Below are 60,948 nucleotides of genomic sequence, written 5' to 3'. Positions count from 1 at the left end.
GCCCCCTCCTGCATCATGAACCCCTCATCCCCAGCCCCACCACACAGCCATCCCCCCACACCCCAACCTCTGCTATAGCCCTGAGCCCTCCCACACCCCAAACCTCTCATCCCCAGCCACACCCCAAACTCCTCCCAGAACCTTGGGCAGGTGGGGGCGGAGTTTGGGCAGGTTCTGGGCACCACCAAAATTTCTACAAACCTACCGCCCATGGAAACACAAGATGCTTCTCCCATGTGCATTGACTTTTAACCTTGTTTGTGGTGGTGTTGTATCCATGTTGGGCCCAGGGGTCCTCTGGGGTGCCGGGCATTAGCCACTTTCGGGAGAGTGGGCTAGATGAACTGGTCTGACTCAGTGTGGCTGTTCTTATGTTCTAACTGCTGGTTATGGAGGAGACGACCTTCCAGGCTACACAGAACTGAAGAAGGGTGCTGGGTTAGCTCCACAGCTTGTCTCTTTCACCAACAGAGGTTGGTCCTCTGCAAGCTCTTACCCTCACCCGCCTTGTCTCTCTTGGACTCTGAAAAGTGTTTTCTCTCCACTCCCCTTGGAGAGACGTTAAGTTTCCCTTTGGGCAACTATCAGGCTCAAGCAATTGTATTGACTGTGACACTAGAATTGAAGATTTAATATTATAAATAAATGAGTCTAAACCTGAGGTTCTGGTTTTCACATTGGTTTTTCTAACTCCGTTCCCAGTTCTCTTCTAGAAAGGCCTCCAGGCTGCCTGCCCAGCCCAGCAAAAGTGGCAAGGAGAAAGCCCACACTGCTGTTCTTTCGGGTAGTTGAAGGCTGCTATGAATCCCGCCTCACTCCGTCAGTCCCCAGTCTGTGGCAGTGCCTGGGATTCTTCCGTCCTAAGTGCAGGACTCTGCACTTCTCCTTGTTGAACCTCCTCAGATTTCTTTTGGCCCAATCCTCCAATTTGTCTAGGTCACTCTGGACCCAAACCCTGTCCTCCAGCGCTTGGATTCTTTACATGCTTTCACAGAGCGAAGAGCACATGTTCCATGATTTCATAGGGCAGAGTTTTGTGCTATCGGGAGCTTTCCCTGTGTGAATTTGACAGGTGGATCAACATAGAGACACATTGTGACCCTTCTCAGGGTGCTGAGGACTGTGAGTCTCCTTGTTGCCACCTGCCACAAGGAAGAGGGAGTTTTGCATTTGGCAGCTGGATGTTAGTGACCAAACTCACCAGCCTGCTGGAACTCAAGCACCCTCCTCTGAGCTACAGCAGCCACCTTAACCCTTGAGTTCCTTCAATGTGTCCCCCTCTGGGGTCCAGCCCGGATCACCAGATACTCGGTGAAATCCCAGATCCTCTCTTCCCCAAGTATCCCAGGTTACTAGTTTTACTGTGGACCATTGCTACTGTATCTCACACAGCACCTGAGTACAGTTATCGAACAAGCAAAAAATTTATTTAACAACAGATAGAGATTTAAACAAACAAACGTGAGTGATGGAAACCAACTGTTACCAACTAAACAAAGGCAGAAAATGATAGAATAGAAAGGCCAGCACAAAAAACAGAGAGAGGAACAATAAGATACTAAAAGGACAATGGTTGGAACTCTCCATTTCTCTCAGTCTTTGGATTGATGGGTACTAAAGCTGTAGCAACAGTTGAGGAACCAGGGTAAATTAAATCTAAAGGTTTGAGCTGCTAGTGAAGCATTTCCCACACTCATGGCATTCATAGGGCCTCTCTCCTCGTGGATTGTTTGATGCCTAATAAGGTGCAAACTGCGATTGAAGGTTTTCCCACACTCACGGCATTCAAAGGGCCTCTCCCCTGTGTGGATTCTCTGATGTTGAGAAAGGTTTGAGCAGCTAGTGAAGCTTTTCCTACACTCACTGCATTCAAAGGGCCTCTCCCCTGTGTGGATTCTCTGATGAACAGAAAGGGCCGAGCTGCTAGTGAAGCTTTTCCCACACTCACGGCATTCAAAGGGCCTCTCCCCTGTGTGGATTCTCTGATGAACAGAAAGGGATGATCTGTGAGTGAAGTTTTTCCCACACTCACTGCATGTATTTTTTCTCTTTCGCCTGAGGATATCCTACTGTGTTGTGGTTTCCATGAGGACCTTCTGAGTTCCCCAACAGGAAATAAATTTATCCACTTTCTTCCCTGGCTGGTTTCCTTGATCTGTTTTTGGTCTGTGCTGAATCTCCCAGGATTTTCCCTGCTCATGACTCCTGGACACATTCCTTTTCGATCTTTGAGATAATGCTCTGTTTTTACCCACTGGCTCAACATTATCAGGCTGAGAATTCTGCTCCTCTTTCTCACAAGCCATTGCATCACCTGCTGTGACAGAGACAGAAACCTCAGACAGGGATGGAAAAGGGAAGACCAAACAAAAACAAGTGCTGAAGACAGGTCAAATAAAAATCAGGAGCTGAACTCCCCCAAACTCTTCACCCAAATAGGAGAGAGGAGGGGGATGAATTCAGCCTTCACATCCCATCCAAATACACAGGGGGAAGGGAGGAAGCTACTGCCTGGTGTCTGCTAGGATCTATAGGAAGCCATGAACTATATTTACCCTGAGGATACAACCCCTGCTAGGGATAATAATGAACTGAGAGACCTCCCCAAGGGCTTTGTTGGGCATCCCAGATGTTTCCTTCAGGCACTTACAGATTCTGAGGTGGTTTAATGTTTCCTCACCTGTGCAGGAAGATCTCAGGATCTCTCTTTCCTCTGACCGCTGGAGGTCTGGGACCCATGGCTCTTCCCCTTGTTCCAGCTGGGAGATCACATCAAGTTGGAAAACTAGAAACCCTGCTCAGATGAAAGAAAACAAAGGAGTTCAGTTGATTTCATAAGACTTGGTCATAAAAAAACATTCTATTCATTTAACTTCAGTGCTTAGTGTGACCTGGTGCGGCAGGGGCAGTTCTCACTGAAAATGCCAAAGTTAGGACAGGCTGAAAAAGGGAGAGCAGATGCTCCCAAAACTGCTGGTTAACACGGAAGTTAAACTCACTGACCAGTCACCAACTGTGCTTCTGATCCCCCACACGGGTTATCGAGAAGCTGAAAAAAGAAATCACACGGCCCCCTTTATTCCATCCCAGTTCTCTGACTCCCAATCAGCAACTAGGTCCAGTACAGTGAGAGGTTATTTAAAAACTCTGCTCACATAAACAAAGTGTTCTTCTGACCCCAAAGAGTCACCCACATCACCAGGTCAGTATAGGTTTGGATATTACCCAAAATTCCATCCTTCCAGCCAATCCTTTTGCATCTAAACTAAAGGTTTAAACAAAAGACAGAAAGAAGTTAAATGGGAACGCAGTCAGATACATTCCAAAATGGATATCTCAGGTTCTTAGCAGTATTGGTGAGTTGCTGGCTTGAAAGTCTGTCTGGAACACATCCATAGCTTGGATGGGTCATTCAGTCCTTTGTTCCAGGGTTCAGTTTGTAGAGAAGTTGCTCCAGATGTAGAAAGGGGGATTGAAGACAAAATGGAGATGATGCAGCTGCCCTTTATATTCCTTTTGCCATGTGGCCTGTACTTCCTGTGTCCCAAACACAAGCTTCACAGCACGTGGCATGGAAAAGCCTTGGAGTTCTCATTACACAGGCATACCCCGGCATGTCTTGCTGACTCAATAGGTGTATCCCCTTGGTCCTTTCCATGGGCTCATTGTACAGCTGATGACCCTCAATGGGCCATCAAACAGGCTAGGCAGTATTGATGCCAATATGTCTGGGGGTGTCACCCAGAAACACTGCACAAGTCTGGAAATACAGATTTACCCTACATATCTATAACTCACAATACAAAGGTGATACAAACGTAGAAACAAAATTATCATACTTGGCAAATCATAACATTTTCACTGACACCTTACATGGCATATCTAGCACAATTCATTGCAATTTTATCAGATTATATTATTATTATTAATACCAAAGTGTCTCACAATTCCATACAGTGTCACACTTGGTAAACCAGTGAATTCCCAGGACCAGTTCCTCAGGTCCTTGAAGATGCTGAACACTATGCTTATGAGGGATTGAAATACCCACATATCTGCTGGGAACACACACACAGACACTGTGTCAGTCTACACCCCTATGTTCACACTTCTAGAAAATTATGATCAATTTTGTACGCAGTATGGCTTGTGAGGTATCATTTCAAAATACATAACCTACTGAATATTATCCTCCTGTTAAAATGTGTAGTAACACTGTATGTAAAGTTATGAGATTTTACAGTATGATATTACTGAAAAAGTTACAATTCTGGGGAACACCTACAGAGCAGATCCTCAGAGACAGCAAGGCAAACAGCTGATCAAACAGCCATTCTCCTGCAGGGGGAAGGTGTGAAGACATTTACATTCCATCGCAATCCAGACCAGTGAGGAGTTGTGTCATCTGTAATCCTGGGTGTGATTCAGTGTTGTGCTGCTGGAGCTCCCCTGTCTGGATATCCCCAGCCAGCATTCAAGGCCGCACCGAGTGTCTGTGTGATAAGTCACCCTGGACCAGCAGCTCTGACTCCAGCCACCTGCTTGTTACATACCAAGCCCATTCTGGTTTGGGTAGAGAAGGCTCAGGGTTTGAGAGAAGGCCGGGGGTAGGAAGCTTCTATTCATTATGCTGGACCTAACCCCCAGTTTTACTTGAGTAAAGAGGAGATATTTGGCACTGTGTGATACTGCTCCTGTGCTCTGTTCCCAAAGTGTTCTGCAGCAGGGGAGGGTCGCTGGTAGTGTGTGTGTGTCACTGGCATATTGGGGTGATGCTGAAACAGGACAGAGTAGAGGTGGCATTGTGGGGCTGGCATGAACCTTATCTCTTCATTTCCTATTCCAAGAACCAAGAGGACGGGAATCCTTACCCAGCGAGGTCACATTCTCATAGTTCTGCTGCATGACATCCCTGTAGAGGGCTCTCTGAGTGGGGTCCAGCAGAGCCCCCTCTTCCCTGGTGAAGTACACAGCCACCTCCTCGAAGGTCACCGGCTCCTGAAAGAGCAAGAGTCCAACACTCAGGACCTGCTGCCCCACTCACAACCCCACTATTCACGGAACAGCAGCACCAGGGAAATTGAAGCTCCGGGAGGCACATGTTAACAGAGTCCCACATCACCTTGCCTAGAACAGCCAGGAGGCATCAGAGGGTAGAAAGAGAGAACCTTTGTGTCTCCCAGCTGACAGACGGAGGCAGGATCTTCACATTTATCACATAGCTACTAGCCAGAGCTTGATATAGGAGATGGGGCTGTCTCTGGACCCTACTGATGTCTCCCTGGTAGGAATCCCAACACTCTCCAAATTAAATATATGGAAGAAAGGGGAAGTCAATAGTAAAGACTATAAGTTAGAAGGTCAGATTTGTAGAAAACTGGTAAAGAAAGCTATCAGAAATCAATGACCAATGAATGACAATAAGAAGGAAGATTTTAAAAGTATATTAAGTGCAAACTTAATCCTAACAATGGTACTTTACTAATAGAAATGGCAGAATTACCAAAAATAATGCAGAAGAAGTAAAAGTCCTCAATAAATATTTCTCTCCTGGATTTGGAGAAAAAAGGATGATGTACTCATATCATAAGATGTTGATGGCGACACTCTTTCCATTCCAACAAGAAGTCATGAGGACATTAAACAGTAGCTATTAAAGTCAGACATGTTTAAATCAGCAGGTCCAGATAACTTGTATCCAAGACTTTCTAAAAGACCTGAAGTCTGACATCTATATTCATCAAGAGAATGGAGCAGCCAATACTGGATTTCATTCATTAATAAAGAATCAAAGAAGGGTAATATGATTAGTGCCCATTAACAAAGGTTTAGAGAAAATAGAGCCTATCAAACTAACGGGATATCCTTACCGGAGGAGATCAAAAGTTTGGTTGCAGCTAATAGTATTGATGTAATTTACCTAAACTTTGAAAGGGATATGACTTGATCAGCACAATATTTTTACTAAAAAAACTAGAATGATACAAAATAAACACGGCATACATTAAATAGATTAAAAACTGTGATAGTAAATGGGGAACCAGGGTCGAGTGGATTTCTTTCTAGCAGGTTGCCGCAGGGATTCGTTCTTGGCCCTGTGCTATTTAACATTCTTATCCATGACCTAAAAGATTGTATAAAATCATCACTTATAAAGTTTGCAGTTGCCACAACGATTGGGTTGTGAGTAGAATGAAGTGTGAGTAGATTCAGGCTCCATCACTGGGAGTCTGGGAAGTTGTCCCAGCCCTGGCTGGAGGGTTATTTCCTGTTCCACAAAGAGGGGAAATTCCATTCCCAACTCCTGTGCCTTGAAATTAGGCCCTATCTGACACTACACCCCCATATTCATCATAGTGGTATGGTTATAATATGATTAGGACATAATTATGATGTATTTTGTGCAAGATGCATCATGTGTGGTGTCACTGGAAAAGTTATAATTTGCTGAATATGATTATCCTATTTGTGTGCACATATCACGTTCGTATCTGAAGTTATGGATACTGACTCTGTATCTGTATTTCAAATGTGCTTACTCTGGGTAACACGCACAACGAGCCTTTCAGGTACAACAATGAAGAAGCCAGACAGTCCTGATAGCTCATCAACAAAGACAATGGACCGTGGAAGAGCTGAGCCTTCCTCTGAATGTTTCAGCCAGCCTATGAGTCATGGATACTATGACGCAGCAGGGCCTGTGACCAGACCACATGACACTAAACTCCATTTTAGTACCTGTATTTTTCCACAAACTGGACTGGGAACTGAATTTGGAACAAAGGTGTCATGCCATATGGAAAAGCTACATAAGGTGTGGTGTGATGTTATCTCTTGGTCTCATTCCCCGCACAAGAGAACTCCTGGAAACACCTGAGAAACAAAAACTGAAGTGGGGGAAGTGCTGCTCCCAGGATAAAGGGATTTCTAGCTTGTGTATGGAAACTTGGTGGACTGCTTGTATCATTAGTCAGGGTGAGAAACTGCTAATTCAAATTCTATCCAGCTAGTAAGTTAGGCTTAGTTTGAGTTTTGGTTATTTGCTAAATAATCTGCTTTGATCTGTTTGTTATCACTTATAATCACTTAATCTGTCTTTCTGCAGTTAATAGACTTGTTTTATGCTTTATCTTAACCAGCGTATTTTGACTGAAGTGTATGGAGAAAATCTCAGCTTGGTTAGCACAAGCTCGCTGTGCACATCTGTCCCAGATCGAGGGGAAGGGGAACTATAATAATGAACTGACATTAGAGGGATCCCTGTGCACTATAAGATGGTATAATTCTGAATTTATACTACAGCAAGTGTGCAAGGTTGGGGAGCTGGGAAATTGGCTGTTGTCTCTATCTGTCATTGAGTGGCTCAGGTAAAGCACTCAGGTAGCTTAGTTGGGTGTATGGCGCCACCTGCTGTCGTGTTGGGTGATAACAGGGCCGGGAGAGGCTGGCTGAATCTCCAGCAAATCAGTGTGAGAAGGGCCAGCCCAGCTTGAGGGTTAGAGGGCACAGCGGTTCCCAGACTGCCCCCTGTGGGTGACAACCCATCACACCCTAAACTACACTAGTGTCAGCAGGTTTGTCACATCCTGTCCCCTCCCTTTCTCCGCCCAAGATATTTCCTGCCTCCCACCACCTCTAGCAATTCCCACCCTCCTATGCATTTACTGCTCCTCTCCCTCCAAGCAGAACCACCACCAGCTCCCTGAGAATCCCTTACCTGAGCCAGCTCCATTGCAGCCATTTCGTTCCCCCAGGGAGGACGGGATGATCTGGAGCAAAACATGGACGTTATTCTGTAGCCTGCTGGGGTGAAAAGGGCAAGGTGTAAGAATTCAGATGGGGCTTTTGTCCATTCCACAAGCCGATTCCCCCCAGGTTTTCCCCTGCTAATGGACATTCTAGGTTCTGCCACACTGTGAAGCACAGAGTGACCTTATCCCAGTACAGGTCTAGCGCCCTCCCACCAGGGTGTAACCCTCTGACACATGGTGAAACCCTCCCAGTAACAGTCTCTCTGTTAGACTTATTAAGTTTGTGGACAATACCAAGCTGGGAGGGGTTGTAAGTGCTTTGGAGGATTGGATTAAAATTCAAAATTATCTGGACAAACTGGAGAAATGAGCTGAAGGAAAGAGGATAAAATTCAGTAGGGACAAGTGCAAAGTACTCCACTTTGGAAGGAACAATCAGAGACCAGAGACGAGCAGAATCCAAGGAGTCACTTTGGGGGATTCTCCCTGTCATTGTCCCCAAGGCAGCTCTCTCAGGTTTACAACGTTGTTTGATGTTCCGGCCTTTATACAGTCTCTCTTGGGAGTGCCCCTTTCATCGGCTGGGCCTAATTTTAGTTTTCGGTAGTTAACAATCTTGGTTTATTGTTTATCTAACCAGTGTGTTTGGATTAAAGTGTGTTGGAAACACCGTTTGGGGTAACAAGCTGGTGCATGTCATTTTCCACTGATGAAATGACAGACTTCATATGAGCTTGCGTTGTTCAGTAGCGTGCTGGACAGTGCAAGACGCACATTTCTGGGGGAAAGTTGGGCACTTGAGAATTTGCTGGTTTTCTCCTGAGGTGTAATTCACGAGTGGCTGTCTAGCAGCACTCAATACTCTGTAGCTGGGAGAGAGTTACATGCTGGAGACTGTGTGTTAATTGGCCAAGAGGGACTGTTCTTGTGGGAAAACAGTGGAAAAGGCAGGTTGGAGAACTGAGGGGACACAGCTATTTAACAGTCCAGATTGTACTCTGGGTAATGTCAAAGACCCTCATTATGACCAAGGCCGGCTCCAGACCCCAGCGCACCAAGCGTGCACGTGGGGCGGCATTTTGCCGGGAGGGCGGCAGGTGGCTCCGGTGAACCTTCTGCACTCATGCCTGCATGAAGTCCAGCGGAGCCGCGGGACCAGTGGACCTCCCGCAGGCACATCTGCAGGAGGTCCCGCGGAGCCGCGGGACTGGCGACCGCCAGAGCGCGCCCCGCGGCGCGCCGCCCTGCTTGGGGCAGTGGGATTCCTAGAGCCGCCCCTAATTATGACAGAGCCTCTTACAACACAGAGAAAGTAAATCCATGTCCCAGAAATCGAAGACTCCAGACAGAGGGCAACTGTCCCTGGCACTGCTTCTTGCTGACAGAGAGGTTTAGAGACAGTGAGAGAGTCCTGGGGAAGCTGGGAACAGGAAGCATGGGCTGGTGGGGTTCAGTGGAGAAAGGGAACAGGAAGGGCAGGGATATCACTGAATGCAGGATCTCAGCAGTACTAGATGACAGGATAGCACATAGTGCAGCCCATTGGAAAACATAATCCCAACTATACATACAGAATGATGGGGTCTAAATTAGCTGTTTCCACTCAAGAGATGGATCTTGAAGTCACTGTGGATAGTTCTCTGAAAACATCCACTCAATGTGCAGCAGCAGTTAAAAAAAAGCGAACAATGTTGGAAATAATTAAGAAAGGGATAGATACGACAGAATATATCATATATCATAATTGTAAAAACAGCAAATAAATCCATGATAGAAACACATCTTGAATACTGCATTCACATGTTGTCGCCCCATCTCAAAAAAAGATATATTGGAATTGGAAAAGGTTCAGAAAAGGGCAACAAAAATGATTAGGGGTATGGAACAGTTATGCCAGAGCTAACTTCCAGTTTCACTTGAGCAAACAGGAGCTATTTGACACTGTGTGATACGGCTCCTGTGCTCTGTTCCCAAAGTGTTCTGCAGCAGGGGAGGGTCTGTAGCAGTGTGTGTGTGTCACTGGCATATTGGGGTGATGCTGAAACAGGACAGAGTAGAGGTGCCATTGTGGGGCTGGCGTGAACCTTAACTCTTCATTCCCCTTCCAAGAACCGAGGGGACAGGAACCCTTACCCAGCGAGGTCACAGTCTCATAGTTCTCCTGCATGACATCCCAGTACAGGGCTCTCTGAGCGCGGTCCAGCAGAGACCACTCTTCCCTGGTGAAATGCACAGCCACCTCCTCGAAGGCCACCGGCCCCTGAAAGAGCAAGAGTCCAACACTCAGAACCTCTTTCCCCACTCACAGCCCCACTATTTCTGGCAGAGAGGAGCCAATCAAATGGAAGCTCTGGGTGGATCCCACTCAACAGAGTCCCACCCCCACCCCGCTCAGCGTATCCAGCAAATACCAGGGTGAGGGGACGAAGAGAGAGCCCCTTGTCTCTCCCAGCAGATCCATCACACACCGACTGATACAGGAGACGGAGCCCCTAGCAGGGTCCAGGGAGAGCTCCCTGGTAGGAAGCCCAACACCCTCCCCATTGTGAGGAGCGGGATATGAAGGGAGAGGCAGCTCCAATAAGCCTGACTCATGGGTGCCCCCTTCATATCTCACAGCAGCCGCTGGTTAGTGAGCTCAGGCTCCAGCACTGGGAGTCTGGTCAGTTTGACTAGCTCCATGTAGGTGGGCTATTTTCTTTCTTCACAAATTAGGGCATTTCCACCTCCGAACCTCCTAGGTCTGTTCCTAGAATCTAGGCCACTTATTAAATAACTCTCAGCAGGTTTGCCACACCCTGGCCTCCTCCTTTCCTCATGCTGTGAACTTCCTGCTCCGCTCCAACCTCCAAACCAGACTGTGCAAACCTTCCCATCTCCGGTGTATTTGCTCTCCCTCTCCTCCAGCAGGAACCCACCAGCAACCCCCCGATAATCTCTACCTGAGTTGGCTCCACTGCAGCCATTTCTCTTCCCTGTCCCACGCCAGGCTGGGATGACCTGGAGCAAGACATGGACGTCATTCTGCAGCCTGTCTGGAGGAGAAGTGCAGTTGTGGGCGTCTCACAACCGGTTTTAGTTAATTTCACATCAGAATTCCCCCAGGCCCTTTCCCTGCAGACAGACACCCTAGAGTCTGCCATGCTGGGAAATGCTCAATCTGTTTATTACAATGTAGATCTGGCCCCTCCTGCCAGGCTAAGCCCACAGAGACATTTTTAACCTCCCTTCTCCGTCCCCTCACCCTGTAACAAATTCTCTGAACACAAGGCTAGAAAAGAGCAGAACCAAAGGAGTCACTGTGGGGGATTCTCAGGGACACTGGTTCTGCCCAGGGATGCAGCAGTACATGTGTCTGGGTGGACTAGAGAGCTGGAAATCTCTCCCCCCTCATTTCTCCCACTGCCCCTTTCAGACTCTCCTTCCCCTGTCCTCTCTCCCTGCCCCTCCGGCTGGGACAGTCCCATTCCTGGGGGCTTTGCTCTCCCAGGGCTGGATTTTCTCCTGGCAATTGCTACTGGGAGGAGAAATGAGGAGGGGCTGTTCGTGCAGAGTCACTTTCTTGCCAGTCCCCAGGACTTTCCCTGAGGTCTTTCAGTTACCTGGAGACTCTGGCTCAGAATTTAGTATTAACAGGGCCCAGGGCTGCCCTAGGGGGCTAGGACCAGCAGGAGAAAGTCATCCCCTGGGCCGGGCAGAGAAGCAGCTTTAATTAAGGTCACTTCCCAGCACAGAACCCCGCTGGGGGAGCAGCAGCTGCTAAGCCTGGTCTCCCAGATCACAATGGAGGCTGCAGCGTCTGACCCAGGAAGCTGAACCCCAGTATCCTGAGCAGAGAGGGACAGAGCGTTTGAGCAGCTTCCCTCCCTTAGCTCTCTGGGGAGAGCAGCTAATGAGAGCCCCTCCTCACAGGGAGAATTGCTGATCTCATTTGCCCCACTGTCCATCTGGAGTCACTCCTTGTCTTTCCATACAGTGACTCTGGATTAACAATGGTCTCAATGAAACCAGAGTTCAGAAAGAATGAGTCCAGAACGCTGTGGAAGAGACCATTGTGCAGCAGTGCTGACTCCCTTCCCACCTCCCTCACCCCCCAGATCTAGGACAATGGACTGGACAATCTAGGACAATGGAGCTGGAAGTTCCTGCAGTTTTCAAGAGGGGAGAAGAGCAAAAATCTGTGATTTCACCTCACAGTGTTTGATAAGTGGCTAGAAAGTTATCACGGTGACTGGGCCTGGCCGGGGAATGTCGGGCAGTGCTTGGAGCCAGGATTCTGGCATAAGATAATCAGGGAGAAGAAGCGAGGTCAGGAGCAGCCCGCAGAGCCCCAGCCCCCTCCCTCCCCCCGCCCAGATATTCCCTGGGACCCAGCCCCCAGAGTCCCTGGCCAGGGAGCTCAGATATCCCTCAGAGCCCCACCGGCCAGAGAACCCCCACCAGATCTTCATTGCCAGGTTGGGAATCCCAAAGGGTTCCCCCCACCAAGAGACCCCAACAGCCAGAGACTCCCCAAAAGGGACCCCCACTGGGAACTCAGTCCCTCACTGCCTGCCTAGGACCCCTCCCCGCCCTCCAGCAGGATCTGCCCTGCCCTTTGCCTGGCACCCCCTCCTCCCCCCTGCGGGATCCCCTGATGCTTTACAGGGGCACCCCCTGGCCTAGCGCCGGGGATTCTCCCACACACACTCTGTGCACTGGGCACGGCAGCGATCCCAGGAGTCTGCGGGGGAAGCCCAGACAGAGCCCCTGGCACAGCACCAGGCTCCCTTTAACCCCCTGTCCCGCCTCCCCAAGAGACGCCCACCCCGGCTGTTCTGCAGCCACCAGGCCCCCAGCGATACCCACCTCCAGGACCCACAGCCTCAGGGCTGGGCACATCACAACCACCCCCTGAAACCCCAAATCTCCAGAACCCACCAACCTCACTAGGGTACCCCCTGCCCAGCCACCCAGAGGCCTCCCCCACCACAATCCCCCTTCAGCTGCTATCTCCCCCTACAGCCCCACCCCCACCCAGCAACACTGTTACCTCACAGTGCCTGAGAAGTGGATAGAAAGTGACCACCGCCCCCTGCTGGCCAGTCACACAGGCAGAGGGAGCCCTGGAGGATGCTTCTTTAACAGGAGAATGGAAAATCTGGAGGGACAAAATAGGTAAGAAATTTCCATGCCCTGTCACTAGCAAATAATGGCCACCATGGATCCACCCCAGAGGTGGCTGAATCTTTGCACTGTGGGAAGCAACCCCACACAGAGGCCATTTGCCATGGGGTTTAGGATACTTCTGGACCCACACTGCACTCAGAGTGACCTCCTCATCCCGTGCCAGGTGAAGAAAAGAAAAGGGTCCAGCCAACTCTCCCGTTACCAGCTGGGAACCACTGATCCCCAAACAGGGGGAGGCCTCTGGCTTTGATGGGTATTAAATATCTGGCTGGTCTCTTTCTTCGGCAAACATTTTAACAGAGGTAAAGGAGGGAACAAATGATTCCCAAAGGAGTCGGGAAAGATGATCTCTGTGCAATTTAACCCCCTGCGACCTCCAGGATGGAGAAGAACTCAGGGCAACAGGTTCCCTCGAAGGAAGTAGTTGCTAGGATTTAGAAACACGGGGAATAGCCTCAAACCCCAGAGGATTTTTAACTGACATTTGATAATGACATAGAAAGAGACAAAACCTGAGCTTTGAGAGCAACGTTCAGAAATGAAAGAGAAAGGGTGGAAATCTGAGAGATTTTGGATCCATTTTGCAAATTATAGAGAGGAAAGTGGAAAATCAGAGGGATTTTATATCAGTTGTCGATAGGAGGTAAAATCTGAGTGTTTCACATCAATATTTGATAAATGAATAAAGAGGAAATGGGCAACATTTGCAAACATTTTATATCCAGGTTCAAGAATTTGAGAAAAGGTGTAAATCTGAGATTTTCTTGGTCTTTTATAACTAGAGAGACAGGGGGAAATCTCAGGGCATATTCAATTGGGAACAGACAACTAGAGACAAGTGAGGCAAATGTTTAGGTTATTTTACATGAATCTTTGAGATTTGCACAGAAAATGTGTCACAAACTGCGTATTTGATAACATGAGAGAAAAACACCAAGATCTGAGGGGATTTTATATTGCTGTTAACGAACTAGTGGAAAAGGGGGACTGTTGGACTGGATTTTATATGACTGTCCAATACATAAACACAAAGTGATGGTTGCCCCACCCCCACCATTCCCATGGGCAGCAGGGAGCCCTTTGAGGAGCTGATTAAAAGGGCAAGGGAGGGGGAGCTGGAAGGTCCCTGGATAAAGGAAGGGGGCAGCAGTGGGGGATGGGCGGGTGACTGGCAACTGATGGTTGGGGGCAACTGTGTTGGTAGTTAGGGGGCAACAACTGGGATTGGGAAACGGGGGTCTGGGCAGTCCCCACGGGGGACACGTGCGCCTCCCTTCCAGTGATGAGCTGCTAAAAATCTTAACAACCGGTTCCCTATAAAAAGTTCTGATTGAAGAGATGTGCCACAGTATGGATTTTTTGTACCAATAGGGTTACCATACGTCTGTATTTTCCCGGGAGGAATTTTTAAAATTTACCACCCAGACAGCGATTTAAGAACCTAAAAGCCTGACATCTCTGGGAAAATACAGATGTATGTTAACCCGACCTACAGTTCTTTTTTACAAAGATGGGCCTGAACTAGAACTGAGCTCCGTTTCCCATGTGTGGGTCCCAGCCACTCCCTGGGGTGTGCTAGGGTGACCACATGTCCCAATTTTATTGGGACAGTCTCAATTTTGGGGTCTTTTTCTTATCTAGGATCCTATTACCCCTCACCCCCTGTCCTGATTTTTCACAGTTGCTGTCTGGTCACCCTCGGGTGTGCACAGGTGTGGGTCCCAGCTGCTCCCTGCCCCCCTCATTGAAGCAGGTGTGCAGGGTTAGTGCCCTGGGAACTGCAGGGTTAGTGCCCTGGGAACTGCAGGGCACCAGGGGCTGGCTGCAGACAGGGGCGTGGGGCAGGGCTAGCTGGAGGCAGGGAGTGTGACACGGGCTGGCTGCAACAGGAGCTGGCTGTGGGCAGGTGGTGCAGACAGGCTGTGGCGGGGGAAGGGGCTGTGGCAGGCGGCAAGGGGGGTGGCAGGGGCTGTGGCAGGATGGATGGCAGGGGCTGGCTCTGGCCAGGGGGTGCAGACAGGGGCTGGGTGGAGGCGGGGCGACAGAGGCTGGGTGGGGAGGGTGGCAGGGGCAGCTGTGGGCAGGGAGGAGCGGGGGTGCAGACACTCACACAGGGGAGAAGGTGGGAACAGGAGGTGGCTGTAGGCAGGGGCTGTGGGTGGAGGTGCAATGGGGGTGGCAGGGCAGGGGTGCAGACAGGAGCTGGCAGCGGGCAGGGAGGGTGGCAGGGCAGGGGTGCAGACAGGGGCTGGGGGCAGGGGTGCAATGGGGTGGCAGGGGCAGGGGCTGGGGCAGGGCAGGGGTGCAATGGGGGTGGCAGGGCAGGTGCAGACAGGGGCTGGCAGGGCAGGGGTGCAATGGGGGCAGGGCAGGGGTGCAATGGGGGCTGGGGACAGGGCAGGGGTGCAATGAGGGTGGCAGGGCAGGGGTGCAATGGGGGTGGCAGGGCAGGGGTGCAGACAGGGGCTGGGGCAGGGCAGGGGTGCAATGGGGTGGCAGGGCAGGGGTGCAGACAGGGGCAGGGCAGGGGTGCAATGGGGGTGGCAGGGCAGGGCAGGGGTGCAGACAGGGGCTGGGGTGGCAGGGGTGGGGCAGGGGCTGGGGGCAGGGGTGCAATGGGGTGGCAGGGCAGGGGTGCAGACAGGGGCTGGGGGCAGGGCAGGGGTGCAATGGGGGCAGGGCAGGGGTGCAATGGGGGCTGGGGCAGGGCAGGGGTGCAATGGGGGTGGCAGGGCAGGGGTGCAGACAGGGGCTGGGGCAGGGCAGGGGTGCAGACAGGGGCTGGGGGCAGGGCAGGGGTGCAATGGGGGTGGCAGGGCAGGGGTGCAGACAGGGGCATGGCAGGGGTGCAATGGGGGTGGCAGGACAGGGGTGCAATGGGGTGGCAGGGCAGGGGTGCAGACAGAGGGCTGGGGCAGGGCAGGGGGTGCAATGGGGGCAGGGGTGCAATGGGGGTGGCAGGGCAGGGGTGCAATGGGGGCAGGGCAGGGGTGCAGACAGGGGCTGGGGCAGGGCAGGGGTGCAATGGGGGCAGGGCAGGGGTGCAGACAGGGGCTGTGGGTGGGGGTGCAATGGGGGCAGACAGGGGCTGGGGGAGGGTGGCAGGGGCTGGCTGCGGCGGGGGGGTGCAGGCAGGGGGCTCTGGGCGGGGGAGGGGCGCAGACACTCACACGGGGGCGGGGGCTGGGAGCAGCAGGAGGCAGCCGGGCACCCACCAGGCAGCAGCAGGAGCCCCAGGGCCAGAGCTCCAAAGAGCAGCAGCAGCAGCAGGGCCAGGAGGCAGCTCACGTGGCTCCCGCAGCGCAGCGCCCCCCGGCGGCCGGGAGGAGGAATTGCACCTTCCCAGCCAGAGCCCATCCAAGCGACCCGGCTCCAGCTCCCCCTGCCCCCTGCCCTGCCCTGGCAGAGACCCGGCACCTCCTAGAATATCAGGGCTGGAAGGGACCTCAGGAGGTGTCTAGTCCAACCCCCTGCTCAAAGCAGGACCAATCCCCAACTAAATCCCCAAATGGCCCCCGCAAGGAGTCAGCTCCCAGCCCTGGGTTTAGCAGGCCAGTGCTCCAACCACTGAGCCATCCCACCCCCACTCCAGGGGCAGCCATGGGCTGGGGAATGACTCAGGGCAACAATTTCCCACCTACACAAGGACAAATCGCTGCAGATAAAATGGGTGGGAAAATGCCCCTCACTAGAGAAGATTTTAAACTGACGTTTGAGACTCATGGGGAGAACGGGGGAAATCGGGGGAGACGGGAGAGGTGATCATTGGAGGGGATGGGGGGGAAATCGCCCCAGATTTTATAGCCCCATGTGAGACACTGAGCGAGAAAAGGGGCAGAACTAGAGAGAATTTGTATCGGGGGCGAGAGGCAAGTGGCACAAACAGGGACAGGAGCCAATTAACCCCCCTCCTTCGCCCGCCCGGGAATTTCCTGGCTGCCCAGAGACAGTTCAACCCCGCGTCCCACTGACCTTCCCCACAACTCCAGCTTTCCTCCCTGCCTGACACCCCCATCTCCCCACACCACAGGATCCCCGCCAGGCCCCAGTCTCTGCCCCCCAAATCCCACTGGGGCTGAGGCAGCTCTGAGGCTTCTCCCAGGTTCCCCGGGGCAGAGTCACTTTCCTGCCCAGCCCCAGTGCCCCCCCCCCCGCCGAGGGGGCTCGTCACTCTCCGGCTCGGGAGCGCTGGGAAGACCCGACCGTGGAGGGGCCGTCGCTGGGGGGGGACGGCCCCGCGCAGGCGCTGAGCACGTCCTTATATCACTTCTGTGGCGGGAAAAGTGCTGAGGAGATGGAACGCTGAGGGCTGGTTTTGGCGGGAAAAACCGGTTTGGACTGGTTTGAGCCTGTGTCCTGATGGTAAACAAGTCCCCTCTCAGAGATGGAGTCCAGGGGTCAATAGTTCATATGCTCCAGATTGGATCTTATTTTAAAGCCAGTGATTTACTTCAGCAACATCTTATTAACCAACTCATTGAACCTATTAAACAGTTTATACTTCTCACACCTAACAATGAGATAATAAAAGAACAACACAGACAAACCTTGTCAGTAACGGCTAATGTCCCAACTGGGAAGCACATGAGCTTGCTGCAGAGCTGCTGCTCAGGGACGGGAACCTCCTGCCACCCCAGCCTCCAAAATCACTCAGGCTGCACTTTCTGCACGACTAGGTGCTGGCTGAGGGGGGCATGAGAATTGGTGGCCTCTGCTGCAGGTGATGGGAATCTCGGGTATTTAAAGCCATGGCCTAGAGGAGGGAAGTGCCTAACTCCAGAGTCTGCAGCTGCCTAGGGCCAGGGCTGAGGATTTAGAGTCCCTAGTGCAGCCATTGCAAGGTTCAAGCACGCTCAGCCCTGGCATTGCCACCCCTCCTGCGGCTAGTAGCTGCAGCTGGCTAAGGCTGGCCTCTGGGAACTGGCCCCATGGCTGTAGCCAGAGAAGCTGCAGGTGGCTCTGTGACTACTGGGGCCATTAAGCTAGATCAGCTAAAGACACTGGACTTAACCTCAAGGAACAGAGGTCACCAGTAGGACAGGAATGTCAGGGGGAGCAGGGAAAGAGGGAGCAGGTCAGGCTGGCAGAGGAAGCTTCCAGCTGGGTGGGAGCATGTCCAAAGTGGAAAGGAAACAAGTATGGGGAGAGGTGGTGGTGACCAGGTAGCAGACTAGCATGTAGATGGGAGCAGAGGGAGAGAGGCTGGTGGCTTCAGATTCCCAAGGGCTAAGTCCTGACTTTGGGGAGATGGTGTTTGCAGGTGGCTGGCTCACATGGCAGGATGGCTGCTGAGGGAGGGATCTGTCAGAACTGATCAGGTGTCTGCCGGCTTTAGAACTCTGAGCTGAGACTAGGATCACATGCGGTGACTGGTGACGTGGTGGGTACTGGAGACATGGCTAGAGAAGGTCTGAATGAGGAAGGAGATAAATTTGTGGGGAGTTTCCTTGATCACTATGAAAGTTCTGCTCACTGTGGACACTGGTAAACCCACATGGGTGTACAGCTCAATGAGAAAACCCGGGGGCTGAGGGAGCTGTGTATGGCAATGCTTATAGTCATGTAGGGGTGTGTGATCAAAATGAAAAATGTCTCTGAGGTTCAGTAGTGGGTATGCTAAGGCACCAATGGCACTGCCCCACCAGGCCCACACTCAGAGCCCACAGTGACTATATAGGGGCCTACAAATATGTTTGGTGATGAGGCCCACAAAAGGTTAATCTGGCCCTGACTGCCTGAGCACTATTTCAGCCCCACATTTTTGGATGGATCTCCCACAGTGGGAGCTGCAGAGCACTCCCCCCGCCACACCCACCCACCCATCCACCCCCTGGTCTTGGGAGGGGAACAGGAGAAAGGACAAAAGAAGCAAGAGACAAAGAGAAAGGAGGGAGGGAGGGAGGAAAAGGTGAAACAAAAAGGACAAACCCTAATGTCTCCAGTGATTCTGAGGGACAAAATCTCAGGTGCACAATAAAATTCTGCTTCCTTAAGCTCGTGTTTTCCATGCCTAGAATTCAACTGTCACCACATGGATCAGACTGAACAGGTTTCAAACCTCCAGGAGGCTCTTACCTTCTAAACAGGGACGGCTGTTTTCTAGTAAAATCACTACAAGGGAAGGAGAAAACTTGGAAGAGGTTCCTCCTGGTGCTCACGTCCATGAACCCGAATACTCTCTCGGTCCTCAAAGAGAGACCTGGAGAAGGAGACTTGCTGGAGCAAAGCCACAGGGTCTCTGAGGTTTCCCTGGCCCCTCACCCCTGTCCTGCCTGGCTGATGTCAGCATCTCTCTGTGAGGTCACCACCTCCCCACCGCCTTTGACCAATAGTCTGAAGTCCTGCAAAGGCCTTTGTGATGTCACTGCCACACCCCTCCCTTGCTGTGCCAATGTCCTGCCCCTGGCCAGGCACTTTGCAGGTTTGAGCTACTCCCTGTGGATCACCCCACTCAAGGAGCGTTCGTTCTAGGCAGCAAGCCGGCTACACAGGGAAACATCAGACGCTGCTCCCAATGCTACACTCAGTTTTTCAGAAATTACTCGACTTTATGGCCAGAAGAGACCATTAGAGCATCTAATTTGACCCCCTGCATGTCACAGGCCTCCTGTAGGACACAATAGCTACTTTTGGGGCAAACACATTCCAGAAAGGCATCTGGTCTTCATTAAATGACATCAAGAGATGGAGAATCCACCACTTTCCTTGGTAGCTTGTTCCTGTGGTGAATCATCCTCGCTGTTGAATATTTTTGCCTTAGTTGAAATATGAATTTGTCTCTTTTCACCTTCCAGCCACGGGGTCTTGTTATGTCTTTCTCTGCTAGATTAAAGAGCCCCTTAATAGCCAATATTTTCTCTCCCTGAAGGCACTTCAACACTTCAATGAAGTCACCTTTCAACCTTCTTTTGATAAGCTAAACAGGTTGAGCTCTTTCAATAGCTCACTAGAAGACATTTTTCTCCAGCCCTCAGGACATTTGGTGGCTCTTTGCTGCCCCAGCTCCAGTTTCACAACATGTTTTTCAACTGAGGACACCAAAACTGGAGGCAGTATTCCAGTATCAGTCTCACTGATGCCGTGTCACCTCCTGTGACGTTATTGACATAATCTGTAACTGTATAGATCACCGTTGCGACCGCTGTTCTATATTTGAAGCCAATATTATAGAAAGGTTGTCGTGTAAGGGGTCTATGGAGAGGTTCTGATTGGCTGATTATAATGATGCCATCTCTAGATGTGTATCATTTTTGTAGTTGATGTTATAAGTATTGGCTCTGTTCTGTCATTATTTCAAACTTGTGATCTGCTTCCGGGGAACACCCCAGACAAGTTGGTGTCAGTTCTGCCTAGCCTGCTTGATGGCCCATTAAGGACCATCAGCTACACAATCGACCCACTGAGAGAAGGCAGATACGCCTTGTGACTCAGCAAAGTATGCAGGGACCTGCCTATGGAGAGAACGCTAAGGTTTTTCTATGCCACGTGCTGGATAGAGTGTCCTTGGGACAAAGAAAGCAAAGACCACATGGCAAGAGACTATAAAAGGCTGATACCTCATCTCCATCTTGTCTTCAATCCTGCTTCATACCTCTGGAGGGACTTTGCTACAAACTGAAGCTCTAGACAAAGGACTGAATTACTCATCCCAGTGGGGGATGTACTCCAGAGACTTGATTTGAACCTGCAGTTTATTCCATCATTGCTACAAGCCTGAACCAAGAACTTTCCCATTACTGTATGTGAAGGGTTAAAATCCATGTGCATTTTATATAACAACCTGGTCTATGGATTGTGCCAGCTCTTTTCCAGACCCGAAGTCCAGACTATGGTCTAGCCCACTATGACTCTTTTGATGGTTTAAATTACACTCACAGGCACTGATGATAGAGTTACTGAAAGTTTGGGAGTTAGGAGCTGATAGGTCAGTGGTCCAGTCCTCTCACAGATGACCCCGACCCTCTGGGACAGGGGCAGGTCTGAGCTCTCACACCAAATGCCTCATTGTGGCTGCCAGAATCTATGGGCGGCTCATTTAGTTTACACTGAGGGTTGAGTCCTGCTTCGTGCACCATGTGTGAGAATGAAAATCCTAAACCACCCTTTGAAATAACAAAAGCAGCAGGACATGTTATTGTCCCTGCCCCAAAACAGACAGACTGATGGAGAAATGCCATTGAGACCAGGGTAATACTCCACTGCCGTTCTACCTTTTTTACTTGCTAAACTCCCTCCCAGCCTTGTGGGGTCTCAGAGCCCGGTACTGAGCCTGAGCCGAGATGTCTACACTGCAAATTTACCACCCCACAGCCCAAGCCCTGGGAGCCTGAGCTGGTATGGGGCAGCCCTGGGTGTTACATTGCAGTGTGGACATAAGCCTATTGTGTTTCATTTCTTAGGTTCTGCTGCCATCGTGTGGCCATTTCCTTCCCCTCCTTTCTGTCCAAAGCACAGAGCCCAGTTCCTCCAGAGGGAGAAGGACATCTTTCTTCTTTCCTTCCTCAACAGCCCCTTCCTGGAGAGCCCTTTGCTGGGGTCTGGGTGGGGAACAGCCGTTTCTGAGGATTAATTTCATATTAATGGTGTTGATCTATAGATTTTACAGCCAGACTAGATCACTAGGTACCTCTGCTCTGACCTGATTCAGAACAGAGTCCAGAGAATTTTACCCAATGACTCCTACATCCACCCCAAGATCTTCTGGCTGAACGAGGAGGGTTCATTCAGAAAGTCATCGTGTTTGGGTGTAAAGGTGTGAAATGATGGGGAAATTGGCTCCTCTCTCAAGTTTAAATGTTGTCACTTCTACATCTAGACCGGGGTGGCCAACCTGAGCCTGAGAAGGAGCCAGAATTTCCCAGTGTAACTGCCAAACGTGCACCTTTGTATGCAACTACTGAGTCAATTGTGAACTTTCCCATCATTGTCCTTTGCTCTTAATCCTGAGGCTATTGCCCCATCATGGGGCCATTTCCCGCCTCTCTTTCATACAGAAGCACAATTTTCTTTGCACAGACACAGGAACAGCAAGATCTTTCTCTGTCCCTTGTGCAAAGCAGGGGGGCAAATTCCATGGAAACAATGGACAAGCAGGGGGCTATGGGCACATCCAGCCCTGGCCGTGAGATGTTCCCTCCCCTCTTTCTTTATGCCCCTGTTGTTATTTCATGGATTGTCTGGGATGGGGAAAAAGCTGAGATCACTCCAGGTGGAGGGGAAAAGAACCCTGAAAATCTCAGGACCCAACCCTGCTACCGGGATCACTGAGGTGCTGGGAATCTGCCTGGGAAAGGGACTGTGTGAATTGTCAAGGTGGGGAATGAATAACAATCTACAACTAGATCCACCTCATTAAGCACCGACACAGGCTAATCCTGCTGCCGATAGAAGGGAAACTGGGAGCCATTCTTTGCTGTTCAGCCATGGAAACAGTGACCCAATTGCACCGCAGTGAATGTGCTGGGGAAAGCTAGAGTTTACAGGCAGGTGGAAATAGCAGATCCTAGAAACACCTGGAGCTCCACACCACTTCTGCCACCAGGGTGAGGTGTTGAGCTGCTCACAGCATCCCCACCATGACCTTGCAGCAGGGGATTGCCACCCCGCCAACCCAATGCAGGGGAGATGGCTGAGTGTATCTCTGCACCCTGAGACCAGGGCAACCACTCTCTCTCCCCCACACATAGAATCTGGCCCTGCTGAAAAGTGACCCCTATGAACAAGTCACCTCCAGGAGAGCAGGATTGGTCCTCAGAGAGGGGAATGGGCTTCTCGTGAAGCTTATAGGTCACTGGATGCTATGGAAACAGGAGGGCTCTGAGTGTAACCCATAGCACACACAACCTGCTAGGGGATGTAGCTCAGTGGTTGAGCATATGCTTTGCATGTATAAGGCCCTGGGTTCAATCCCCAGCATCTCCATGATCCTTTTTTTCACCCTGCTGCTTTGCTCATGCCCAGAGGGGATGTGGCCCACCAGTCTCCCTGCAGGAGTTTCAGTCCTGCTCAGTGAGGGGCAAGTGACAATTGCATGGAAGGTCTGGGGGGGTTCTGCTCCTAAGTCACCTCGGTACATTTAAGATTCCCACCTGCTGTGCTGCTTGGGACAATGGTAGATGAGAAGGGCGAATCCTCCAGCACTGGAGGGAAAGGTCCCATCTGCACAGACTGAGAGGCAAGGAAACAGAGGGGCAGGGTTGAGAGAGGTCAGTGATTTACTCCCAGCAGGGGACACTGTCTTTTTGAGTATCAGAGGGGTGGCCGTGATAGTCTGGATCTGTAAAAGGCGACAGAGTCCTGTGGCGCCTTCTAAACTAACAGACGTATTGGCGCATGAGTTGTGGTGAATCCCCACTCCGTCAGATGAATGGAGTGGGAATTCTGTGCCTGGCTAGCCAACTACAAAAGCAGTTTCTCCTCCCTTGGTGATCACACCTCAACTGCTAGAAGAGGGTCTCATCCTCCCTGATTGAACTAACCTCGTTATCTCTAGACTGGTTCTTGCCTGCATACGTATACCTGCCCCTGCAAATTTCCACTACATTCATCTGACGAAGTGGGATTCACCCACGGAAGCTTATGCTCCAATACGTCTGTTAGTCTGTAAGGTGCCACTGGACTCTGTCTTTTTGAGGCGAGTGCTGCTGGCTTGGGATGGTGCTGACGATGGATAGAAAAAAGGCTGGAGTCAATGACAGATGGGACCACAGAAGGGGAAGGGGAATGGCAGCCCCACAGAAGGTCCTGGGTGCTCAGATGCCCCCAGTTATTGCACCCAGGCCTGTCCTAGAGAGAGAAAAGACACCGAGGGACCCAGCCCCCCTACAGTGATCCCATGGACAAGAACCTGGTTAGGAGTGGGGTGAAGGTTCCCTCTGGGCAAAGGGGAGCTGAAATCCCTCCGTGTCCTGGAATTTAAGCAATGAAAGCTTCAAACCCTGCACGGGTGTGGGCTGAGGTGCATCAGCAGAAGGTTGGGCTGGACAGGGGTGGCAGGTTTGTATCATTTTTGGTGGTGCCCAGAATGGGACCAAGTCCTGCCCCACCTGCCACACACACCTGCCTAAGGCTCTGGGAAGGAGTTTGGGTGTGGGAGAGAGAGGGGTTGGGCTCTGGGAGAGTTTGGGTGCAGGGTCTGGGCTCAGTCAGAGGGTTGTGGTGAAGGAAGCAGTGTGGGGGGCAGGCTCTTGGAGGGAGTTTGGGTGCAGGTGTGGGGTCTGGGCTGGGGCAGGGGTTGCAGGAGAGGGTGAGGGGTGCAGCATTTACCTCGGGCATCTCCCGAAAGCAACCCGCAGCCCCTAAGCTGGAGGGCGGGGGCGTCTCTGCGCACTGCTGCCTGCAGACTCCACCCCTGCAGCTCCCATTGCCACAGTTGGGGCGGGGGCAGCATGTGGAGACCCCACCACCCCCACAGTTGTTCTTCTCACAGCTGGCTGATGGGGGGCAGCAGGGGAGCTCCCAAATCTGGGGGGATCTTTCTGTGCCCCACTGTTAGTTCTCCATCCTGTCTCCCCCTAACCACGCACACCACTCCCCTCCCCATTATCAGTGTTTTAGAGAGACCCCTCCCTCCCTTTATGGGATACAGACTCTCTGTGACAGAGACTGACTGGGGCTCCTCTCTGCATGGCCCCAGTGGGGAAAGAAAGAGACTGGGGGAGGGGGAGAAGATGGGCAGAAGGAGTCAAATGGGGCAAAGCCAGAATAGAGGAGATTTTCTTCCTGTTAAAATGTACTGGAGTCTCATCGCTGAAAAGCCGCATCTTGAGTTAAGTTTGAACCAGCAGCCTTTCAATTACCAGGCAAAGGTGTGAACCACAGAGACTGATAACTGCCTGCTTCCCAAATGTGTTTAAAAAACACCTACAGGGGTGCAACTGGTTAGTGCAGAGGGGCCATCTGTTGGGGTTATGAGTTCAAGCTTTCTCTCAAGACCTTGTTTCTCTTACCTGTGTAGTTTGTTTTGCCTAATTCATACACAAAGTGCTATAGTAGAAAAAGGAGAGTAAGTTCTAAAATGTAGAGGTGGGTGCATACTTTAGAAACATCCCCCCTGTGCTGCCATTAGTTCCAGCAGATTGTTCACTGGAAGGGCAAATTGATTTCTTTGCTGCTGAGAAAGATGCCAGGACAGGTCTGTAGGCACCAGATCTCCCTGCTTCTTCCAGCTCCTTCCCTGCCCCAGTCACTGCTGTAGGAGGATCCTATATGCACTGAGCCTAAACATTTTCCTGGGCCTTCTTAGCATAGTTGGCAGCATGTCAGTCTCATACTCAGTAGGTCCTGAGCTCACACCTCAGAAAAGACAATGGTTTTCTGCTCCTGCTTCAGATTTTCTAAAGGAAATCAGAGAAAAGAAGCTATAGGAGAGTGGTTCCAAGACACTCTAACACACACAGATTTTTCTAAGGCATTAACTTTTCCTTCTCTGTGGAGTTTGTATTCTCCATAGAGCAAAATAAAACATGCAAGTCTAAGACTAATACAGTATGAAACTCAATACAGATAAAATCTCACCCTCAGTGATCTTCCAACAAGCTTCTTTTGCAGACTAGACATTTCTTGTCTGGGCCCAATCTTTGCACCTGGTATAGTCCTTGTTCCAGCTCAGGTGGTAGCTAGGGATTTCTCATGACTGCAGCCACCTTTCTTCTGTTCCACCCCTTATACAGCTTTGGTACAAGGCAGGAATCTTTGTCTCTCTCCTGGGGAAAAGACCCAGGTTTAAGATGGATTCCTGTACCAGGTGACATGACCTGTGAGACCCCAAGCCTTCATTGTTCCTGGCCTGACTCACAGATGGTGCAGGACAGAGCCATCTCCAGTCAATTGTCCTGGTTAATGGGAGCCATCAAGAGTCCAAACCACTATTAATGGCCCACACTTTGCATCATTACAACAGGACCTCAGAGTTATAGTTCATATTTCTAGCTTCAGATACAGGAATGATCGGTTCATACAAATAGGCTGAACACACACAGTAGATAATAAGCTTTGTAATGATACTGCACAAGAGACCTTTTGCATGAAGCATGTTCCAGTTACATTATATTCACACTCATTAGCATATTTTCATAAAATCATCAACATCAAAGCAGGGAAAGGGTTTTACTGTGGCACCTGGGAGCAGTTGAGTTTCATGTCCAGGCTGTGCTATGAGTTCCTCCAGGTTTCCCATGAGCACACAGGGCCCTTAGCGGGTACTCTCAATACAGGAATGGCCCAGATACAATGAAGTGATGGGAATTGCATTTTCCTTTTTAATTTTTGAATTTCCAATGACATTTCTGTTTGTGATTTCGTTTTGCTTCGTATAACTGTGTTTTCTCAAGGACTTGATATTTACCAGGCTAACTAACAGCTAATAACGGGAGACTTCCAAGCAGGGTGTGGGCGAGCAGAAAAGAACTGTAAGAGACACTGGTTTTCGACCTTGTGTTAGATAAGAATAGAATGCAGATTGTAGCAGAAATTGCTGAGAGAAGTAAGCTATCAGAAAGGAATATGTACAAACAAAATGCAGTTGTTGCTCCTCAGTGTATGTCGCAAAAGGTATAAATGCTTGCCTTAATTGTTTATCTAACCGAGACCTACCTCGGGAGGGGAAACTCTGCCTGTCTGTACTCTCCCGAATAACTGCAGTTGCTCGAAATAAACGGCATAATATAATAACATTTAACATCCCTGTGGTGGGAAGAACATCTCAACAGCCCAATGCTGTGGCATTTAATTTCAAAAAGGGGAACTATACAAAAATGAGGGGGTTAGTTAAACAGAAATTAAAAGGTACAGTGACTGAAGTGAAATTCCTGTAAGCTGCATGGACACTTTAATGACACCATAATAGAGGCCCAACTTAAATGTATACCCCAATTTAAGAAGCACAGTAAAAGAACTAAAAAAGAGCCACCGGGGCTTAACAACCATGTAAAAGAAGCAGTGAAAGACAAAAAGTCTTCCTTTAAAAAGCGGAAGTCAAATCCTAGAAAGGAGCATAAACATTGCCAAATTGTAGGTGACAAATCTGAGGAACTGTCACAGACTGAAGTGTCACTAGAGCAGGTTTTGGAATTAATTGATAAACTCAACATTAACAAGTCACCAGGACCAGATGGCATTCACCCAAGAGTTCTGAAAGAACTCAAATGTGAAGTTGCGGAACTATTAACTATGGTTTGTAACCTGTCCTTTGAATCGGCTTCGGAACCCAATGACTGGAAGTTAGCTAATGTAACGCCAATATTTAAAAAGGGCTCTAGAGGTGATCCCGGCAATTACAGACCAGTAAGTCTAACATCGGCACCGGGCAAATTAGTTGAAACAATAGTAAAGAATAAAATTGTCAGACACATAGAAGAACATAAATTGTTGGGCAAAAGTCAACACGGTTTCCGTAAAGGGAAATCGTGTCTTACTAATCTATTAGAGTTCTTTGAGGGGGTCAACAAACATGTGGACAAGGGGGATCCAGTGGACATAGTGTACTTAGATTTCCAGAAAGCCTCACCAAAGGCTCTTACATAAATTAAGTTGTCATGGGATAAAAGGGAAGGTCCTTTCATGGATTGAGAACTGGTTAAAAGACAGGGAACAAAGGGTAGGAATTAATGGTAAATTCTCAGAATGGAGAGGGGTAACTAGTGGTGTTCCCCAAGGGTCAGTCCTAGGACCAATCCTATTCACCTTATTCATAAACGATCTGGAGAAAGGGGTAAAAAGTGAGGTGGCAAAGTTTGCAGATGATACTAAACTGCTCAAGATAGTTAAGACCAAAGCAGATTGTGAAGAACTTAAAAAAGAGCTCACAAAACCAAGTGATTGGGCAACAAAATGGCAAATGAAATTTAATGTGGATAAATGTAAAGTAATGCATATTGGAAAAAATAACTCCAATTATACATAAAATATGATGGGGACTAATTTAGTTACAACAAATCAGGAAAAAGATCTTGGAGTCATCGTGGATAGTTCTCTGAAGATGCCCACGCAGTGTGCAGAGGCGGTCAAAAAAGCAAACAGGATGTTAGGAATCATTAAAAAGGGGATAGAGAATAAGACTGACTATATTATTACCCTTATATAACTCCATGGTACGCCCACATCTTGAATACTATGTACAGATGTGGTCGTCTCATCTCAAAAAAGATATACTGGCATTAGAAAAGGTTCAGAGAAGGGCAATTAAAATGATTAGGGGTTTGGAGAGGGTCCCATATGAGGAGAGATTAAAGAGGCTAGGGCTTTTCAGCTTGGAAAAGAGGAGACTAAGAGGGAATATGATATAGGTATATAAAATCATGAGTGATGTGGAGAAAGTAGATAAGGAAAAGTTATTTACTTACTCTCATAATACAAGAACTAGGGGCCACCAAATGAAATTAATAGGCAGCAGGTTTAAAACAAATAAAAGGAAGTTCTTCTTCACACAGCGCACCGTTAACCTGTGGAACTCACCTGAGGAGGGTGTGAAGGCTAGGACTATAACAAGGTTTAAAAGAAAACTGGATAAATTCATGGAGGTTAAGTCCATTAATGGCTATTAGCCAGGATGGGTAAGGAATGGTGTCCCTAGCCTCTGTTTGTCAGAGGATGGAGATGGGTGGCAGGAGAGAGATCACTTGATCATTGTCTGTTCGGTTCATTGCCTGGGCTGCTTCTGTTCTACAACTATAATTGTATTTTTACACCAAAATCACTAACTTGAGCAGCCAATTCCATGTACAGTCCTAGTGGATGTAAGGCACAGGTAACCCTCTCTCCCCCACCTGGAGCTGATGAAATTCCTGGCTGGAAGGACACATGCTCCTACAAGTCAAAAGAAAGGAGCTGATAGAAAAGATCACAGGACTGACCCCAAAGAAGGGTGAACTGCAAAAGTCAGAAGCAGGCAACTCATCCGGCAGAGCTGAGAGACCACAGTGAAGATGGTGCAAAGATCACTAAATTGGAATTAGCAAATGTGATTTTTTTTAAAACAAATTTTTGGGAAGCCCTAATAAAGGCATTTCTTACAGTTCTCTCCCATTTGGATTTTCTGATATCTAATAGGGAATGACATCTGATTGAAGCTTTTCCCAAATGCAGAGCATGTGTAGGGTCTCTCTCCACTGTGGATTCTACAATGTCTGACAAAGTCTGAGGGTATGGCTACACTTGCAAATTTGCAGCGCTGCAGCAGGGTGTGAAAAAACACCCTCTGCAGCGCTGCAAATTGCGGCGCTACAAAGCGCCAGTGTAGTCAAAGCCCCAGCGCTGGGAGCGCGGCTCCCAGCGCTGTCCGTTATTCCCCACAGGGAGGTGGAGTACGGACAGCGCTGGGAGAGCTTTCTCCCAGCGCTGGTGCTTTGACTACACTTAGCGCTTCAAAGCGCTGCCGCGGCAGCGCTTTGAAGCGCTAATGTAGCCATAGCCTGAGTGCTCAATGAAACTTTTCCCGCACTCAGAGCATGTGGAGGGGCTCTCTCATGTGTGAATTCTCTGATGTGTGATAAGGTGTGAGCGCTGACTGAAGCTTTTCCCACACTCAGAGCATGTGTAGGGCTTCTCCCCTGCGTGGATTCTCTGATGTGTGATAAGGTTTGAGCACTGGCTGAAGCTTTTCCCGCACACAGAGCACGTGTACGGTGTCTCTCCTGTGTGGATTATCTGATGTGTGATAAGGTTTGAGCGCCGACTGAAGCTTTTCCCGCACTCAGAGCATGTGTAGGGCGTCTCTCCTGTGTGGATTCTCTCATGTGTGATAAGGCTTGAGCGCCGACTGAAGCTTTTCCCGCACTCAGAGCACGTGTACGGCGTCTCTCCTGTGTGGATTCTCTGATGTGTGATAAGGTGTGAGCGCCGACTGAAGCTTTTCCCGCACTCAGCGCATGTGTAGGGCATCTCCCCTGTGTGGATTCTCTGATGTGTGATAAGGTGTGAGCGCCGATTGAAGCTTTTCCCGCACTCAGCGCATGTGTAAGGCGTCTCTCCTGTGTGGATTCTCTGATGTCTGATAAGGTGTGAGCACCGATTGAAGCTTTTCCCGCACTCAGAGCACGTACAGGGCGTCTCCCCTGTGTGGATTCTCTGATGTCTGATAAGGTTTGAGCGCAGACTGAAGCTTTTCCCGCACTCAGAGCACGTGTAGGGCGTCTCTCCTTTGTGGATTTTCTCATGTGTGATAAGGCTTGAGCGCTGACTGAAGCTTTTCCCGCACTCAGAGCACGTGTAGGGCTTCTCACCGGTGTGGATTCTCTGATGTGTGATAAGGTTTGAGCGCTGACTGAAGCTTTTCCCGCACTCAGCGCATGTGTAGGGCTTCTCTCCTGTGTGGATTTTCTCATGTGTGATAAGGCTTGAGCGCTGACTTAAGCTTTTCCCGCACTCAGAGCACGTGTAGGGCTTCTCACCGGTGTGGATTCTCTGATGTGTGATAAGGTGTGAGCGCTGACTGAAGCTTTCCCTGCACTTGTGGCATGTGTAGTTTGTCTCTTCCAAGTTGATTCTCTCATGTGTAATAAGGTCTGAGAGGCTACTGAAGTTCTCCTCTGGCCTCTGCTGAGTCTCAGAGGCTTTTACTGTTTCTCGGAGTGCACAACTCCTGGAAACATTCTCTTTGGGTCTTCCTGATAACGTCCCATGTGGTGCTCCTTGCTCAGCATCTTCCTGCTGTGGTTTCTGCTCCTCATTCTCACGCACCATCCTATCACCTGATGGGAGACAGAGAGAATCCAGACATAGATCACTACCTGCACTCCCTGTGCCTGAGAGGAAGGAAATCTCAGAGGGCTTGGCTACACTTACAAATTTGCAGCGCTGCAGCAGGGTGTGAAAACACACCCTCTCCAGCGCTGCAAATTGCAAAGTGTAGTCAAAGCCCCAGCGCTGGGAGCGCGGCTCCCAGCACTGTCCGTTATATTCCCCACAGGGAGGTGGAGTACGGACAGCGCTGGGAGAGCTCTCTCCCAGCGCTGGCGCTTTGACTACACTTAGCGCTTTAAGTGCTGCCGCGGCAGCGCTTTGAAGTGCTAAGTGTAACCACAGCCAGAGACAGGAATTTTAAAACGGATGAACAAACCAAAATATGTGCAGGAGAGATCAAACCTATCGGGAGCTGATTTTCCCCAGAGGAGAGAGGAAGGGATCAGTTTTGGTCTGCATTTCACCAGAACATGCAGGGGAAAGTGGGATCAGGTAGGGATCTGCTGCCAGTTGTTAGTCAGGATAGGTGGGAAGCCATGAGTAACATCTGCCTAATTATTCCACATCTGCAGGGAACAATCCTGAACTTGGAGAGCTCACAAGGTCTTTGTAGGGCATCCCGAATGTTTTCTGTATTCACGGACAGTTTTTGACTTGCTTTAACCAAGTCCTCACCTGTGCAGGCAGCTCGGGAGCACTTCTTTCTCAGAACCCTGGAGGTCCAGGACCCACGGCTCTTCCCTTCCAGCTGTGAGACCACATCAGGTTTGGAATTTAGAAACCCTATGCCAGGCAAAGAAAACAAGGGAGGTCAGTGGAATTTGTGGGATACTTGTCACAAAGAATAGTCCATGGTTTTAAGCTCAGATCATTTTTAAGCAGTAACATCCCAAGACCAGCTTCCTTGGCTCAAAGTGTCAGGAGAGTTATTATTATTATTAATCATACACATTACCTTAGTGCCTAAGGACCAACTAACAGTGTGTCTCCGTTGTGCTAGGCACAGTACAAATGCAGAATAGTAGATGGCCCATGCTCTGAAGAATTTACAGTCTAAATAGACAAGACAGACACAGCATGGGGGAAGGGGTAGAACCCTCTGTTAGAATGGCGATATTCAGGCCTGCCTGCAAAGCCTATATTTTAAGAACTTAGGTGTATTTTTATCACTTAGCTAGTTACAGGAGTATGAAAACAAAGAATCAAAATCACAGTCTGCCTGTGTCTGGGCCTTCTCTTACTGTGACCGTCTGAGGCCTTGTTCTTAGGCTAAGGCCTTTGGCTAAGCAGCAGGGGCAGCCATAAGCTGGGAAGCGAAGGGTCACATCCTCACATCCCAAACCAGTCACACTGAAATAAGGTGCTATTGGGCTGTTAGGAAGACAGTCCTGTCTGGATCTTAAGATGGTTAAAGAAACCTTAATTTGACAGTATTCTGTCTGGCAAGAAATCACTTATCAATGGTTGTGGTTGTGAAACCCTCATTTCTGTATTGCTTTATCTTTATGGCCACCACTTTTACATTGTTAATCAGTCTGATTCTCTAATTGTTTCTCTCTCCTGTATAATTAATGTTGCCAGGTGTAAGTTAATTAGGGTACTGGTTTATAATTGGTTAGAGCAGGAGTAGGCAACCTATGGCGGCACACGAGCTGATTTTCAGTGGCACTCACAAGGCCCAGGTCCTGGCCACTGGTCCAGAAGGCTCTGCATTTTTAATTAATTTTAAATGAAGCTTCTTAAACATTTTAAAAACCTTACTGACTTTACATACAATAGTTCAATTATGTATTATAGACTTATAGAAAGAGACTTTCTAAAAACGTTAAAATGTATTATTGGCACATGAAATCTTAAATTAGAGTGAATAAATGAAGACTCAGCACACCACTTCTGAAAGGTGGCCGACGCCTGGGTTAGAGAATTATGTCACAATATGTTAGAATTGGTTAGTTAAATTTCAGCACAATTATTGGTTAAGATATAGCTGAGAATATTACTCTATAAATGGGGTCAAACTGGAGGGAGGAAGGAAATTGGAACAACAGAATATCAGGGTTGGAAGGGACCTCAGGAGGTATCTAGTCCCACCCCTGCTCAAAGCAGGACCAATCCCCAACTAAATCATCCCAGCCAAGGCTTTGTCAAGCCTGATCTTAAAAACCTCTAAGGAAGGAGATTCCACCACCTCCGTGGGGAACTCATCCCAGGGCTTCACCACCCTCCTAGTGAAATAGTGTTTCCTAATATCCAACCTAAACCTCCCCCATTGCAACTTGAAATCATTACTCTTTGTTCTGTCATCTGCTACCACCGAGAACAGTCTAGGCCTGGTCTACACTGGGGGGCGGGGGGGGGAAGTTCAATCTAAGGTACGCAACTTCAGCTACGCGAATAGCGTAGCTGAAGTCGAATACCTTAGTTCGAATTACTTACCCGTCCTCACGCCGCGGGATCGACGTCCGCGGCTCCCCCATCGACTCCGCCACCACCGTTCGCGGTGGTGGAGTTCCGGAGTCGACAGGAGCGCGTTCGGAGTTCAATATATCGCATCTAGATGAGACGCGATATATCGAACTCCGAGAAATCGATTGTTACCCGCCGATCCGGCGGGTAGTGAAGACGTACCCCTAGATCCATCCTCTTTGGAGCCCCCTTTCAGATAGTTGAAAACAGCTATCAAATCCCCCCTCATTCTTCTCTTCTGCAGACTAAACAATCCCAGTTCCCTCAGCCTCTCCTCAGAAGTCATGTGTTTCAGTCCCCTAACCATTTTTGTTGCCCCCCGCTGGATGCTTTCCAATTTTTCCACATCCTAGTGTTGGGCCCAAAACTGGACACAGTGCTCCAGATGAGGCCCCATGAATGTTGAATGTTGGTTAGGGGGAGAACGGGAACAGGGACACAGGCAAGGCTCTGCAGCATCAGAGCTGGGAAGGGAACAGACTGTATCGGCGTATAGAGATAAGCCCGACTGGTGTGAAGGGCTTCGGAATATGTAATCTTATAGGTGTAAAAATTGTACAGACTATACCACCCTGTGACATCATCGACGAAGTGCCCATTTGTGCCTGGGTAGGGGCCCTGCTCTGGGAGGGAGGATGCAACAAGGACTCAAGATCGGTGGCCGGGGTCGCTGTGCATAGGAGATGGGAAGGTTATGTGAAGAGGGGGGTAATGAGTGGGAGAGGGAGGTCAAGAGTTAAAATAATAATATTTGGGGGAAAAAATGTATAATAAAGTGAAACTGAACAGAAATAAAACTGGAGTGGAGGCTCTAAAGCAACAAGGCTTCGGTAGGGATTTGGGGTTAAAGGTCTGGGATCCCCCACAGCTTCAGATCCACAAACCTCTCCTCCCTCCCACTGACCCACCCACCCCACTTCCTGGGTGCCCTTCCTCCACACTCCCCTCCGCTTCTTCCCATTACTCTCAGCCAGCACCACCTCCCGGCACCTTGAGAACTTCTTGTATTTTCTCCTCGTCTCTCACAGCCTCCTACCTCCCTGCTGCTTCTTAGCTCTAACCCTGCACACACCCGCCCCATGTCCTGGCATATCTACTACCCCCCATCTCCATCCCTCCCACGGCTCGCTTATCCCTTCACCCATGGGATCCTGAACGGCAACATTACATGCTCTCCTAAAAGAGCTTATCTGACTGTCACACAAGCCATGCATGAGTCACACACCTATTTAGTCAATTTAGAATTCCACAGGGAGCATATTTTCCTCTTAAAATGAGGAAAAGGCATGAAAGCTACAGTGATTAATGTAGTTATGAATGTAGCCAATAAGGATACATTCAATGCAATTTTAAAATGACTGACGGCACCAAAAAGGCACATGTCCAAAAATGGTACTAGTGGGTGGGAGATAAGGCAAAAAAGGGGGGGCAAGGAAACTTGTCAAAACTTGTATGAGGAATAAAGGTATAAAGTTATTACTGCTCAGGTTCTTCAGAGACTCCACAGCTTCTAATAACCCAGGGGACAGGACTCCTTACCCAGCGAGGTCACCGTCTCATAGTTCTCCTGCATGACATCCCTGTAGAGGGCTCTCTGAACAGGGTCCAGCAGTGCCCATTCCCCCTTGGTGAAGTACACAGCCACCTCCTCGAAGGTCACCGGCCCCTGAAAGAGCAAGAGTCCAACACTCAGTACCTGCTGCCCCACTCACAACCCCACTATTCACGGAACAGCAGCACCAGGTAAATGGAAGCCCCGGGAGGCACATGTTAACAGAGTTCCACCCCACCTTGCCTAGAACAGACAGGCGGCATCAGAGGGTAGAAAGAGAGAACCTTTGTGTCTCCCAGCTGACAGACAGAGGCAGGGTCTTCACATTTATCACATACCCACTAGCCAGAGCTTAATATAGGAGATGGGGCTGGCTCTGGACCCTACTAATGGCTCCCTGGTAGGAAACACTCTCCAAATAAAATATAAGAAAGAAAAGGGAAGTCAGTAGTAAAGAATATTAGTTAGAACAGGGGTAGGCAACCTATGGCATGGGTGCTGAAGACAGCACGCAAGCTGATTTTCCGTGGCACTCACAATGCCCGGGTCCTGGCCACCAGTCCGGGGGGCTCTGCATTTTAATTTAATTTTAAATGAAGTTTCTTAAATATTTTTAAAGCCTTATTTACTTTACATACAACAATAGTTTAGTTATATATTATAGACAGAGAAAGATCTTCTAAAAATGTTAAAATGTATTACTGGCACTCAAAACCTTAAATTAGAGTGAATAAATGAAGACTTCTGAAAGGTTACTCACCCCTGAGTTAGAAAGTCAGAATTGTAGAAAATTGGTAAGGGAAGTGTGACATTATTGATATAAATTGGGACCATATAGAACATGGGTTGCAACCAAGGTCCTGTAGTGGCACCAAATCTAATGTAAAGGGGGTCATATGAGGTGGCTAAGACCAGGTTATGGGTTGCTGGTTATGATTATGCTGTCTGTATGTATGTATGTATCATTTTGTAGTTGAAGTTATGAATATTGGCTCTATACTGTCTGTATTTCAAGCTGGTGCTGTGCTTCTGGGAGACATCGCAGACAAGTTGGTGTTAGCTCTGCCTAGCCTGCTTGATGGCCCATTAAGGACCATCAGCTACACAATTGACCCATGGAGAGAAGGCAGACATGCCTTGTAACTCAGCAAAGTATGCAGGGACTGGCCCATGTGACCCCAGACTCCATTTTGCTGTAATTTTCCACAGTAAGGACAAAGAGGTTCTTACACCTGGAAAAGCCTATATAAGGCTGATGCCTCATCTCCATCTTGTTTTCAATCCTGCTTCTACCTCTGGAGGGACTTTGCTACATGCTGAAGCTCTACACAAGGGACTGATGACCCATCCCAGCGGGGGATGTTCTCCAGAGACTTGATTTGAACCTGCAGTTTATGCCATCACTGCTACAAGCCTGAACTAAGAACTTTGCCATTACTGTATGTAATTGATTCCATTTAACCAATTCTAGCTCTCATCTCTACCTTTTTCCTTTTATGAATATACCTTCAGATTTTAGATTCTAAAGGATTGGCAACAGCGTGATTTGTGGGTAAGATCTGATGTGTATATTGACCTGGGTCTGGGGCTTGATTCTCTGGAATTGAAAGAACCTTTTTCTTTTATTGGGGTGTTGGTTTTCATAACCATTCCTCCCCTGGACGGGTGGCACTGGTGGTGATACCGGGAGACTGGAGTGTCTAAGGAAATTGCTCGTGTGACTTGTGGTTAGCCAGCGGGGTGAGACCAAAGTCCTTTTTGTCTGGCTGGTTTCGTTTGCCTTAGAGGTGGAAAAACCCCAGCCTAGGGCTGTGACTGCCCCCTGTTTGAGCAAGTGGTCCTGAATTGGCACTCTCAGTTGGGTCCCGCCAGAACCGCCTCGTCACAGGAAGCTATCAGAAATCAATGACCAATCAATGAAAATAAGAAGGAAGTTTTGAAAATTATATTAATCCTAACAATGGTAGTGATAAATTACTAGACGGAAATGCCAGAATTATCAAAAATAATGCAGAAGAGGTAAAAGTGTTCAATAAGTGTTCTCTCCTGGATTTGGAGAAAAACAGATGCTGTACTCGTATCATAAGATGTTGACGATTTACACTCCTTCCATTCCAACAAGAACTCACAAGGACATTAAACAGCAGCTATTACAGTTAGACATGTTTAAATAAGCAGGTCCAGATAACTTGTATCCAAGAGTTTTTAAAGACCTGGTGGAGGAGCGTGGTGGACTATTAATGTTGATTGTAATTAGGACTTGGAACACTGGGAAATTCCAGAAGACTGGAATTAAGCTAATGCTGTGCCAATACTAAAAAGTGTAAAAGAGATGACCCAGCTAATTATAAGAGTGTCAGTCTGATATCAATACTGAGCAAAATAATGGAGCAGTCGATACTGGATTTCGTTAATAAAGAATTAAAGGAAGGTAATATAATTAGTACCCATTAACAAAGGTTTAGAGAAAATAGATCCTATCAAAGTAACTGGATATCCTTATTAGATGAGATCAAAAGTTTGGTTGCAGCTAATATTATTGATGTAATATATCTAGACTTCTGTAAGGCATATGACTTGATTCAGCACAATATTTTGACTAAAAAACTAGAATGATACAAAATAAACACAGCATACATTAAATAAATTAAAAACTGGCATTGTAAATGGGGAACCATGGTCAAGTGGAGTTATTTCTAGCAGGTTCCCACAAGGATTGCTTTTTGCCCATGTGCTATTTAACATTCTTATCAATGACCTAGAACAGAATATAAAATCATCATGGATAAAGTTTGCAGTATCACAAAGATTGCGGGTGGTGGTAACGAATGAAGTGGCAGTAGATTCAGGCTCCAGCACTGGGAGTCTGGGAAGTTGTTCCAGCCCTGGCTGGAGGGTTATTTCCTGTTCCACAAAGAGGAGAAGTTCCATTCCCAAATCCCGTGCCTTGAAATTAGACCCTATCTGACACTACACCCCATATTCAGCATAGTGGTATGGTTATAATATGATTAGGACATAATTATGATGCATTTTGTGCAAGATGCGTCATGTGCTGAATATGATTATCCTATTTGTGTGCATGGATCATGTTTGTATCTAAAATTATGGATATTGACTCTGTATCTGTATTTCAAATGTGCTTACTCTGGGTAACACCCACAACGAGCCTTTCAGGTACAACAATGAAGAAGTCAGACAGAGCTGATGGCTTATCAACAAAGACAATGGACTGTGGAAGAGCTTAGCCTTCCTGTGATTGTTTCAGCCAACCTATGAGTCATGGCTACTATGACTCAGCAGGACATGCTAGGACATGTGACTAGACCACATGACAACGAACTCCATTTTGGTACCTGTATTTTTCCACAAACTGGACTGGGAACTGAGTTTGGAACAAAGGGTTCCCGCCATATGGAAAAGCTACATAAGGTGGGTGTGACATCATCTCTTGGCCTCATTCCCACACAAGAGAACTCCTGGAAACATTTGAGGAACAAAGACTGAACTGGGGGAACTGGTGGTCCCAGGATAAAGGGATTTCTAGCTTGTGTATGGAAACTTGGGGGACTGCTTGTAGCATCAGTCAGGGTGAGAAATTGCTAATTCAAATTCTATCCATCTAGTATGTTAGGCTTAGTTTGAGTTTTTGGTTATCTGCTAAGTAATCTGCTTTGATCTGTTTGCTATCACTTAGAATTGTTGGGATACGTTAGGGTTCAGTAAAACAGCTGGGAAGCTGCTAATGTGCTGACATGCATTGGGGACAAAGGCATAAGCAGGCAGTAATTCTTTGCTTAACAAATAAGTTGCCATATTTTTCCTTTCTCTGTTGCTTGTAAGAATTGACATTGATGCAGCTGCATGAGAAGTGTAGTTGCTGGAATGAATGTCCTTTGTGTGAAAGAAAGTAAAAGAAATGTTATCTCCCCCTCCCTTCCTTTCCCAGCTACATAAACAAGCCCTGGCTTATGGCCCCTTCCTCCCTCCCCGAGAACTGCTCATTGACCCTTCCCCCATACCCTGAGAACTGCTGTTTAGGGAAATTTGTGGCAACACGTTATTGCAAAGAACGGTATTTTCAAGGTAAAAATGCCTCTATGAGATGTGTAATACTGTGACAGTGGATAGGGGTGGGTATACTAATTGTATGAGCGTTTCTACTACTTAATAAGGGGTTTTGGGGTGTTGTAACGGATGTGGGTGTTTACATACAAACTTAGATAAAAGGCATGTGATGTAAGTAATCCAGTGCTTACTCGATAGTTGGGTCAAGGGGAAGAAGTAACGCAATAAAGAAGCCTGTATTCATATCCGCCTATGGATCAACCGGCTCCTTTTTTGTTCTAACAATAATTACTTCAAATCTACCTTTCTGCCATTAATAAACTTGTTTTATGCTTTATCTTAATCACTCAAAATGCACTGAAGTGTTTGGGGAAAAGCTGAGCTTGGTTAGCACAGGCTTGTTGTGCACATCTTTCCCATATCGAGGGGAAGGTGAACTATATTAATGAGCTTACGTGATACAGATCCCTGTGCTCTATAAGATGGGATAATTCTGAATTTATACTACAGCAAGAGTGCAAGGTTCGGGAGCTGGGAAACTGGCTGTTGTCTCTATCTGTCCTTGAGTGGTTTAGGTACAGCACTCAGGTAGCTTAGTTGGATGCATGGCGCCACCTGCTGTCATGTTGGGTGATAACAGGCCCTGGAGAGGCTGGCGGAATCTTCAGCAAAGCCGTGAGAGAAAGGCCAGCCCAGCTTGAGGGTTAGAGGGCACAGCGGTTCCCAGAAGCCCTCCCAGACTGCCCCCTGGGGGTGACAACCCATCACACCCTAGAGTACACAAGTCTCAGCAGGTTTGTCATATCCTGTCCCCTCCCTTTCTCCACCCGAGATATTTCCTGCCTCCCACCACCTGCAGCAGCTCCTACCCTCCTATGCATTTACTGCTCCTCTCCCTCCAAGCAGAACCCACCACCAGCTCCCTGGTAATCCCTTACCTGAGCCAGCTCCATTGCAGCCATTTCCTTCCCTTTGGGAGGATGAAATGATCTGGAGCAAAACGTGGACATTAATCTGTAGCCTGCCAGGACGAGAAGGGCAATGTGAGAGAATGCAGAGGGGGCTTTTGTCCATTCCACATGCTGATTCCTCCCGGATTTTTCCCTGTTAATGGACACTCTAGGTTCTGCCACACTGTGAAGCACAGAGTAACCTTATTCCAGTACAGGCCTAGCCCCCTCTCACCAGGGTGTAACCCTCTGAGAGATGGTGAAACCCTCCCAGTAACATTCTCTGTTATACTTACCAAATTTGCAGACAATACCAAACTGGGAGGGGTTGCAAGTGCTTTAGAGGATAGACCAGGAGGAGAGCTCAGTGGTTTGAGCATCGGCCTGCTAAACCCAAGGCTGTGAGTTCAATCCTTGAGGGGGCCATTTAGGGATTTGGGGAAAAAATCTGTCTGGGGATTTGTCCTGCTTTGAGCAGGGGATTGACTAGATACTCCTATGGTCCCTTCCAACCCTGATCTTCTATGATTAAAATTCAAAATGATCTGGAGAAAAGGCCTGAAGTAAATAGGATGAAATTCAATTAGGACAAATGCAAAGTGCTTCATTTAGGGAGGAACAATCAGGTGCACACGTACAAAATGGGAAATTCCTGCCCAGGAAGGAGCACTGCGGAAAGGGAGCTGGGGGCCATAGTGGATCACAAGCTAAGTATAAGTCAACAGTGCAAAAGGGCAAACATCATTCTGGGATGTATTTGAGGGGGTACTGTAAGCAAGACACAAGTAGTAATTCTTCCACTCCACTCTGTGCGGATTAGGCCACAACTGGAGTACTGTGTCCATCTGTGGGTGCCACATATGAGGAAAGATGTGGACAAATTGGAGAAAGTCCAGAGAAGAGCAACAAAAATGATTAAAGGTCTAGAAAGCATGACCTATGAGGGAAGATTGAAAAAATTGGGTTTGTTTAGTCTGGAGTAGAGAGGACATGATAATAGTTTTGAAGTACATAAAAGGTTGTTACAGGGATGTGGAATAAAAAATTGTTCTTAACCTCTGAGGATAGGACAAGAAGTAATGGCCTTAAATTGCAGCAAGGGCAATTTAGGATGGAGATTAGGAAAAAACTTCCTGTCAGAGTGGTTAAACTCCAGAACAAATAGCGTAGGGAAGTTGTGGAATCTCCATCATGGGGGATTTTTAAGAGCAGGCTGGACAAACACCTCAGGGATGGTCTAGATAATACTGAGTCCTGCCTTGAGTGCAGGGGACTGGCCTAGATGACCTCCCAAAGTCCCTTCCAGTTCTATGATTCTATGAACCAAAGGCCAGTGAAGAGCAGAATCAAAGGAGTCACTCTGAGGGATTCTCCCTGTCACTGTCCCCAAGGCAGCTCTCTCAGGGTAACTAAGTTGTTCGATGCTTTAGCCTTTATCCAGTCTCTCCTGGGAGTGCCCCTTTCATGGGCTGGGCCTAGTTTTAGCTTTTGGGAAGCGTGACCCCGGGGGCTCTGAGACTGGGCCTTCTTGCCTCAGCACATCTTGTTTCTTTCTGTGGCTCCCCAGTGAGTCCCAATGAGTAGATACTCCTCATACAGACTGTGAACATAAGACAGGCCCACTGCCTCAGACCAATGGTCCATCTAGCTCAGTGGCTAATGCCAGGTGCATCAGAGGGAAAGAACAGAACAGGGAATCATCAACTGACCATCCTGTCAACCATTCCCAGCTTCTGGAAACAGAGGCTAGAGACACCATCCCTGCCCAGCCTGCCTGTGACACTGGCAGATGAGGTGTTAGCTCTTGCAAAAGCCCCCATGTCTTCATTGAACATGGACAAACGCACAGTGGAATCAGTCTGACTCACCTGTGTTTGTATTCTTAAAACAGGTATTAGGATTATAAGAACATTTTTAGACTTTATTGAGTGCTTGTGAGTTGCTGCCTGGGTTAACATCTGACTAGTTGCATTGTGAGCCTCTGTGGCTCTGTAAATCACCACACAGGAGGGAGACTTTACCTAGGTGAAGTGCTGATTGGCAACCGAATGCATTACACCCTGCCTGGCAGGAAAGGTCCATCAACACCAGAGAGACTATTATGGGACGTTAAAGAAGACACAAGACTGTTGTTGTGCTCTTGACTTTCCATTAGCTGAGTTTCCAGGACAGAGCACATGGCAGGAAGGGGATGAAAAGCCCCACACAGAAGGAACTGATGATCTGTATGCTGCTTGGACTCTGGGGAGCAAAGTTTTTACGCATCAGCAAGAGATCCCCAGCTGCCTAGCCGGGGTTAGTCCTAAAGAATATGCAGAGCTTGCTTATTATAGAAGCTTCTATTACCATTTGAAATTTCAGACTGTAACTCATCTGCATCTATAGGATTACCTGCTTTAACTTTGTAAACAACTCTCCTTTCCTTTTAAATAAATATTAATACAGGTTATGACAGGACTGGCTACAAGTGTTGTCTTTGTTGGGAGATCTAAGAGTCATTTGACCTAAGGAAGTGACTGGTCCTTTGGGACTGGCAGTAACCTGAACATTGCTGTGATTCATAGAATCATAGAATCTCACGGTTGGGAGGGACCTCAGGAGGTCATCTAGTCCAACCCCCTGCTCAAAGCAGGACCAAACCCAACTAAATCATCCCAGCCAGGGCTTAGTCAAGCCTGACCTTAAAAACCTCTAAAGAAGGAGATTCCACCACCTCCCTAGGTAACCCATTCCAGTTCTTCACCACCCTGCTAGTGAAAAAGTTTTTCCTAATGTCCAACCTAAACCTCCCCCTCTGCAACTTGAGACCATTACTCCTTGTTCTGTCATCTTCTACCACTGAGAACAGTCTAGATCCATCCTCTTTGGAACCCCCTTTCAGGTAGTTGAAAACAGCTATCAAATCCCCCCTCATTCTTCTCTTCTGCAGGCTAAACAATCCCAGTTCCTCAGCCTCTCCTCAGAAGTCATGTGCTCCTGCCCCCTAATCATTTTTGTTGCCCTCCGCTGGACTCTCTCCAATTTCTCCACATCCGTCTTGTAGTGTGGGGCCCAAAACTGGACACAGTACTCCAGATGAGGCCTCACCAGTGCTGAGTAGAGGGGAATGATCACATCCCTCGATCTGCTGGAAATGCCCCTACTTATACAACCCAAAATGCCATTAGCTTTCTTGGCAACAAGGGCACACTGTTGACTCATATTCAGCTTTTCGTCCACCGTAACCCCTAGGTCCTTTTCTGCAGAACTGCTGCCCAGCCATTCGGTCCCTAGTCTATAGCATGGGATTCTGCCGTCCTAAGTGCAGGACTCTGCACTTGTCCTTGTTGAACCTCATCATATTTCTTTTGGCCCAATCCTCTAATTTGTCTAGGTTCCACACTGGCCACAGGAGTCGACTAGTTCTCCCTCCCCAGACTGCCGAGGGCAGCCATGGATAATTAGTGGGTTATGGGAATTAGAAGATGAAAATTCACTAAGAACAATGATATTTGTGTGTTTATTATTAAATCCCCAGACACCCACCAATCCCCGTCCTCCTTCCGATGAGCTATTAATATCTAAGGGACTCAGCTACTGATCCTGCAGTCAGTTCCTGCCCTTCTCCACTTTCTAAAGCGGCACTTTTAAGAACAGGGCAGGGAAACATGTAAATACTTTGAACCAAATTCCAGAAGCTGCTGAGCATGGAGAAGTTAAAATGAAACCAAGGTTCTGTCTCTCCAAGGACCTGGCCCCTAGTGCAAAATAACAGACACTCCCCAAAAATCTGAAATGGCCACTTCATAGCTGATAAAATGTTATTAATCTGTTCACTTCTGGGAATTACCACTAAGAGAAACAACCCAGTGACGGTGATATCCTGAGGAAAAGATCTCATGTGTCTTTAGATCATACCGATTTGTAAACTGGAACGATATACACTAAAATGCCTAATTCGTGGCCCTACGGCAATTGCCTGGTGTCACTACAGGGCAGAATTAAGGTTGGTGCCTTAGTTGTGAATTTCCATCCCCTAGCATATTGCAATTGCTGTTAAGTGGGTTTGACAAAATTCATTGTGTCTATTTCTTTCTTTTAATTTCAACAGATAGCAATATTTATTTTTAAGCCATTTTTTCAATGTTTACAATTTTAATGTTCAGAGCTGTGGGAAGTTATGGGGGTCGTCAGACAACAATTATTTAATAACAGTAACTATTGAGAGTCCGAAAGCCAAATTATATAACTGTTCAAAGAGAAATTGTCAATGTCACACCCAAAATATACAGTGTAAATATCCTTAAATCAAACTCCACTTTCTCCAGAAGCATTTCTGTATATTACCTATATAAATATTTTTTCATCTGTGTGTGTGTGTGTACAGTGAAATTAACATTTACTGCAATTTATTCATAAAAAACCAATCCTGTCAAGTGTAATTTTAAGTAATGAAGTACTTGAATTCTTTCACTTCCTAGACTGGAATGTTTCACTTCAGGAGAATCACACCCTCCCTGTGATGTATTTCACTCTCAGTACCGTAACCCCCTCGTGATGTAGCTCCTGTCTGGGAGCTCTGCTGAAGCCAGTGGCATTATGATCAGGTGACACTGACATGAGCAGAGACACACGGGGGAGGGTGGAGGATGAGGTAACATGGAGGCTACCAGAGTTGAATGTGGCCGTAAGAGCAAACGCTCTCTCAGCCTCTCCTCTCTCCCACCTCCCAGAGTCAGTAATTCTGAGAAATCGTTCCCTGAAATCTAAATAGCCCCAGTATGAGAGACAGTGATTAACGCAGGTACCTTAGGGGCTGCAGCGCCAACCCCCTGCCTGGATGAGGAGGGTGAAGAATTGCAGTAGAAATGGGTTAGGTTGGGAGAGGGCACAGCCAGTGATGAGCTGCCAAAATCATAAGAACCGGTTCCCTTCTCACCCCAGGAGGGGTCATGGCCCACCCCCCCACAGTACTCCTGCCCCATCCAACCCCCTGCGTTCCTTGACGCCCCCCCCCACCCCAGGGACCCCTGCCCCATCCACCCCCTTCTCTTTGTCCCCTGACTGCCCCTGGATCCCTTGCCCCTGACTGCCTCCCACCGCCCCATCCAACCCCAGATCCTTTCCGTCTGCCCCACCAGGACCCTTGCCCCTAATCAATCCCCTGTTCCTGCCCTCTGACCCCAACCCCTATCCACCCCTCCACCCCTGAACTACCCTGCCCTCTCTCCAACACCCCCTCCCTGCCCCCTTACCACGCTGCCTGGACGTGGCTGGCGGCGCTACAATCTGGCTGCGGCTGGAGCCGGAAGCCCGGGGACGCAGGGCCGGGGCAGGAGTCGCGCGGCCGGAGCCGGAGGATGTGGTGGGAGCCGGGTGACCGGAGCCAGGCGGCTAGCCAGCCAGAGCCAGGGAGGGCCACGGCCAGAGCCACTCAGCTGGAGCTGGAGCCGGGCACAGCTGGGGCTGCCGCCGCGCCCGGACCCGCACTGCCGGAGCCCGGCCGCGTGGCAAAACAGCAGGAGCCAGGCAACTGGAGCCACGGGGCCAGGCAGTGTCCGGAGCCGGGCATCCGGGTAGGTGGGGCTGCCGCCGCCGCAGTGCCCAGACCTGCACTACCGGAGCCGGGTGGCCGGGCCAGGAGTCGCGCGCCGGGCTGGGGGCAGGGGGTCGCGGCCGGGAACGCGGGGCCGGGGAGGGACGCGGATGGAGACCAGCCGGGGCGCACGGCCCTCCTCGTTCCCTCTACCCCTACCTCGGCGGCGTCTTCCTGGGCCTGAGCGGGAAGCCTGCTTGATTCTCAGCCCTCCCATGCTCACAGCTGATTCGCAGGAGCAGGGGGGAGGAGAAGCAGGGAGCAGCATTCATGGGAGGCGGTGGAGGCAGAGCTGAGGTGAGCTGAGGCCGCAGCAGGAGCGCTTGTTAGAAGTTTTTAGAACCGGTTGTCCCACGTGTGACAACCGGTTCTAAAAGGGCTTCTAAATTTAACAACTGGTTCCCGCGAACCGGTGCAAACCGGCTGCAGCTCAGCACTGGGCACAGCTGATGTGGGACTGGGAGCTGAGTTGACCAAGAGGCCAGAACTCATGGAGGGTTGGGAGAAGAAGTCAACAGGACTGGGTAGAGGCACTTCTGTGTATTTTCCCCATTAACCATTCTGCCATGTATTTAATTTAGAAACTTTTCATTCCCATCTAAACACCTTGGAGCTAAGCTGGGTTGATGCATTTCCACTTACTGTGGTACAGTTGTAATTAGGTGCTTAATCAGATGCTCATGCAGCACAAAGCAGTCAATAATGGGTGTGCATTAACTTGATTGTGTGCTGTGCATCGCTTTGAAAAAAAGATGCTGTGAGGGAGTGTCAAAATTTTAGGTATTAAGAAATGGTAAGTAGGTGTCAGTTCATTTCTCATGCGTTTCTCTCCTAATTTTAATGTCAGTTTTGAATCAGTATTAATACCATGTTGTTTTAACAGCAGTAGGATCCATTTGTATAATTGTTTGCAAGATTTCATTGGATATTGTGACCCAGCCGTCTTCACCTTTTATTTTCAGATTCCTAAATACACCCCAGCGCACCTCTCCTGACAGACTGCAGGCCCTGGCTGGTGACATGTTCCTTAGAGAGCAAACACCTGACGAGCCCTTTCGCCCTCAAACGTGCATCTGGCTCTTTGACGTTGCTTTATCCGCCCCACCAGAAAACGCTGTAGGGAACCCGGTCATTACAGCCGACCGCACTAGGTACCGTTCTACCAGCTCTGGGCCAACATTCAAATGGTTCTGTTTGTTTATCTTTCATTCAGCTTCACAATTCTTAGATCCCATTTAAAAACTGGAAGTGAAATAACCGAAGCAAGTTAAGAAGGGAGCGGCACCTGGCACAGGCGGGGGTAAAACAATAAATGGAAAGAACTGACTATGCAAAAAGGAACATCGCAAACTATCAGAGCCTCAGACCCCCGCCCAACTGAACCCACCCCAGCCAGGCATATCAAGCTGGGTCCCTGAAAAATCACCCAGCCCGTCTGGCAGTGAACGCTGCGTGTTCCAGGCAGAGCTACGGTGTGTGCGTCTGCTCTGCTGACATACTGCTTTGGTACGGAACGAGCCACGGCCACAGGGAGCAGAGACATGGACTCCTACAAAACACAATCCCAGATACACCTCCAATGCCGCATCCCCCCCACCTCCCCACTGTCTGCCATCCCCTCCCCTACCTCCACATGGCCATTCTCAGCCTACTGCTAACACTTCCTCCCAGCCTTCAGCACTATAAATAAATAAAACATGGTGTTACAAAAGGTACAAAACCTGATCTGGACGTCAGTGAGGCTTTTGATACAGTTCCACATGGGAAACTATTCGTTAAATTGGAGAAGATGGGGATTAATATGAGAACCAAAAGGTCAATAAAGGATTAGTTAAAGGGGAGTCTACAAGGGGGTCATATTGAAGGGTGAGTTGTCAGGCTGGTGGGAGTTACTAGGGCAGTTCCTCAGATCAGTCTTGGGACCAATCTTATTCAACCCTTTTATTAGTGATCTTGGCACAAGAAGTGGGAGTGGGACACAGAGCTGGGAGGGATTCCCAATATGGAGGAGGACAGGAAAATCATACATGAAAAGCTGCATGTCCTTGAAAGTTGGAGTAATAGAAATGGGATGAAAATTAATAGTGCACAAATTCTAGTTGTTAGTCCCCAAGTGCATAATTTTGCAATACGCTGGGGATTTATCAACTGGAACTGACAGAGGAGGAGAAAGACCTGGCTGTATTGGTTGATCACAGGATAATTATGAGCTGTCAACGTGATGCGGCCGTGAAATAGGTTAATGCAGTCCTAGGATACATTAGGTGAGGTATTTCCAGCAGACACATGAAAGGGCTAGTACTGTTATACAAGGCACCGATGAGACCTCATCTGAAATACACCTCTACCTTCTGCCCTTAAAGTCTGTGAGTCTATCAACTGTGCCTTGCATTGCACAGACACTGATGGAGATCAGGGCCCCATCGTGCAGCACATGGCAGAGAACCTGACTGAGATCAGCACCCCCATTCTGCTGGGCACTGCACAGACAGAGAGGGACAGTCCTTGCCCCAAAGAGATCACAATCCAAGTAGACAATGGGTAGGAGGAAAACAGAGAGGGGCTGTGACTTCCCCCAGGACGCCAAGCAGGTCAGGGACAGAGCCAGGAACAGACCCCGTTAATGCCAGAGCCACATCACCCGCAGCTTGGAAAGGTCCCCAGACCCCACTGTATTAGGCTGCAGGAAGAGGTGGTTTGTCCATGGATGCACAGGCTGTCTTGGCAGGCAGCTCAGCTGCGGTCCCTGCACACAGCTGGGGTGTCCCTGGGTCAGGAGAAGTCAGTGTCCAGTCCTGTGGGGCTGTGCTCCTGGCTCATACCTCCAGCACTCACTGCTGCCCCTCCCTTCCCAGCTGCACTGGTCAGCCAGCCCCAGGCCTCAGGGAGGTCACTGCCCCCCGTCCCCCATCTCCTGCAAGCCTTCAAACAGGGACATGGTGCACCAGTACCAGAGTGCACTAGTGTAAATTCTGTCTGTACTAAGGGTTTGCACCAGTGCCTAAAACACCAGGGTGGCAGAGACCTTCAGAAACAGCAGTACGGTGGCACTAGAACCTATTTCTAGCTCGGTCACGGACAGCCTGGGTGACCTTGGACACGTCAATGTTTCTCCTCCCAACTTTAGTCTCTTTACCCAGCTGCCACTCACTGGGGTCTCCTCTCTCCAGAGCTGCTCACCACTACAGTCTGTGTGGGTGTCCCCAGAGCTAAGGCAGGTCAGCTCGGGAATAGTCTTACAAGGGGGGCTGGGGAGTCTCTTTCCCTGGAAGTTTTTAAGAACAAGTAGGACAAAGCTCTGTCAGAGATAATCTACAGATACTTGGTCCTGCCTCGGCAGAGAGAGCTGGACATGACAACATCTTGAGGTCCTGTCCAGCTCTACATTTCTATGATGTTATGCAATATAGATACATAAAAAACAACAAGATGAAACCAAATAAAAACGTGGTGTCAGGCCATTCAAAAAACAACAACAAAAAACTACACTGCACAGCATAAAATGACACAATACTAAGGAGAAGAAAGCAACGCAAAGCAAACTAACACACCTTAGGACAAAAGTACACAATGCAAAATAGGTCCACTCAAATCAACACAACACAGACACCGAACAAGCTGAGGCAAAACAATGCACCATAAAACTATGCAACACAACATGGGGCAATCCCAGTTCCAAATGGCACCATGCAAAACAGCTCAGCGTAGAACAGGACACAGCACAAAAGAGAATTATTTCAATGTAGGCCTGGAAGGCATCTTGAGAGGTCGTCTACTCCAGCCCCCTGTGCTGAGGCAGAACCAAGTGTTAGGATATAGATATTCAGGCCTGTCTGCAAAGGCCTGTACTTTAAGAATGTAGGTGTATTCTTATCACTTAGCTAGTTATAGAGGTATAAAAGAAGGAATCAAAGATCACTGTCTGTGGAATGGCCTTCTCTTACTGCGACAGGCTAAGGCCTTCAGCCAGTACAGTGGTGCGACGTGATCTGGGTCGGGGTCAGTGCAGTGCCAGACCCAACGGGGACACAGATCTCAGTCGAGGTCTCTGAAGTGCCCAGCACAATGGAGGCAGCGGTTTGGAGTGCAGTCGTTCGCTGCCTGGCACAAGGGGGGCTGTGATCTCGGTCCAGGTCTCAGTTTTACCTGGCACAACAGTGGGGTCTGATCTCACCTGGGGTCTCTTCAGCGCCTGGCAGAACAGGGCCCAGATCTCAGTTGGGGTCTCTGCAGCACCTGGCAGAACAGGGCCACGCTCAGTACGATAAGAGCCCTGATCTCAGTCACACACCTGGAGAGAAAAGCGGGAAGATTTTTGAGCATTAGATATCAGTATTTCAGAACTGAGGAGAAAATGGGGCATAAACTAAATATTTGCCAATATAAGAGAGAAGCACCAACATCTGGGAGATTTTGTGTCACCATTTAACAGTTGAAGAGAAAAGATGGGAAATTTGAGGGGATTATACAGGGATATTGAATCAACAACAGAATGGGATGGATTCTTCTTGCCCCACACTCACATGGCCGGCAGGGAGCCCTGGGTGATGTCATTTCACAGGGGAAAGGAGTGGGGCTGGAGTCAGAAAGTCGCTATCAGTGGGGAGGGCCTGGCAGTGGGGTCTGGGAATGTGACTAGCAAGTGGTGGGGGGTGCAGTGTATATTGGAAAAGGGGTAAAAGAAATGCAAACAAAACATGGTACTTAATTAAAATCCTGTTAGGGCTCCAAAAGGAGTCATAGTAGATTGTGCTTCTTTTTCAGATCTTTGGAGCAGTGTTTTGGAGCAGAAGATGAAAGTGAACGGTAATAAGAACCCCGGTGGAAGTGAAATGTGTCCCTTTTGAAACAGTCTCTGAGCTGCTGATAGCTTTGAATCCAGAGGCAAGCCAAGAAAGACTCTGTGTGGATGCAATACCCAGCTGATGGAGGAAGGAGGAAACTGCCATTTGCAGCACAAAGAACCTGAGAATAATGAATGCATCTGGTCAGCAAACAAGCTACTAGAAGACTCAGATTATGGCCCTTCAGAAAAGGGAGGTGAAAAAACAAGTCAAGCCTGAAAATAAGGGGGACAGGTTAACCCTAAGGAGCGTGTGTGTGTGTGTACAGAGCAGAAATTTGAAGCTGTGGGAAACTGAGGCACGCCACCTCATAAATTTCATAAATGATCAGTGAGTGGGGTAATTCACTAGCCTGACTATAGAACAAAATAAGGACAGCCTGAAGGTAATTCTTCTGTTTTTCCTGCAATTAAGCAAGGACATTTGTAAAAGGAATTGGTATTATTATTAAGAAATAATCTGTCCCCATAAGGGGGATGGAAATTGTTTCTTTTGTTTTTCAGACACTCTACAACCATGCTGGCGCCAGCGGAAGAATAACCCAGAATACAATGGATCTATGTTGTGTGGTGTTTGTCTGTGGTGTTGGTCTTGCTGCTAGCATGAGGTGGGTGGGGGATGGCTTCAAAAGGCTGACCTGGGGCGAGGGGGAGATGTGTATGGGAATGCAAAATGCTCAACTGGGAGGCCAGCACCTGTGTAATGGCTACTATGGTGCCTGGAAATAGAACGGCAACTAAGGTGGGCCCTACAAGCCCTATGGGAATAATGAGAGGGGGAGGAGCTCACTGGGAATCAATGGAGGGGTGTGAAAAATGGTGCACATCAAAGGAAATGTTTGGCTGTGCCCCTCTCCTACGACTATGCAGGAGCAGGATCAATGGCCTATGGCAAGGGGTGGACAATTGGGCGTACTGTGTAGGAGGGGTTTTGCTGGAAATGTACATATTTCTGGGGGCACAATTACACCAGCCCTAACCAAACTACACACATCTATATGCTGCTATCTGGACTTTGGTGCACAAATGGATCTGTAAATCTTATTGCTGTGAATAATTGAACCAGGGCATACCGCCTGATTCCATACCAAGTGGTTACGTTGGTTTGAACAATAACCCATTTCTCTGTGGACATTCAATGGACTTATAATATGGACAAAAGCACGTAAAACCTGCAGGGGCAGCTTGCTGCAGCTGCCAGCAACTGGACACATTAAGATCCTGACCCTGTCGAAGGAGGAGAGGCAGTGTTTCGGTCGTGGCTCGGACGTGGGACCATACTGCAGTGGTCGGGACTCGGTGTTGCTGTGCATTGTATATTGTTAACAGTACTTGTGTCACGCTGCATATGCAGATAACCTATAAGTAATGTAGTGAGCCCTTCCCACCCCGCAGTGTGCAAGACAACCCGGGCCCAATATAATGGGAAGTCTGGGACACTAATTGGACTAGGTGTGGTATGCCCGTATGAGAGAAGGTGCAGGGCACGGTACTACACAAGGGGCAGTGGGACAAATGGAATATCGACACCTTCCACCTTGATGCCTGGTCCTATCAGAAAATGTGTCGCCATCTGTCCTGTGCTTTTCCAGGGGTACCTGGGCAGGAGGATCTCAAAAGAAAAAAAAAAAAAAAAGGGGGGGGTGGAGTGTTAGGATAGAGCTAGTCAGGCCTGTCTGCAAAGGCCTGTACTGTAAGAATGTAGGTGTATTCTTATCACTTCGCTAGTTACAGAGGTATAAAAGAAGGAATCAAAGATCACTGTCTGTGGAATGGCCTTCTCTTACTGCGACAGGCTAAGGCCTTCAGCCAAGATGTAGTTAGGCAGCCATACGCTGGGAAGTGTCTGGTCACATCCTCACATTCCAAACTAGTCACATTGAAATAAGGTGCTATTGGGCTGTTAGGAATACAATCCTGCCCTGATATTCCTGTCACCTCCAGAGAAAGAGAAGAGCCTAGAAGATGTAAAAGGAAACCTGGTTTGATAGCGTCCTGTCTGGCAAAAACTCACTTATCAATAGACACAGCTGGAAAACCCTTATGTCTGTATAAATGTAGTTGTGAAATCCTCACTTCTGTATTGTTCTGTATGTTTATTTGCATGGCCTCTGTCTGGCTCTATGATTGTTTCTGTCTGCTGTACAATTAATTTTGTTGGGTGTAAACCAATGAAGGTGGTGGAATATAATTGGTTAAATAACCATGTTACAATATGTTAGGATTGTATAGTTAAATTTCAGTAAAATGATTGGTTAAGAAATAGCTAAGCAAAACTCAGGTTTTACTATATAGTCTGCAGTCAATCAGGAAATAATGCGGGCGGGGAAATGGGAACAGGGACTGGGGGAATTGGGATCATGTTTTGCTAAAGGGGGGAATGGGGACAGGGACACAGGCAAGGCTCTGTGGTGTCAGAGCTGGGAAGGGGGACACTGAGGAAGGAAACTGGAATCATTGCTTGCTGGAAGTTCACCCCAATAAACATCAAATTGTTTGCACCTTTGGACTTGGGGTATGCTGCTCTCTGTTCATGCGAGAAGGACCAAGGAAGTGAGAGGGTGAAGGACTAAGCCCCCTAACACCAAGTATCCCTAGACATTCCCAGACTGCTGTATCTCTAACCTGGCCTTAAAAACCTACAATGAAGGAAATTCCACAGCCTCCCTTGGAAGCCAATGCAAGGCAAACACTGACCAAAACAATGCTGTACACGCACACGCTGGGCTTGGGGTTAAGGGGAGAGGCAAGAATTCAAACAATCTGGGTTCAGTTCCCAGTTTTGCCCCAAATTCTCCATGCAAACTTGAGCAAATTACTTCAGCTCTCTGAGCTTCAGTTTCCCCATCTGTAAAATGGAGAGTCACCTCCCACCATTGGCCTATTTAGCCTTTGAGTTTTTTGTGGCAAGGACTCTCTGTCCCTGTGGGCATGTCGACACTGCAGTTAGAGACCGGCGGCTGGCCCGTGCCCGCTGACTTGGGCTCACACAGCTCAGGCTGTGGGGCTGTTTAATTGTGGTGTCCATGTTCCAGCTGGGGCTGCAGCCCAAGGTCTGGCACCCTCCCACCTCGCAGGGTCCTACAGCCTGGCCCCAGCCCGAGCCCGAGCCCAGACAACTACACTGCAATTAAACAGCCCCTTTGCCTGAGCCCTGTGAGCCTGAGTCACCTGGCATGGGCCAGCTGGGGGTTTTAATGGCAGGTAGAGATACCCTTGGTGTCTGTTCAGCACCTGTCACAATGGGGACCCTGATCTTGGTCAGTGTCTGTGCAGAGCCCTGCACAACAGGAAGCCTTATCTCAGTCGGGGACTCTGCAACTCCCAGCATTACAGGATCCCTGATTTTGTTTAGGGCCCCTGCAGCATCTGGCAAAATGTGGGGCCAGGATCTCTGTCAGAGTCTGTGCAGTGCCCAGTACAGTGGCGCGACGTGATCTGGGTCGGGGTCAGTGCAGTGCCAGACACAATGGGAACACAGATCTCAGTCGAAGTCTCTGAAGTGCCCAGCACAATGGAGGCAGCGGTTTGGGTCGCAGTCGTTCGCTGCCTGCGACAAGGGGGGCCGTGATCTCGGTCCAGGTCTCAGTTTTACCTGGCACAACAGTGGGGTCTGATCTCACCTGGGGTCTCTGCAGCACCTGGCAGAACAGGGCCACGCTCAGTACGATCAGAGCCCTGATCTCAGTCACACACCTGGGGAGAAAAGCGGGAAGATTCTTAAGAATTTGATATCAGTATTTCAGAACTGAGGAGAAAATGGGGCACAAACTAAATATTTGCCAATATAAAAGAGAAGCACCAACATCTGGGAGATTTTGTGTCACCATTTAAAGGTTCAAGAGAAAAGATGGGAAATTGCAGGGGATTATACAAGGATATTGAATCAACAACAGAATGGGATGGATTCTTCTTGCCCCACACTCACATGGCCGGCAGGGAGCCCTGGGTGATGTCTTTTCACAGGGGACAGGAGGGGGCTGGAGTGAGAAAGTCACTATCAGTGGGGAGGGGCTGGCAGTGGGGTCTGGGAATGTGACTAGCAAGTGGTGGTGAGGGGAGGCTGCTGGGTTGGGCAGGGTGGGGGAGGGGAAGTAGCTGGGAGGGGAAACCTGGGGCTGGGCCGTCTCCATGGGGGACACTTGCTCCTCCCTCCCCTCCCTGGCCCTTCCCAGGCCCCGTTGCCAGCAGAGAGTGGCCCCCCCAGCGCAGCCCAGAGGTGTCCCTGTCTCAGGGCCCCCCCAGCCTCTGCCCATTCACCCTCTGCCCAGCTCAGGAATCCCTCGGGGGAACCATTTCCCACCCGCACAAGGACAAATCCCGGCAGGTGGAAATGGGGGAAAACCCCCCAAACCTGAGACCTGAACTGGCCACTGGCGAAGGGGAGAGAAAATGGGGCACAATCGGGGGACAGGGAACTTCTCAGGGGTTGGGGAGGGGTCACCCTGGGCGCTGCTCGTGGCTCTCTAGGGAGAAAGGGGGCAGGACGGGGAGGAGGGGTCCCCACGGGAGGGGGCAGCGGTAAATCCGAGGATCTCAGCCCCCTTTCTCTCCCCGCTCCTCGGGGGTCACCTGCCCCCCCCGGCCATGTCCGGGCTGCACCGACATTTCCCGCCCGCCCCAGCCCGGTCTAACCCCCCACCGCAGGGACCGCGGGCCGGGCACGGGGGGGTTAATGAAGGGCTCTCCCGCCGCGATCTGCGCATGCCCAGAGCTCCACCGGCACCGACCCTTCTCCGGCCCGGGAGAGGCTCCAAAGGCCCCGCGCGAGCCAGGCAGAGCCGCAGCGCCCAACGCTCCGTTGCAGCCCGGATCCGTCTCCTCTGCCGACGTCACTTCCGTTTCCGGGAGAGTCAGGAACTGCATCTCCCAGCCTGCCCCGGGGCCGTTTCCGCAGCTCAGGGAAGGGAGGGTTCCAGCAGCTGTTACTGCGCATGCTCCTTATGAGCCCCACTGGGGGCGGGAGAACAAAGCTGCTGCTGCTGCTGCCGCCTCCGCGTGAGCCGGGCCCGGGCTGAGCCGCTGCTGCTCCCCGGGGGGGGGGGTCTGTGCGGGGGGGCCCGGCCGGGGGGGGTTTCTCCAGCTGGGCCCCGCCCCCCGGGCAGCCCCGGGCTCTGCCCGCCCCAGCCCCGCCCGGAGCCCCCGGGGAGTGAGAGACCCCGGGGGGGGTCGGGCACGTGACTCTGCCCCGGGGAACCCGGGAGAAGCCTCGGAACCGCCCCGGCCCCAGCGGAGCCGCAGCAGGATCCGCCCCCCCCCCCCGCTGGGATGGGGGGGGCCGGCGGGGGCCGGTGCATTAAATCGCTCCCAATAGCGCTGTGCTACTCCCAGGCACTGCGCATGCTCAGTAGCAGCTGCTGAAGCCGCTGCCCTTCACCCTGCCCGCATCAGCCGGAACGTTGCGCTGGGGGCGGGGCTGGGATGGAGGGGGGGCGGGGGCTGAGCAGGGAATTGATGGGGGTCAGGCAAGTGGGGGCGGGGCTGGGGGCTAAAGGGAAGATCCGGGCGGGGAGCAGGAGTTGAGCTGGGGGCGCAGGGGAGTCGGGGTTGCGGGAGGGGAAAGGTCATTGGGGCGGGACATTTGAACTGTTTTGTGCAGCCAGGAAATTCCCGCGGGGGGGGGGGAGGTGAGTTCACTGAATCCTGCCCTGTTTGTGCCCCGTCCGCCCACCTACAAAGTCTCTTCAGCTTTTCCCCTTTTCTCCCATTATCACACGTGGCTAGAAAATCCAGGGAGATCCCCCCCCCCAATGATGAGCTCTCTAATGTCTGATTTTGCCCTGGTCTCTCTCTACTTCTCAAGTGTCAGTTTAAAATCTCTCCCATGGGGCAGCTTTTCCCACCCATTTTATCTGCAGTGATTTGTCCTCATTTCGTTGGGAAATTGTTGCCCTGAGTCATTCCCCAGCACATGGCTGCCCCTGGTGTGGGGATGGGAGGAGATGCCCGTTCTCTGCCAAGGCAGGGATGGAAAAGCACGTGTCCCCCATGGAGACTGCCCAGACTTTCCCAATCCCACCCACTGACCCCAAACTACCAACACAGTTTACCCCAGCCCTCAGTTGCCAGTCACCTGCCCGTCCCCCACTTCTGCCCCCTTCCTTTATCCAGGGAGCCTTCCAGCTCCCCCTGCCCCTTAAATCAGCTCCTCCCAGGCTCCCTGCTGCCCATGTGAATGGTGGCAGTGGGGGGGAACCATCACTTTGTGTTTATGTATTGGATAGTCTCATAAAATGCAGTCAAACAGTCTCCCTTTTCCCTCTAGTTATTTAATAGCAACATAAAATCCCCCTCAGATCTTGGTATTTTTCTCTCATGTTATCAATTGCTTAGCTTGTGGCTTCTTTTCTCTGCAAATCTCAAAGACTGATATAAAATACTCTAAACATTTGCCCCACTTTTCTTTAGTTGTCTAATTCTAAGTGAATATCCCCTGAGATTTTTTTCCTTGTCTCTCTCATGATAAAATACAAAGAAAATCTCAGATTGACACCTTTCCTCAGATTCTTGAACATGGATATAAAATGTTTGCAAATGTTGCCCATTTCCTCTTTATTCATTTATCAAATATTGATGTGAAACACTCAGATTTTGCCTCCTATCAACAACTGATATAAAATCCCTCTGATTTTCCACTTTCCTCTCTATAATTTGCAAAATGGATCCAAAATCTCTCAGAGTTCCACCCTTTCTCTTTCATTTCTGAACGTTGCTCTCAAAGCTCAGGATTTCCCTCTTTCTATATCATTATCAAATGTTAGTTAAAAATCCTCTCGGGTTTGGGGCTGTTCCCCGTGTTTCTAAATCCCACCAACTTATTCCTTCGAGGGAACCTGTTGCCCTGAGTTCTTCTCCATCCTGGAGGTCGCAGGGGGTTAAATTGCCCAGAGATCATCTTTCCCGACTCCTTTGCGAATCATTTGTTCCCTCCTTTACCTCTGTTAAAATGTTTGCTGAAGAAAGAGACCAGCCAGATATTTAATACCCATCAAACCCAGAGGCCTCCCCCTGTTTGGGGGGGTCAGTGGTTCCCAGCTGGTAACGGGATAGTTGGCTGGACCCTTTTCTTTTCTCCAGCTGGCATGGGATGAGGAGGTCACTCTGAGTGCAGTGTGGGTCCAGAAGTATCCTAAACCCCATGACAAATGGTCTCTGTGATGTATCCACCTCTGGGGTGGCTCCATGGTGACCATTATTTGCTAGTGACAGCGCATGGACATGTCTTACCTCTCTGCTGAAGGGCAGGCGGGGGTCCTAGGAGGGCAGTGGGGGAATCCCAGGAAGGCAGTGAATTCCTAATTGGGGTCCCTCGCTGGTGGGGGCTCTTGGTGGGATTCCCAGCCTGGCAGTGAAGATCTGGTGGGGGTTCTCTGGCCGGTGGGGCTCTGAGGGGTATCTGGGATCTCTCTGGCCAGGGATTCTGGGAGTTGGGTCCCAGGAAATATCTGGGGGGACCCTGGCTGGGGGGATCTGGGTTCTGGGTACTGGGGGTGTTGGGGGCCCCTGGATGGAGGCTCTGGGGGCTGCTACTAACCATGTTCCTTCTCTCTGATCAGCTTGTGCCAGAATCCTGGGTCCAAGCACTGCCCGACATTCCCTGGCCAGGCCCAGTCACTGTGATAACTTTCTAGCCACTTATCAAACACTGTGAGGTGAAATCACAGATTTCCGAAGAAGTGGGTATTCACCCACGAAAGCTCATGCTGCAAAACATCTGTTAGTCTATAAGGTGCCACAGGATTCTTTGCTGCTATCACAGATTTTGCATTTCTCCCCTCTTGAAAACTGCAGGAACTTCCAGTTCCATTGGGAAAACTCCTGCCCGATTCCTTGTCCTAGATCTGGAGGGTGAGGGAAGTGGGAAGGAGTGCTACACTATGGCACTATCTTCCACAGCATTCTGGACTCATGAGCTCTCTCCTGCCGTCCATCACCCCCCTCTGACAAACAGAGGCTAAGGACACCATTCCTTACCCAGCCTGGCTAATAGCTATTAATGGAGTTAACCTCCATGGATTTATCCAGTTCTCTTTTAAACCCTGTTATATTCCTAGCCCTCACAACCTGCTCAAGCAAGGAGTCCCACAGGCTGAGTGTGCGTTGTGTGAAGAAATACTTCCTTTTGTTTGTTCTAAACCTGCTTCCTATTAATTTTCATTTGGTGATTCCTAGTCCTTGTGTTATGAGCAGTAAATAACACTTCCTTATTCACTTTCTCCACGCCAGTGATGATTTTATAGACCTCTCTCATATCCCCCCTTTGTCTCTTCTCCAAGCTGAAAAGTCCCTGTCCTTTTAATCTCACCTCATACAGAAGTTGTTCCATACCCCTAATCATTTTTTTTTGTTCTTTTCTGAACCTTTTCCAATTCCAATATATCTTCTTTGAGATGGGGAGACCACATCTGCACGCAGTATTCAAGATGTGGGTGTACTATGGATTTATAGAGAGGCAATATGACATTTTCTGTCTTATTATCTATCCCTTTCTTAATGACTCCCAACTTCTTGTTTGCTTTTTGACAGCCACTGCACGTTGAGTGGATGTTTTCAGAGAACTATCCACAGTGACTCCAAAATCTCTCGAGTGGAAACATAATTTAGACCCCATAATTTTATGTATAGTTGAGATTGTTTTCCAATGAGCTGCACTATGTGTTATCCTGACATCTAGTACTGCTGAGATCCTGCAATCAGTGATATCCCTGCCCTTCCTGTTCCCTTTCTCCCCTGAACCCCACCAGCCCATAGTTACTGTTCCCAGCTTCCCCAGGACTCTCTCATTGTCTCTGGACCTGTCTGTCAGCAAGAAGCAGTGCCAGGGAGACTTGCCCTCTCTCTAGAGACTTCGATTTCTGGGACATGGATTTACTTTCTATGTGTTCTAGGAGACTCTTTGAAATTGAGTGTCTGTGACATTAACCATAGTGCAATCTGGACTATTGAACAGCTGTGAGATTCAGTTCCCAAGCTGGGGTGCCTTTTACACTGCTTTACTGTGAGAACAGCCACTCCTGGGCAGGTAACACACAGTCTCCAGCATGTAACTCTCTCCCAGCTACACAGTATTGAGTGCTGCTAGTCAGCGACTCTTGAATTACAGTACCCCACAAGAGAACCCCAGAAAATTCTCTGCTCCCAGACTTCTCCCAGAAATGTGCATCTTGCACTGTCCAGCACACTACTGAACAATGGGAGCTCATATGAAATCTGTCATTTCATCAGTGGAAAATGACATGCCAACCTTGTCATTCCAAATGGAGTTTCCAACACACTTGAATCCAAACACACTGGTTAGGTAAAACAATAAAACAAAATTGTTAACTGCCGGAAAAAAATCTTTTCAGTGGCTAAGGGTAAAGAGGCATAAAAGTCAGAATTGTTTACAAAAGAAATGCAAAGATAAAACACAAATTAACATCTAAGTTAACAAGCTAAAATGGATTCAAAACAAATGTTTCTGTCTCCATGTGCTGAGACAGGCTGGCTTTCCTTTCAGCCAGGACTCCCCCGTAACCTGCCCCTGCCTCCCAAGTTCAGTTCTTCAGGATTTGTCATGGGCAGAGGGAAAGGGGAGAGAGAGTCCCAAACATTTTCCTCACTTATTTTTATAATTCAGTCCTTTCTATTAGAAACAACTTCAATTCTCAGCTGAGTCATGGTGACAGGCTGTCTGTTGGAGATATGAGTTTCAGGTCTACCTCTGATAGAATGTAAATGTCTTCTTCACTCCTTCCCCCGGCCAGCGAATTGCTGTTTGCCTTGCTGTCTCTGAGGAACTGGTCTGTGGGTGTTCCCCAGAATTGTAACTTTTTGTAATATCCTACAGTAAAATCTCATAACTTTACATACAGTGTTGCTACACATTTTAACAGGAGGATAATATTCAGTAGATTATGTGATTTCAAGTGATACTTCACAAACCATACTGTGTACAAAATTGATCATAATTTTCCAGAAGAGTGAACATAGGATTACAGACTGACACAGGGCCTGTGTGTGTGTTCCCAGCAGATATGTGGATTTTTCAATCCCTCCTAAGCAAAGTGTTCTGCATCTTCAAGGACCTGGTTTACTAAGTGTGACACTGCATGGAATTGTGAGACGCTTCCTATTATTATTACTTTGCAATTTTATCATATTGGTATTAATAATGAATTGTGCTAGATATGCCATGTTAGGTGTCAGGGAAAATGTTATAATTTTCCAAGTATGATCATTTTTTTTGTTTGTATCACCTTTGTAGTGTGAGATATAGATACGTAGGATATATCTGTATTCCAGACTGTGGACTGTGTTTCTGGGTGACACCCTCAGATCTATTGGCATCAGCACTGCCTAGCCTGTTTGATGGCCCGTCCAGGGTCATCAGCTGTACAATGAATCCATGGAAAGGATCAAGGGGATACACCGATTGAGTCAGCAAGACATGCCGGGGAATGCCTGTGTAACGAGAACGCCAAGGATTTTCCAGGCCTGTAACACTCGCTTCCTCCCCTCTGCAGAAACGGAGCCTTAGAGCAGCCCGGATCCAGCATGGGATCTGAGACCCCACGGGGCCCTGGGAGCTGTAGTTCCTTGGCCAGCTCCCTGCCTTGGAACAGGGAAGGAACTACATTTCCCAGCATTCCCTTGGCTGCTATCAACAGGAAAGGGAGGGGGGAAGCTGCGAGACTCCATGTGCTGCAGCTTGCTGTGGCTGGGGAGCTGGCTGCTAGAAGGGGGTGGCAGTGTGAATGGGGAACAAGTGTGCCCAAGGAGTAGAAGGCTTTGGCCCAGGTAGCACCCTCAGAAGACTTCCCCAGACTGGCTTAGGGATGCTGGTGTGACCTCGCCTGGCAGCCCCCAAGGAAGAAACTGGGTGGACTAAATGGACAGTGTCCCCTTCTATCTGA

At 49.1% G+C, this 60,948-nt stretch overlaps 1 protein-coding gene and 1 non-coding gene across 2 annotated transcripts; one reads left to right on the top strand and one right to left on the bottom strand.

Moving 5' to 3' along the window:
* Positions 1-1,808: 1,808 nt before the first annotated feature.
* LOC120381962 (zinc finger protein 568-like) lies at positions 1,809-30,377 on the bottom strand (the record flags this gene model as incomplete). The annotated part of the gene is made up of 2 exons (XM_039500137.1): positions 1,809-1,971; positions 29,386-30,377. Coding segments are annotated over 2 exons (1,155 nt in total), but the record flags the coding sequence as incomplete, so codon positions are not given.
* On the top strand, positions 22,770-22,841 carry TRNAA-UGC. Its single transcript has one exon. It is a non-coding gene; the product is annotated as a tRNA-Ala (tRNA).
* Positions 30,378-60,948: the final 30,571 nt, after the last annotated feature.

The sequence above is a fragment of the Mauremys reevesii genome, linkage group 14 (assembly GCF_016161935.1).
Source record: "Mauremys reevesii isolate NIE-2019 linkage group 14, ASM1616193v1, whole genome shotgun sequence".
NCBI classification, from domain to species: domain Eukaryota; kingdom Metazoa; phylum Chordata; order Testudines; family Geoemydidae; genus Mauremys; species Mauremys reevesii.
Note: the sequence above shows the minus strand (reverse complement) of the source record. Positions and strands in the feature narration are given on the sequence as shown.